Raw genomic sequence first — 72,089 nt, forward strand, 5'->3', positions numbered from 1 at the left:
CTGCATCCTGGATGTGACTAGTTTTGAATCTTGGTCACACCTTATCTTATGGAGAAACCGAGCCCCGCAGTCATTTCCAGCAAGCAGTGCCTCTGGGGAAGGGCTGCGCCAAGGTGTGCCAGCGCCTCCAGGAACCATCACCAGGGTCTCTGTCACCTGACGCCTCTGGCTTAGACATGAAGATGAGGACCCCTGAGAGAAACCAAAGCCACGTGCTGCCTGACCCCCACCTCAGCCGAAATATGCCCACAGAAAGACATTAACGGTCAGCAGGAGAATAGCATTAACATTGCAAACAATCTTCCACAGGGGCTTTTCCTCGATGCTGGTGAGTCTCCGCTCCAGGGCAGCTCTCTCCTCCTGGGACAGGGTGGGCGTGGGGCTGGTGGACAGACCACAGAACCATAGGTACAGCATTTTCCAGCAGGGAGGCTTGGCTGCTGCAAGAAATGGATCAAAGAATGGGTGTTATCATCTAGCTGGGGCTTTTCCCTCCCTCCTTCCACCAGTTTGGAGGTGCATTGACCAATCTGGAATGGGGCTTGCGATGTATCTTGGATGGGAGATGAAAGATGATGATGGGAGATGGGAAGGGAAGGAAAAGGAAGGGAAAAGAGAAAGCTCTGCCTCGAACATGTACAGCACAGCCTGATTACAGTTGGTTGATTGCAATACCAATCGTTCATTAGTTAATTAACAGACCTTTTCCCCCTCCTCCCCGAGCCTGCTTCCATCCACTTTCACAAATTCCTGACAGCATGATGGTCCATTTAGCGATCTCCTGGCTTATTTATTACACTTGACATGCCGGGTGAAGTATGTGTTTTAATTGTCAGCCCTGTGCCGTGTGTATTTCACTGGCTGTGCTTTCCAAATATTTTTTGAAATGCAGAATGTCATAAGGCCTTGAAAAAGGTGTTACCTGAAAAAAAAATCCTCATTAAACTGTCAGCTGCTGTGTTTCGCATTTCCTTGCCCATCATTACTAATTACCAAAATACCAAGACATTTGTTTATAAAAACATGAGCTAGTTAAGTGAACTAGGAATTGATAAGAAATAATACATAATGCTGAATGGCTGCCTTCAACTTAAGCCCAACCTTACTCTATTGGGAAAAAAAAATAAGATATTTCTTTAGTTGTTCACTTCTGTTTAGCTTGGCTGTAATTGGTACCGGTGTCCTTTGGACAGACCAGCAAAAGGAAGGAGTGAAGAAATGTTGTGTATGATGTGCCTTTCTTCTGAGTTTTTCTGCTCTGTAACCTTGGAAGGTTAAACTGAAAACCAGAAAGCTGTATTTTTTTAATGGATTTGCAGAATAAACCTCTGTCCACTCTGAAAAAAACTTGCCTATATGTAGCATCTTCTGCTACTGTTCTGTCTCCTGACAACTCTTTAAGTTCATTTGACTCTTTGCCTTCCTTCTTATTAAATACCCTTGGTAGGCCACACAGATAGATATTTAAGCAATTTGGGTCTGAGTTTTAACGATGGCTTATATCCTAAGGGAAGATGAAAGATACTATTGGCATAATGTAATGAGAAAACTGAGGCTTGTAGATTTATCCTAGGACATCCACAAAATGCACACACCTGCTCCCAGTGTCTCATGGTCCCTTCAGACAGTGACACTATTTTGATACAGTCTGTTACAGCATCACTGAGTGAGTTTGGCCAGCAGAGCTCACACATGAGTAAGAAGGAGGCATCTCTAGCACACACACAAGGGTTTTATCTCCTAGCAATGATGAGGACAGGAAGGGATGCCACTTTTATGTGCTGCAAGTTGAAATTACAGAGCCTGCCACGACTTTCACAGCTCTAGTGGTGGCTGCTGCTTTGGTTATGGCTGCAGTAGTGCTATGGAGCTCCTCAAGAGCATCTTGGTGAGACAGAGAAATAGATGCAGTGTCATGGCACAAAGCCCCAGTGTCATTGGGGCAAGAGGCAGAGTCCCAGCAGCACAGACCTCCACCCTCCCAAGGGATGTTCGTAAGTGGCCGTTCGCTCCCATCTAAGGAGTCCAACACACCATTAAGTGTCCAGGCCTGTAGTGGTAAAATAACACTGTGACTTGGGAAGGGCTGGACTGGGTAGTTTGCCTGGGTAAATAACTTGTTCTAGGGAGGAGGAGGAAAAACATTTTACTAAATGGTGAGTTTTCTTTGTTTTTCAGCAATGGCAGCTCTTCTGAACCGTTCAGAGGATTGCGACATGAAGGTAAACGCTGGAAGATATGTTGGGAGGACCAAGAACTGCAACACTTTCATTTGTCACATCCTCATAACTGGTATACCCATAAAGACAAGCCCCTACTCCAGTGAATGCAACAGATGATGGCCTCTCATGAGATTTAGAGGGACTTGCATGAGATCTTGGTTGTGGACTCACCACATGAGCGTGCTTGTTCACAGCAAGCCACCCTACCTGCTTCCTCCTTATCGCCTGAATCTGTGCTTTCGACCAAGGCACTCTCTCCATCGGCTGGATTGATCTGTGCTGCATCACTCTTGTAATTTTTCAGGTCAATGGTAGGTGCTTTTCTGTGTCTTGTCCACCACGTCAGGCAAACGAGCTGCAAAGTGGGACAGAGAACAAACAGATTATTGCCTGTCAGTTGCAAACTGGCATGCCAGTCATCTCCCTCTTTGAGGGGGACAGATCCAAGGTGGTGCTGAAAGACCTGTCCTGGGGCGATGGTTGTTCCCCCACTTTCTCTCACCTCCTTTCTGCACAGGTGCCCACACCCTGAAAAAGAAGGCTGGTACCATCCAGTTGGAGCTGAAAAGCTGAGAAAAAGTGTGAATTAATCTAGTTTCTTTCCTTCTTTTTTTTTTTTAAAATAACCTGTTCCATCCCTGTTTCTATCAGGAGTAACCTTTTAGTAGACATTGAAGAAGCAGCTTCCATTTGCTAGGCTTACTTGATTGACATGAAGTAATGATGATCTGTGTCCAGAATGGCAGATCTCCAACAGGGAAAGGTAATAAAGTCAATTAAAAAAAAAAAAAAAAAAGAAGCCAAGATAACCCTCTCTGGATACAGTCAATCACAGACAGCAATTGAACCCTCAGCAGAGAAAGATCAGTTGCGGGCTGGCATGCAGATATATGGCTGTAGGGGCATGACGCAGATATATGGCCATAGGAACACCAGTATTTGAGCAGCTCCTTCTCTGGGACATGGGGAGGAACTGAAGGATCTTCTGTCTCATCATGTTGTCATTTTATAGGAAAAGAAAACCCAATGTGAACGTTAAACCCCACAGTTGGGACAAGCTCACATCAAAGTAGCAACCTGCACTTCCAAATGAGATTATCTCAGGGCTTTTAGTGGGAAAAGCAGCAGTATTGTGTCTCTGCTCTGCGACTGCAAGTACGTGTTCAAGAAGTGCAACTACGTGGGCGTGACAGCGAATATCAAGTCACAATTCACAGGGAGGATTATACCATACATTAGACCAACAGGTGTAGTTACAAGTAGAAAAAAATGAGCTCTTGGCACACACTGCAAGACTTACCCATCCAAATGCCTTTTCTCTTTTTTCTTTGTTTGTTGGTTTGGCTTTTTTTCCTTTGTTTTTTAATTCTAGTTTTCTCTGTTGGGCCAATACAAGACATTACCTCTCTCTGCAGTCTTTCAGCGAAAGAACCGTCACAAGTCATGAAAGATGATCAGTGCTGGACAGGCTGCTGTGATTGCAATCTGCTCTGCTTTACAAAAGCAGGAGATCTGAAACTCTTATCCTTGAGCAAGTCGGAAAGTCTTCTCCTCCCTGGGACACAAGGAGTGCACAGGAGGCATTAATCTTGCCAATCTCACAGTGGTCCTTTTTCAGCTGTGGGGTGGGGTTAGCCATCCCAGGGGCTCAGGGCTTTGAATTTAAGTCAGGCCTGCTGCTTCTTTGGCTGACCATAGCACACCAAGCAGCTTGATGGCATCAGCACTTCCTTAGCTGTGTGTGTTCCGGCCAAGCCAGGCAGCAAGGACCATGCTCATCAGTCCCACTCAAATGCAGCTGTCCATGTCCATCGGCTGCCCTGCAGAGGAGCCGCAGGACGGGACCGGGGTAGCAAAGCTGCAGCGGTGATAACAGGTCAGGCAAAGTCACATATTTGCCTGATGAGTGTCTGCCTTCCTGCTCTGCCCGTATGGAAATAAACGTCTCAAATGGGTCACTTACAAAGTAATGTGAGTTTAATTTTTGAATTTTACACACACAAATCTAGGCAGGAGTTTCCAGCTGACACAAAATGTTGCATAATTTCCAGAAGATTTATAGCTTTATTTAAATCATTTTCAACCAAGATGAGCATTGGGCAGGGCTAATCTTTCTTGTCATGATGTGCTAAATTGCTTTGATTTGATGATCCTCATCTTTCTCAAGGATTTTTTTTTTTTTTTAATCACTTAGGAAATGTCGCTGGAACATAGCAAAGTTTCAGGGTACTAAAGAATTTCCAAAACTTTTTTCTTTTCCCTCCTCTTCCCATGTACCACTGAATGACTGTCTCTTCACATTGCAGCAAAATCTGCAAGGGCTGGAGTTTACCTGGGGCTCAGACTCTGCCAGATGGGAAGGATTCCCAGTTGAAAGGAGCATAGACACACAGGTAACCTCATCGCATATCATCCACTGACCCACCCAGGAGCTGTTTTTTTGACCATGGCCAAATACAACAAACCACCACACTAGAGGGCTCCTCGGTGAAGCATCACACCCACGCTCCAGCTTCAAGCTCTCCTGTGGTAGGTTTTGACTGGCTGAATTCCTTGAGGTTCCCCTTTCTCCTCTTTGCCATCGCCAGAAGGGCACATGCCGGGGCAGACCGGCAGCATTGTGTGGCCATGGAGGCCACCACAGGGCTGGCTGTGCTTCCTGGCACAGACTCATGAAGGGATGGGAATGGGGGAGGCAGATGATGGCACGTGTTTTGCATGCCTGGAGAATGCAAGCAAATACATAAATAAGGAGAACTGCTGACAGGGGAGCTGCGTTAGCAGAATTGACTTGGACCTTGGAAATTCCGCCTGAGGCTGCCATGCCCAAGGGCAGGTGAGTGGGGGGTAGTCACTTGGCAGGTCCCGGGGAGCCCTGTGGCTCTGCTCCCCACTGCAGAGCCATGCGAGGGCACTGCTCAGGGAGCCCTGTGTCCCCCCCTTAGTTTGTGCCTCTGTAAATGCCTGGTTCCCACAGGAGCTGAGCACACTTTGCTGTCAGTGGCACTAGATGATGCTGTGGGAGCTTCAGCTCCAGCACCTCAGGAGTGCACGGTGTGGGTTCAGACCAGCCAAAGCGGGCTTGGTGCTCCCCCTAGGCCATGCACCTAAAGGAGTCACCGAAGCCAGACCTCAGGACACAGGGAAAACATCCCCAACTCCAGAGCACATTAAGTAGAATTGCCAATTCATCAGCCTGTCTGGCTGAGCCCTGACCCCTGGGGAGGTGACTTGCTCATGTGGCACTTGTGCTTTGTGGGCTGTTCCTCTCCCTTTCCACCCTCACGTTCTCCCTGGACAAGGGAGTTTGCAAGAACTCAGCAAAGTTTTTCTTTTGTTGTTTGTAAACTAGAATAAATCCTTCTGTTCCAAAATGCCATCTGGCACCTGACAGTTGTGTTTCAGCTTCACAGTCTCAAATTTAATTGTAAGCTCTTTTGTAGGGTTTTCAAGGACGGCGTGACACAATATGGACTACCTACAATGAAGACATATGAACTCTGGAGCATACCAAACAAATTCCTTGCATACTTGTTTTCCAGCACAGCATCAATCACCACAGGGATGGGAGAGTGTCCAAAACAGCAGGAGAAAATGCTACAGCTTGCAGTTCTTGGATTGTAATTCATTTAAAGCCAGGCACATTAGCTGTACCACTGTAACATCAGATACAAATCTCTTCTCTCCTTTTGCCCATTTACTATCTGAAAAGGATTGAGATTCAATATTTAAAGTTGTCCATTGTAGATCCTCAGCTGGTGTAAAGAGGCATAACTGTGCTCAACAGCTGCTCCTGGTCTTTGAAGGCAATGGAGCTATGCTGATTTACATCTGCTGAAGTATGATCTATCACTGTATTTCCTTGGCTTTTTCTTTGGTGGCTTGTTTTTCTTTTCCTTGTGCTTGACAAAATAAATGGCATAATTCCTAGCTTTTGTACGATGTCTTTCATCATTACATCTCAAAGCACTGCACAGATAAGCGCTAGCAGAACTAGTCCCATGCGATTTTTATGGGGGAAATATCTGAGGCTCATAAAGTGAATTGGCCAACACATGAGACTGGGAAGCACCAGAGCTTCAGATATCCTCAGCCAGGACACCTGCTACCAGCCCCCCCGCCAGCCACTATCATGGCGACATACAGGCTCTTCACCACAGGTTTGCCCACTTGTATGCCAAAACCCAGCAACCCGAGGTCATTAATGGCCAAACACAAAGTTCAGGTGCTAGTGTCTACCCAGAGGGTTAGAGCCTGACACGTCCATCCTGCTTTCTACCTCCTGCCCTTCCTTCCCAAAACCCTTCTGTCCTTGAGCCATCTCAGCACAGCCATAGACTAACTTGAGATGAGGAGACAAGCCCTACTTGCAGTACACTGTGAGAAACCATGCCATCAGGAGTGATGGTCCATACCTACACCTGCACTCATGGCTAGGGCAAAAGTTGGGGTGAATCTGACTGAGGGAAAATGAAAAATGTTGGTTTTAATGCTGCCTACTCAGATTCATGCTGGACAGGCAGCAACCCAGCAATGTTGGCACCTGCCTCAGCTTAAAAACCACACCTTCACTTTGGCTGTTCTCTGAGGAACAAGGTCAGACCTTTCCTGTTGAAATTGGGGATAAATAGCAGAAACTGAATGGAAATCAGACTAAAACCACAGGGGCAGACTCTCCCATTCCTACCGAGCTATGGGAAGAGGGAATTAGCTACCACTTACTGGCACACATTGCCTGGCAGCCCATCTCATTTTCCTTGTGGTGGGAAGATACTGAGGGCAAAGGGGCACATGGGACATGGATGGTCATCACCATCATCAGATGATTGATCTGAGTCTCCACGTTCAGCCTCTCACTGTCACAGGCAATATCATTAGTTCTTATTAATTTTCTTCAATGGAATCTCTTATACAGAGGTCAAGCACTGAGCTCAGCACTACGTGGGGTCCATAGCCTACCAAAAAGTTATTCTGAACATCCCTCTTTAGAATACTTCCCCAAAAAAGCCCAGCCTATGTTTGTTCTTGACTGGCACTGCCCTTTAGCAAGCTCTCCTCCCTCCCTGGCTCTCCAGATATTCCTGGGGGCCAGCCACCACCCCTCATCTTTTGTTCTTCTGGGATGACTGCAGACAGCTGTTTCAGACAAAATTCTATCCTCTCTGACCATCCCATTGGCTGTCCTCCCTGGACAGCTTCCAGTCTGAATCCATCTTTTCTGAGCATTGGCTCTTTGAAGAATATGTCAAATAAGGTCCCTTAAGTCCAGCACCTATAAACTCACCTATTTCTACTGAAAATCTTCTCTGAGGAATCTCTTATGATCATAACCTCTTTTTCCCTGATGCTGTTACAGTAGGTCTTTGTCCTGACCCTCCCCCCTTAAAATGTGCTTTAAATGTTTTTATACCTCTGAGGTCAGACTAAAAAGCCTGTAGGTGCTGTGGCCAGTTTCTTCATTTCCTAAACCATTGGTATGATGTTCACTATCTGCCCGTGCTATGTTAATGCATCTTATCTTGCTATTGCTGTGGGCAGGGAGCACTGCACATGTTTAGTTATCACAGGTCAGATGATGAGTGGGAACTCATTAAACTACAGTAATTAATTGCTGGCAACCATCTGGCCACCCCTGAGCAGTAGTGAACAACGTAAGCAGCAGAACTAATGGTGCCTCCTTGCCAGTATTTCTCTCTCCCATGTGGATCCTCTGATAGCTAATAAAAGCTGAGACTTTATCTCAAAGCAGACACAAAGACAGGCTCTTTCTCTCCCCCTCTCCTCTATCTGAGCACCTGCTTTCATGTAATCTTTAGGAGCTGGCTATCTTTGACACAACTAACATTCAATCAAACATTGATGGAATTGGTTAATGTTTTACAAGTTATGAGGAAGCAACAGATAGAAAGTGCTATAATGGCATCACCCTCATTTCCTCATGCAGTTAGACAGGAAAAAGTAACTCTTTTAAATCTATCCAGTAACCTTTGTTTGGAGGTGGATGACAGGTTTTCTATATTGACAGCTGCTTTAAAATTTGGGACTGGGAAGAGGTGCTTTAAGGTTTTATTATATAAAGTCTTCAAACTCTGCACCATTTTAATGTGTTAAGTAAAGGAAAGTTGTGCCTGACTCAAAGTTATTAAATGTAATTGAGATCACATTGGGACAAAATGTTATTTTCCTAAATGCCCATGTTGCAAAAGATATTAATCTTGTTTGCCTGCAAGATTGATGCTGGCTCTGCTGAAACAGGGTAGATGCTACAATTAGATATATTTAATTCCTCCTCAGCAGTGCTCTGTAATATGATTTCATCTCCTTCCCCTTCTTCTTTTCTTTCTATTCCAGTTATGATGGGTTGTGGTGTCTGCCTAGCTCTAGGCACAGCATGGGAACTCACACTCAATTTGAAGCACTCAGTGCCTCGAAGCATTAACACTATGCGACCTGGGGAATAGAAAGCTGAGGAGCAAGGGCTTCTTTGCAGCATATGCATTACACACCATTTCTTAACCATGGGAGGAAAAGAAAAGGACAGATTTCAGAGATTTTTGGAAACCAAACGGGGACTCTGAGAAAAGGGTGCCACTGCAAGTCACTTACCTTTTCTTCAGGGATCGGTGGGGTGCAGAGACTAATAAGGACAATGACAATTGCAGTGAGGACACAGAGGATGAGGGCAAAGTAGAGGTAGTGCAAGTCCTTTAGCACAGCTGGTCTTCTGTCCTCCTCACCACAAGACGGTGTGCTATAAATAAACTCGAGGATCATCCGAACGAGACCAACAGCTAGCCCAACCATGAGGCCCCAGAAAGCACCCTGAGGAAAGGCAAGCATGAAGAAAAGGTCACTGCATGTTACCTTTGGTTAAAGTTTTCTTTTCTCTTTTCTTTTCTTTTCTTTTCTTTTCTTTTCTTTTCTTTTCTTTTCTTTTCTTTTCTTTTCTTTTCTTTTCTTTTCTTTTCTTTTCTTTTCTGCTCTGCTCTGCTCTGCTCTGCTCTGCTCTGCTCTGCTCTGCTCTGCTCTGCTCTCTTTTCGGCTCTTTCTTAGACCAAAACCTTTTATGCCTGATGGAAACCCAGACTGACATGCATCAAAGGAGGATATTTTCAGTTAAAAATCCTCATTTTTTCTTTCTGTCCTTAAACATGGAACAGATAGAGCACAAACAATGCAAGAGTCTCTTCCTAGCAACATGCCTCCAAGTAGAGTTTGACACATCATCCCTTAAGTGTGGAACAATTTTGCCTTTTGTGCTTTCAAATGAGACTGCCAAGAAGTACCACTTGCAGTGGCTTCTTGGAAGCATACACACATACACTACAGACTGGGCTAAGATCCACTAATGCATGCCAGGGAAAGGCTGTCTAATTGTCACATTTTAGCTGGACTGGCTTTAAGTTTCAGGAGTCTCAAAGGCTAGGTAGTGAGGGGAGAGTTATTTACTTATTTTATCAAATAGAATGTGTATATCAATTGGTTGTTGACACTCCACTTACAGGCTCATTAATCCTCTTGCAGAAGATTGCCAAGATGAAGAGAGCTGTGATCGGTGGGGCTAGATAGCTGGTTATGGACTGAATGTAGTCAAAGAGCTTGCCGCTGTTGGCTGATTGAATGATCGGGATCCAGAGAATACTGATGACTACAAGGATGAGGATAAAGACTCTGGAAGATGAGGACAAAATTATATTAGCTCTGCAGGTGGTGGAGTCCACCTGAAAATGAAGTTTTGCAGCAAAACACACTTCCAATTACTCTCAGAATTTCCTAAGAAAAAAAATCCACAGATCACTCTCAAGAAGAACCTTTCCCTGTGTACACAAGAAAAGAGAAAATTTTTCTCTTCTAGAAAGTCAATTCAACCAACTCCCAGAGCTAACTTCACAGATTTCAGAGGGAGATGAGCCAGGACTTGCCAATCAACATGCATGAGAGATCCACAAGGGCATGGTGGCTCCCATCGTGAGCTGGATCAGTGCAAGCCCTTCAACCTGGTGTGTCCTGGAGAGTGACACATTCTTCGAAGGACTAGCTCTTGGATGCAACAGAGAGAACAAGATGAAAGCTTGTGGAAGCAATCTTTCTGCCACCTTTCCAAGCAGATAACATGCTCAGCCTTGTGCTTTTGCCAAATCCCATTTAATTTGCTGCTTATTAAAATTGCTTCTGGGGTCTCAGGTGCATACCATAACCCTCCTTCATCTTTGCACTGTATGTTGTAGAGGTTTCTCCATATTGCTGAACAAGATGTACTTTCCCTCTCACTACTCTACAGTGGTGGAGTATGAGACTGCCTGCAGCCTTCACCCACCCCACAACAAAGTTTAGAAACTTAATGCTTATGACAGAAAAGGAAAAGCACCACAAACAGGCACAATGCAGCTTAAATTCTGCTATCAATCAGGAGGAGAACTTTATGTGCCCCTGATATAATGCAGTACCAAAGCTTGCTCGCAAAGGGCACTATAACTTATCAGAGAGACGGGGAGCTGGGAGGCCCAGCTCTCTGCACTTTTCCCTGAAAAAAGGAGTAATTGCAATGTATCAGTCCTGTCTGACGCAAAAATAACATGTTCTTAAAGACCTCTGGTGACAGTGACTCCAGAGCACCTTTAGCTTTTCTAAAATTTAGATTTAAGGCAGCATTTATGTTAAGTTTAGAGAAGAGAGAGGCAATGATCTACCTAGCTTAGCAGTATGCTCAGTGTTTCTCTTTGACCAGGTCTATCTGAGATGAAGCTGGAAAATGTAATGCTCTTTCCCCATGCTGCATTCCTGTTCTGTATTTTAGGCACCAGATTTTTCTCAGTGAGTCCAGACTGAAGAATGTAAATGCTGCACTCAAAACAGATGATGAGAGCAATGAGACATAAAGAAATGTAAGGACCTGCCCACAATCATCAGCTCCTGCTCCGAAGCTTTTCTGCGGATCCGCTGCCAGATGTCTATAACGAAGAGTGTGCTGCTGCTGTTGAAAATGGAGGTGAGGGAACTCATCAAGGCTGCCATCATCACGGCAATCATCAAACCCCGGAGCCCTGGGGGAACAAAAAAGGGAAGGAAAATCAGGACTGGACCTTTGGCCTCTCAGTACTTTTTTTTCATCCTGATATCTGGTAACTGCAGAAAGATTTCCTCATCCATAGGATGGATAAGGGCAGTCTAATCCCACTGTGCAGAGCATGACTCAAGCCCACCTCCACAAGTGTAAAGGTTTCTCACCATCAGGCAATAGTTCTATCACGAGTTTGGGGTAGGCAATGTTGGAACAACCCACCGCAGCTCCACAGACCCTTTTACAGATGTCTGGGTCCACGCAGCCCACTTCATCTGTAGAAGATAGATAGGAAAATATCAAGAAGTCAGTGTAAATACCGGTGAGCCATAGGTTGTTTAATTCAAGGGAACAAATCTTGATGCCTTGTGCGGTTTTGTATAATTTCAGAGGTGCAGCTGGAATACAGCTAGAATGAGTGGAGCTGAAGAACATTTTACATCATAAAATAAAGGTGAAACTTCGAGATGACATTTTGCAATTCTGTTCAGGGTACAGATATAACTCTCCTGGATGTTGCATAATTGTAATTCTTGATTTGTCATTTGTGGGAACTGGACTGTTTCCATGAACCTGCCAGCTGGGTTACCAGGGGTGTTGCAGGCTGAGTTACTCCTATTTGAGGAAATCTGGGAGAGATGCACTTGAGACACTTACACTTTCCTCCAGGAGTGGTCCTCCTAACCAGGCTATTCCTCCTGGTAGGTGGCATGCTCTGGAGAAACCAGCAATGAGAGCTCCTTGGGAGACAACATGAGGTGAACACTTGCTCTTTCACAAAGGATGGCTGTTTCACATAATCCACAAGGAATTGTATGAATCTGTGTGGCAGATGATTGCTAAAAGTGTCACCAAATATCTAATGAAAGTAATCCATAGGACGGACAACCTCAGTCCTTTGTGTATTTCATCTCACTGATTTCCTCCAGATAGACAGATGCATACAATGTCCACTGCATGGAGTTATATGCCCCCAATGGCAAAATATGCCCCATATGGATAGTCCCAGTTACTTCTACCAGTGTGGGAGCACTGGAAGTGGAGGAAGGGCATGGGAACATCAGTGTACAATGGGAGTATATACAAGTGTGCCTGCAGGGCAGCAGAGTTTCTGAGGTGTAAAAGTGCTGGAGGACCTGTGTGGGATTAGTGGTCATGGCAGGTGTAAATCCCTGTGGCAAGGAACATAGAAAGGCTTACCTGGGTAAAGAGCTCTGCTGATCATTCCTGGCATGACAATGAAAAACATAGGGAAGATTTTCAGGTATCCTCCCAGCACCGATCCACCTTTGGCATGGGAGAGGTTCTTGGCAGAGAGAGACCTCTGGACTATCACCTGCAATCAGTGCAGAAAGGGAGCAGAGAGTAAAATAGAAACACTACAGAGAGAGCAGGATCCATCCTCTCTCTGTCTCTCATTCTCATGGATGACTTTCATCCAGCAGGATCCCAGGGTGTTTTGCATGCCAATGGCAACTTTCCCATCTCGGCTGACTGCAGCCTGCTGCCACTGCTCAGAGCTCAGTGCACAGGCTATAGGAGAGGGCAGTGTGGAAATTTCCTTTACAGGAATCATTTCGCCCTTGACTGAAATGAAGCCACCTTGAGGACTGGAGGCAGTGGCTGTACAGCAGCAAGAGACAAGGAATGAAGCAGACCGTGGGTGTTTTGGTAAAAGTTCAGTGGTGGGTTTTCATAATTATCCCATCTTAAAGCACAAAAGCACTGTGTCTTGAGAAACAAATACAGTTTTCCTTGGTTGTAGCTTGGAAAGGAATAAGAAATGTGAGATCTCTGGGAACACTTCGGCTGGGGCTGCACGGCTAGAAGGCGCGTCCCCTGGGTGGTGGATAGGGGATCCCTCTCTGGAGGGTGCACCGGATAAAATTGAAGAAGGTGCCGCGAACCAACGCAGCCTAAGGGAAGGCCACCCTGACAGAAAAACCACTGGCCCTCCAAGTCATGGGGGTTGGGCAGGAGGCCAACTACCTCCTGCCGGAAAAAAAATAAAAAGTTGCAGAAACGACGAGCATCAACTTTCAAAAAAACCGAAACGGCGGGGATGGAGAAAATCAGTAATGAAGTGAGGAGGAGGAGATGGAACTGGATCGGTCATGTCCTGAGGAAAAAACCAACAGAAGACTGCGCTGTGGCCCTTGGGTGTCCAGAAGGAAGAAGAAAGAGGGGTCGCCCAAAAGCGACCTGGCGTCGGATGGTGGAGGTTGAGAGGAATGGTGCAGGCTGGAACTCTTGAGAAGCGGCACGGCACGCAGCCGCAGACCGATCGAAGTGGAAGAACGATGTTCACGCCTTGTGTGCCTCCTGCCACTGAGAGAATTCAGAGAGAGAGAGAGAGAGCTCTGGGAACAGGAATGGCTTGCCTGGAGGTCTACACAAGGTCACTGCAGAGCCAGCTCCAGATCCACATTTTCACATCCTTGTCACACTAACTGCATGAAGACCCTCAGTACTCACCAGCCCACAGTGGGATAAAGACGGAAGAAAATAACCTGCTCTCTCTGCACTAAGAAGTGCACAAAATTAGCAGCTTGCTGAGAAGGTGGAAGGAGTGCGATATTCTGGTCTAGACCAGTAAAATGTTGTAACTCCTGCACAGTGAGACACAGTCATGTTTCAGCTCACAGATCCACAAACTGAGGAGTGGACTGGAAATAATAGTGTGGTGGTTTGCCTGTAGAGGGAAAGACTTTCTTTACCTGGTCAGTGCACCAGCACCAAAGAGCCAGCACAGAGAGGCCAAATATAAGGCCAGGCCAAGGAATGTCTCCTGTGACTGGATCCCTGAACAAATGAAAGGCATCCGCACGTGGGAGGTGACAGGTCGTGTTTGGGACTATGATCTTCGGTATTGCTGTGCTGTATTTCTCCTGAAGTCCTTCATACCAGCCAACTTTTTCAAATCCTGAAAAGAAAATGCCAGAGATTTAAGGTCTGGTGCTCCCTGCAAAATTATTTCCTTATCTGAGTCTCATGATTACGTTTCTTTTCTTCTATCATCCTCTCATCTCCTTTTCATTCCACCCTCGCTTTTGGCAGTCAAGGTTTCTACAAGTCAGTCGGATTTTGCCCAGAGTCCTTGTGGTTTTAACAGTGCATCCTGGAAGAGGATCAATGCAGGAAACTCTCCATGATCCTAATCCCCATGATGTCCTCAGCATTTAGTCTTTGCTCATACACCCTCCAAGAGCAGAAGCAGGAAGGTATGACACGAAACAAGATATATCTATATTTCTGTTTGTCAAGAAGGCTTAAAGCAAAGACTAATGATGGTCAGTTCCTTGTTGCTTTTTCATTTCTTTATAATGGTCAGTTACGCCCAGATGAATGCATAGTAACTCCCAAAGTCAACACAGAAAGTTGGCAGAATTACTCTGAATTTACATGAGTATAGTGAGAGCTGAATTTGGCTCTGGGAATGCAGTGTTGCAAGCTCTGGTTATCCAGAACCTCACTTCCATACAGTTAGTGCAAAGGATGAAGCAAGTCCGACAACTTGGCAAATGAGAGTTGTGCTGGCACCACTTCTGTGAGTAGTTAAAACTAATTTCTGCACCATACATGAAAGGCTGAGGTACCCTGCTGAGGTCTAATGACCTTGGGACCATTAAACCAGTGTACGATGCCACTGCAGGTTCCCCTTACCTATGAACATGAGGACCAAAGCTCCCAGCACCATGATCAGGGTCTGCAGCGCATCTGTGTATATCACAGCTGTTAAACCACCTGTCATGAGAACCAGAGACAACAGGCAGAGGGAGTCATCATGTACAATGAAACAGGTACCTCACCTGGAAAAAAGTTTACCTTGGCCCCAGCCCTGTGATTTCAGGACGGACCTATTGGGACAAGCTGGCACTGAGCTGGTCCCCAAGGAGCCTATAGCTGTCACAAGCCCTTCTGTGAGGAATGGCCTGAAGGGCTTGTCCACGTTCACGAGAGGACTTGGAGGCAGTCCAGCATCTTAATATCTAAGGATGCTAATATTGCAAAAAGAGAAAAAAAGAGCAAATATGGGCAGGGGTAGCTATCTGCATAGAGGGAGCCGGGAGCCTTCTGTAGTGTTAGAAAATTCTCTATAAAACAGTGATATTCCCCCCATATCAGTTTCCCTTGGGCCAGGAAGGGAGAGAAGAATAGCCAGAGGTCTCCAACAGCTGGGAGTGACAGGGCAGGTACTACCAGCAACCAGGGGAATCTCTCCCACAGACCAGGACCTGAGTACTTTCCCCAATGTAGGAAAGGGGAAATTTATATCCTAGGCTCCAGTTTATAGTGTTTCTTTTAAAATCAGCTATTTACCAGCTATGGTGTAGACCGCAGTCACTGCTAGCAAGACCACAGTGGACAAGTAGAGGTTCCAGCCCAAAGAGATTTGGATGAACAATGCTCCGGAAAAAATGTCTGTCTGGAATAAAAAAAAAACAAGGGCAGTCTGGCATTAGTAGTGCTTCGTGCAAGCGAAATCTAATAAAGCAGCCTGAAGCCCTCTGCGGCTGAAAGCATTGACGAGGGAGGACACCACGAAGGTGAAGTGGAAGAGGAGGAGAGAGCATGGGGCTGTTGGCTGTGAACCTTCTTGTTCTCAGCGCAAGGAAAATCTTTCCTCCAGGTCAGAGCTCTCAGCATCTGGGAGCTGGGGCATCAGGAGGGTGAAAATCAAGGTCCCACATCAAGGCACTACAAAGCAACCAAAAGGCTATCTTACAGGCAGCCTTCATGGCATGTAATCCTCACTGGCACATACAGGTATTGGTGGAAAATGCCACTCCTTTTGCTGACTGTGAAGACATCTGTGGGGAGCAGGAGCCAATGTATCCACAGGCAGACATAGGAGAGAAAGCAGGGCAAATAGCAGAGACCAGGTTCTTCCCAAGACTACATCTTGGTGGCCTAGTGGCCAGTAGACACTCCTGATTGAAAGACCCCCTAAAGAATCACTGATGTTTTGTGCCATGATTTATTTATCTGAAAAGGTCAACAGATTGCTTTTCTATTCATGCAGTTCAGCATACTAGAATGACTCCAGAAAAACAGGTTATACCTGCTGAGGACCTCACTAGAAATACAGAAACCCGCATCGGCTTTGTTTTGTTTGGATCTACTGGCAGAGAGAGTGAAGCCAGAAACTGAGTGAAACCTGGAATTATACAGATACCATCATTCAAATGCAGAAGGTCATATGCGGGATGTGTAGGTTGGGAAATGGATTTGAAGGACACCTGCAAATCTGGTACGGGGTGAGATACAGGTAAAGACATTTGCCAAGGGACACAGAAGGGATGGGGCAAGATTTCTATTTGCTGTGCCTGAAATAAGCACCTTAAAAGCAAGCAGCCAGTGCAACTCCCGACCACTGCAACCCTGAGACAGGACAAACACTGTCACTACACCACAAGAACCACTGTGTCTTCTGGTTTTTGACTTCCCAGCAGGAAATACAAACACCTCTGTAGCCATGCAGGATCAGTCCTTTGACAACACTGTTTATTGAGATCTCTGTTTTCCTTTGCGAGCAGGGAAGACTGCAATGCCCCAGTTGCTAACCTATGTTTGGGCAAAAAGCACAGGGAGAAAAATTCTTCTTGTAACCAACTGCCTGATGTCCAGCCAGCCGCTAAATGAGCTCTCTACAAACAATAGCACTGCTTAATAGAAAGCACCTGTCATGCCCATAAACTCCACCAGCCACATCCGTCAGCCACGCGTGAGTTAGCTGCACAGAGGAGAAACTACTGAGATGAAACAGCAATGACTGAGGCCAGGGTCCTGCTCTGAAAGGCATTGGCAAATACTGCTCTGCTGAAGGTCATTTTGAAAGACTGGTCTGTTTTTGCCACATACATTGACTGTGTAGCTGTGCACATTGTGGTGCTGTTGCCAGAGAGATATTCCACTTACCTCTCATGGGTAAAGATGCTTCAAATGCCTCTTTACCCATGCAAACACAAGATCTCATCCTGGGCAATGCCTCAGTTCCCCAGGGCAAAGGGTGACATGACCAAGAGCTGGCCATTAGAGGAGGAAATCTATCCCATACTCCCAGCCTGGAACTCCTCTTAATGCACCTCCCAGGACCTGAGATATAATAAGCCTGGGAGAAGGACCCTGAAGCCAATTGCAAAAGGCACATGGGTGCCTCATCTCCAGTCAATGTCTTCCAAGGCAATTTGACATCCAAATACTTCAGTAGGACCTAGTGAAAACTGACTTGTACTGGCTATGGGACAATCAGTTGGAGACAAAGGACTGACATTTTCAGTCCCTGTAATGGACTCCTCTGAAATACAGTCCTCTCTCTACAAGGGCACAGATAGTTCTTAGCAAATCTCTGAGCTTAAGTTCTGCCTCTTTATTAATGGCATTTAAATGAAGGGAAATATGCAGAAGTTTGCCTTGCTTTTTGGCTACCAGCAGGGTACAACGCTACAAGCAATCCAGAAAAGATGCTGAGTTTTGTCTTAAGCCAGAACCTACCTTCCTTTCACCATACCCTTTTTATACAACAAAAGTGACAGAAAGAGAGAGGAATAACCATAACATACCTAATGCTGAAAACTCAGCTACAAGAACAACAGCAGATTTATGATCATTTAAGAGAATTACACATGTACAAGATGCAACCAGCCAGATTCTCAGATGGGGTAATGCTGCAGTTCCTCTGTCTATATTGCCTAAGGTTTGATCTGATAGAAGAGGAAAAGCAGGCAGACAGCTTATGATACTTATACTGTTTAGTAATTACCTGCCATATCCCTGTAACGTTCTCACTGTGCATTGCTGTTTAATGAAGGCTCGCTTTGTTAGGATAGGTCTCCATGATCAATGCAGAGGCAGGTATTGACTTGAGCAAAGCAGCACACTAACACACTGCTACTGTTTCTGGTAGCTGAGCTGGTCCTTTCAAGGACATCCGAGTTCCCTCTGAGCAGCTCTGCATTGTACCAGGATGACCTACCCCTGCCCTAGAAACAAGGGTTGTGTTCAATTGGATACATACGGATATCTTGGTGAATATATAGAGAATGAGGGACAGTACAGACATGTAGATTTGTATCCTCTGCCCTCCAAATCTCTTCTGCAGGTATTCAGGCATGGTGACCACTCCTGCTGCGATGTAAACAGGCACAAAGATCCAGCCGAGAGCCAGAAGTGCCCAGGTAGCCTGTTAATGAGACAGAGAAAATAAAGGCACGTGATTCAACACAAGGGAACGTCCTTCTCCTCTGCTCTTTCAGTGGATATCCTAAGAAAGCAGAAGGGTACAGTGCAATGCAATATATTTGGGAAGCAGTCTGACTTTTTCTCCCTGCTCAGAAGATGAGATGACAAGTGGAGGAATTATTATAATATAATTAGAAGCTTTTGAAGTTCTCCTCCTAAACCCTGTATGTCTCTGTCATGGGTGACACATCCTGTTCCATCTCCTGGTCTTTTGGGCAAGGTGGTGTATTCTGTTGCCCTGGATCTCTGAAAGATGATGCTATATTTGGTGGCCTTTGAAACCACTGATGCTGTGGCAGTGAAGAGTTAAGTGATTCAGAGAAGGATGGGAGCATCTGTTTGTTGCTTGATTAGCAAGTGATGAGGCTGAGGCAGCAGACTGTCCCTGCGGAGCATAAAAATAAGCAACAGCAAGACTCTGCCAGGATGTTCTCCTTGCAGGCTGATGCAGATGTGTTTCTGCCACTGGTAGATAAAGGGGCAGTTCAGTTGCTTTGCCACAGGTGAAGGGTCTTTTGGAAGGTGTAAAGTCATCTCCCATCACGTGTTTCTTCTCTGAAACCCAGCAAAAGCCCAAACAGATCTTCAACATAAATAAAAGCCATTGGATTATCACCTCCTGGCTGTCTCAGGCCATTACTTTGCATCCAAGTACATTACATATTAGTCCAGATTTTACTTTGATCAGTTATTTAAGTTATCAGAAATGAAACTGATCCCTGTGAGCAGCGATTGTGAGTGACTGAGGAGAACAGCCATGGCTCCTGCAGTGGCAGAGACTGGCTTAGGTAAAAGATGCTCATATGATCCCTGCAGCTGAGTGATGTTCCATGACAAAGGGAGAGGATAATGGCATATCTAAGGTCCCTTTCCAATCTGAAAGAAATTAATCTAAACTCATGAAGTTAGATTTGCCCTGACATACAATCTTGTCTTCTTGGGCTTCTAAAATGACTTGAATAGATTTACTTAAAGCACAGCAATATTGGTATGTCCTATGTGCACCAAGCAGAACACAGGCTCTGGTTTCTCACAAAGGACTTAAAGGTGATCTTAATGGTTTAGAAAAAAAAAACAGTGCAGTGAATAGGTATCCAAGGAAAGAGTTTTTGGTGGGCCCTGCCTGTGCTTGGCTAGTATCCGGCACTGTTAACAATCTCTACTGACACAGACAAGAGATTTAGAATTAGGTGAGTGATGTTTATTGTGAGGCTGGCACTAATCTCACTCCTCATCAGTGCAGCTGAGAAATTTCATTAGCATCGCACACAAAGGACCTGGTTTTCATGCTCTGTGTGGTGTCAGTGGCAATTTTCCAGGCCACTTCAATAGGGCAGAATGAGACCTGCCTTCACACCCAGATGTTCACCCCAGAGATGTCACATTTTGGCAGCTGACAGGTGAATGCAGTGTTGCCAATTCTCGTGGCTTTACACTGAATTTAAGGGCAAATGCTGCTTTTTTTCAGACTCCCTGTACCCAGAATCCTGTGATGATCCAAGTACCTTTTCAACATTTATTATCTTTTATTTTAATCTTGATGAGTGCAGACTAAAGCTTAAAAATATGGCCATGTACTTCTGGGAAGGTCAAAGAGCTAATAATTTTAGTGGATTCCACTTAAACTAAAATAAAGATCTCATGTTTTTAAGGCTATCTGAATGTCTGGAGGCTTCTTTCCTGAGGCTTGAGAACTTGTAGTTGCCAATACTGTTAGCATCTGATTTTAGAGACAAACCCCCCGTCCCTTTATAAACAGTGACATCTTAGTTGACAACATAACTGACTCACGTTCCACTCAAAGCCTCCAACAGCAAGGCCCCCAGCTGCTCCAGTGCCTGCCAGGCCGATGAATAAGCCACTGCCCACGTTGCTTGACATCAGGGATGCTCCAATCTGAAACACATGGTACAGGCACAAAACCCAGAAAGTCACCTTGAGGAACTCCTGTATCAGCTCAAGCATTTCTGCCTGGCACTCTTTCCCCAGGGCCTTGTCACCTTGTAGATAGGTAGCTGGATGCTAATGGAGAGTTGGGTTTTCCTTTTAAAGAAAACTATGTTTTTATATCTTAAAGTGGGTGTACCCGCTCCCTTCCACTGCCCCCAGTCCAACGCAAAGCTTAATCTCAGAATCAGGGTTGATTTTGGTAATGGTTCTCCTGAGATACACAACTGTTATGGGGACTACAGCAGGGTGAGGGAAGTCTGGTGGCAGCCACAGATACCTTAGTGTCCATGAAACATGACGGACTTCTCCATTCTCTTGTTACTCAGCCAGCAACGTGCTTTCTCCAACCTTGCTGACCCTTGCTCTACCTCTCCATGTCTTGCTGACAGCCCAGCCTCTTTTAAGTAAGTCTTGCACTGAATATGCATGTGGTGGTCTACACAGCCAGGGTGATGGGAGTGGTCTCTTGGAGCTCCTCCTAAGGGAGGATATTCCTGAACCATAGCAGGGATGATGTTAGCAACATGCAGGCCTGTTGTGTTTAATGTCTATACATAGGTTCAAAGATATTCAGCTCTGCAGTAGGTTGGAAAACGCTAATGCCTCAGGTTAGCTTTAACTGCAGGCTGTAGGCATGGTAGGCTGTCCCTACCATGGCTCATTGACACCCTAATTGGAAGAATGCAAGCTCCAAGGCACTTTAAACAGGGCAAAGAATATCTGACTTAATTACTACTTTTATTTGGTATAAAGCCTCACCTCCCTTCTGTATGACAATGCCAAATCTCTGTCAGAGTCAAATGAGAATTTACCCAAAGGACAAGTCTAGCCATTTTTTCTCCAGAGAAAGTTTGCTTTTAGCCACATCACCTACGAAGAGCTTTTCTCCCCTTAGTACTGCTAAATGTGAAATAAAGAATGATGGAATTTGATCTGCTTTTGAGCAAGGTAAAACATTAATATGGCATCAACACCCACACTGATTCCTGCCAACAGCTCTGCCTTCTTGTTTGTCTAAGAAAACTCATGATTAGAGAGCTGGCTGCTGCAACATGAATTTGCAACTGAGGTGGGGACCGGTGCTCTCAAAAGATGTAAACAGTCTTCTTGATATCTATATCAGACACAGAAATACAGAAGATACATTGCACAGGAGCAGCAATGTAATATCAGGGTTTAGTTGAGGCTGCCTAACACACAGCAGAAATCTGTCACCCCTGTAAAAAAAAAAAAGTAAAATACATGTAAGCCAGTCATGTACTCAAGGTGAAGGCCACGAGGAGCTGAGCCTGCAGGAGTACTGCAGAGGTGGAATCAGCTTTCTGACAAACAAAACTGAAAAGTCAACCTAGAATGGTAAATCAGGAGAACCAAGAGCCAACCTGTACCCAACGGGCTCTGTGACCACCTGTGGCTGGAGCCAAAAGCAATGAGAATGTTTTTTGGGTTTGTTTGGTTTCTTGTTTGTTTTAAAAAAAAGAAAAAAAGAATAATGTTTGGGAAAAAATGTTCCATTTTAGTATCTTTTGATTTTTCCCTTCGTAATTAGAGAAAACGATCAAGTTAAGCTTTTCCATTAAATGTCACTTGGCCGAGACAGAAGTATAAAGAACATTTAAGAAATAACAGCTTTTAGAAAGGTGTATGTGTCTCTGATGAAAGAGATTGAAAATCTAACCTAGTAAATTTATGGGCAATGTACATCCAAAGGAAAAAAAAGAAAAAAATACAGTGTTTTGGTTGAGAAGCGCATTCCATTACCCACGACTCACTGGAGAGATATATGGTGCTAGAGTCTGGCATTGGCTGAGAAGGATCTTTATTCCTGTGGTGTTTTTATTCCTTTCAAACTTTAAATTATCTTTATATGTACCTTTCACTCCCAAGAAAAGGTGCCTTCAATAGATTTTTTTTTCTTCATAGTGAGTATTTTTACTTCAGTGGTTTGAAGTTTATATCCTTTACATCGTTAGTCAATAATCTCAACTTTACTCTAAATAGCAAGGGTTCAGAAAGTCCTGGGCTTTGTGATTATTTTTTCCTCAGTCTTTAAATGCTTTTTTACTGGAAAGAACATTCCTAGATTACCTAATGCTCTCTTGGCTTGGGACAATGATATCTTTGGCGAGTTGGGGCCAAAGAGTTTCAAACCCAGCTATGCAGTCAGCACTCCCTCACGTCCATCAGTATGAACATTTTTATTGCTGACTTTAGCAGACAAACTGAGAGTTGAAAAAGCCTGAAGGTGCTGAACTATCCTTTTGGCCCAGCAGCTCCACACTGTAGCCCATTAGCAAAACTGCATGGGATGATTCCTGGTGGATCTTCTTCAACTCAAGGCTACTGTCAAAACATGTATAGACTGGGTCCCCTCACTAGACCTGCCCTCCTTACATCTGGAATTGCTTTCGAACCATGAGAAACAGAGGGATGCATTTCACTCACAGGCCACCAAGTCATGGATCGTCCAGCTAGGAAATAGCCTCCAATGGTCCCCCGGCTTGCTCGTATCGATGACTGGAAGCACAGGAAAAAAAAAATGTTTTCCTCCATTCACCCACCCTCAAGTCAGATTCAATGCCCATCCCAGTAGCCTTGAAACATCCTGTCAGCAACCTCTTGTACCACCCCAGTCCTACTCCTTTGGGCGTCACTGCAGTCAACGGGCTCACCCTACTTGGAGCAGCACAGATACGTAGTGTAGGCTGAAGCAGGGCCTCTGTGAAAGGCACCCAGTTTTGAGAAATCTGGGGGTCTGGCTGCTCTCAGCCATGTGAAGATACATGTTTGCAGCTCCAAGAAAGGCTGCCCACCTTCTGATGACGGTATGCATTAAGAGGAAGCTTTTCCCTCCTCACAGTCCAGCACCCTAGCAAATGCCTTCAGAGCCAAATAAGGGAGAACATGGCAAGGGGTGAGAATCAGAGGACAACCTTGTATCCCATGGGATGCCATCAAGGACTGCATTTGGGCATGACATGCAGGGTCACTCCAGGATGGCTAGCAATGCCCTGTTGCAGGTCCTGCTGCCTTGCTTCCTTCCACTGCTGTGGATTCAGGGCTTTCAGCAGCCCCACATTTGTATGGGCCACATCACGCAGGCCCATCTAGGAACTGCATGAGAAATGCAGGGATTTCAAGAGCAATAGGATGTCCATAGGCCAGCAAGACCCTCCGATGTGACTGAGGCTGACTGTGCTTGCTGTTTGCAGCAACCAGGAACTTGCAGTTGGACACCATAATAAAATGGTTTGCTGCAAAATGCCTATGCAGATGGCAGCACTCAGACTGGTGAGCAGCACTGCCACCAAGCCAGGAGAAGCCTGAATGCCTGGTCTAAGCATCAGCTCCAAAAATTGTTTTGTGTATCTGTTAAGTATGCCAGGCTTCACCCAGTGCTTCTGTCTCTCTTTGTGCAGGTTTCTGGTAGTCCAGCTTTGGAAAGAAGCTGCTTGTGCCTATTTAATGACTTCTCCTTGAATGTACCCATTGGGAACGAGAAAAAACACTTCAGCCAACCAGAAGATTGTAGGTCTCTCTGAAAGAGGCCTTTGCAAAACAACATGAACAAATAATTAGTAACAATCTTTCCAAAGCTTTTTAAAGTCCCATTTCAGTCTTCTCCCCCTCAACCCCAGCTTTTCTTTTGCCCTTGCCCCCTGCCTGCCCACACCCCGGTGTAAGACTACTTTGCAGCATGGGAGGTAGATATCATCCCCAGAACAACCTCCAGGGAATGACCCCTTGGTTGTCCCCATGTGAGGGCAGGGGTGAGGACTCATGGGAAGATCACTGTCACCCCACAGACCTGCTCAATAGGCCATGTGATAACAGTGTGTGCAGAGGATGCCCTTTGCAGGCAAACACCTTTGTACCCAAGAGGGGTCCAGGGAGGATCAAAGGCTCTCCGCCTCAGGCAGACCTAAACGGAGTCACCTTGAGGACTCACCCATATCCCGACGACGAGGACAAAGGCAAAGTAAAAAACCACAACGATGATGTCTGCCACCCCAAAGGCCACTGTCGTGTCTCCTGGCAGCGTGGGCAGCTCCACGGTGGCTGTGGTCGGCTGGCTCATGGCTGCAAGTGAACTGCTGATTTTCTCTCTCACACTGGACTTTGGTGCACATTGGCCTTCATCGCTTCCCTTGTAATAATTAACAGGGTGGAGAAGGTGTGAGTGGGGAGCGGGAGCCAGGCAGGACTGTGGCTAATGTTTCCCAGCAGGCTCCACAAGGAGCTTTGGCCCCACAGTTCATCAGTGAGGACCTCCCCATAGCTCTTTGGTGTGAGCATCCCTCTCAGATGCTCCTGAGTCCTTTTACCAGTGGTCTCCTCTCCTGCCCATTTACCCATTGGTGACAACCACTGGGATGGCAAATGGATAAGTGTCACATTGTCTTGTCCCTCACCCCTCTTTCACATCACTTTCACTGCAGCATCCTAGAGAGGAAAGTTCCTCCTAAGAGGAGCTGCCATAGAGGGGAGTTGGTCTTTCTTCCTGGTGTGGGTGGTAAGGATACCGATCTGTGCAGGATGGGTGCAGCACCTGCACCCACCCCACAGGGGCAGGACCAGCCACAGGCAAGGGCGCCAGTACCCCTTTCCTCACTTGGTCCAGCCTTGTGCTGCAGCTCAGGGATACTCTGTGCTGCAGAGACCCACAGCCCCAGGTGGATGGTCAGCAGGCAGGGAGCACATGTTATGCCGTACATTCACTTTGCAGATAGCAACGGGGGGAAGTGCAGGGAGGAGACAGCTGAGCTTTCTTGGCAGGCTCTCCAGTGTGTACATGGCCAGCAGTGAAGGAGTTAAGCTGCTGGCGTGACAAGCAGAGCCAATGCCAGCTCACCTACATGAGTCGGGAAAGCTGCAGTGGCAGCAGGAGCAGCAGCTGTCTTGGGGCATGGGCAGGTAGGAGGGGGCTGTCCCCTACCACAGCAGCAAACTGCAAACCACAGGTTCGAGTCATTTGGGCAGAGTAATTTCTCAGCTGCATGGGATGTCTCGCTCTTCTCCACCTCTTAATGCTGGTGCCAGGCAGGACCTGTGCCTCCATCTCCCTCTGCACCAGAGCCCTGCTCAGAGGTGCCGAGAGGAGTCCAGGATGGTCCCTGAGGGTTCTTCAGTTGATGGTCATAACCCAAAAGCCTGAGACAGGCAGATAGGCACAGCTATGGCTTCTCAGTGTTATTCCTAATGATGCTAAATGACATTTGCCTCCCACAGATTTGTGGCTCCTGACACCACCCTCAAAGCCATGGGGACTTGTGGCATCCATTCCCTCCTTAGTTCATAAATACAAACATCTCCAGACCATGGCTGGCCCAGGTCACCCTCTGGAGATATCTCTCCTCTCTCCACTGGCTGAGGAAGAGCTACTTTTCTGCTTTCTGCTGAGTGCCCACCGTACTGTGAATGCCCCTCCAAGACAGCGTCAGTTCCCTGCCTCACTTTCCCCACCCACAATAGCACCAGGGAAATCACAAGTATGCTGGAGGTGTTTCCTAAGCGCTCCTAGGGAGGGGTTGCTGCTGTAGGAGACGGCAGAGCAGTGGGTTAGGCTAGCAGGCAAAGGCAGGGGCTACGACTGATGTCGTTGGGAGCGGTTTGGTTTGGGGCTGCCATCCTGTCAGGCTCAGCAGGGCTTACCCTGGGGCCTGTCAGAAAAGAAATCATGAAGGGCTGTAGCTGGATGCTAAATGAAAGAGGAGAACACTTGGGACATACATAGGGTGGTCCTGACTGTGGTACCAGCCCCCAAGACTCAAGCTCTGTCATGGCTGCAAAGGTCCCTCCATTACCTCTGTCTGCAGCCATCTCGTACCTGCTAAAGGGGGACAGGACACCTCAGCTGAGGGCCCCAGCCTGGTCTGGAGTCAAGGTGGGGACCCTCCAGCATGAGCCCAGCTCTCCTTGACACCACCAGCCCTCTGAATCAGGGCACAGGGGGTGGGTCACACCACCCCTCTGCTCCTCTGTTGGGACAGCTTTGGGAGGATCACCCAAGGCTCCTACTGGGTTTGCAGAGCCATTACAGAGCTGGCTGCAGGGCACAAGCCTTCTCCAGGCAATCCCCGGGTCCTCAAAACAGAACCATCTCCTACCTCCCCCACCCTCCGCCATCCATGGTCCCTCACCCCATGACATATTAGGTGGGACATTTTAAACTTAGGTGAGCTTTGCTTGTTCTTGGTTTCAAGGGAGGCAACAAAACCTCTCTCTCATTTTGTTTTATCCCCCTCTCCCCCAGCATTTTCTTGCAAATGCTGGCTACCTGCTCGCTCATTAATTGCGCTGCCGAAGCAAGGTCCCCGTCCACACCTGCTCCCCAGTCTGAGGCTCTCTGGGAGCAGTGCCTCCCCATAGTCTCATTATCCACAAAAGGTTTTTCAAGACTGAAATGTTTCAACAAGCTGAAGTACAGTTACCAGAAATTAAATATCTGGAAGCCTAAATCCCCTGGTGTAAACAGGCAGCTCTCCCTGTGCAGAGCTGATTTACACTCACCCACACACTTTTCCCTCTTAACACCGCAGCACCTCAAAGCAAAGACAGTCACCTAATCTTGAAATGCATCAAATTCCTGCCCAAGAAGCAAACAGAGCCAGTATCTCTAGTCTTCCCAAACCAGAAACCCTGCTCCCCATGGGGACCACAACCCAAAGTACTTGCCCAACCCAGCCCTTCACCCCACTTTCCCAAAGTACTGTACCAGCAGTAATTAACACCTGCAAACGCTTGAAAGCTTGCACCCCTGAAAAGCAAATACATCTAATAAGCCATTCCCAGCAGCTGTGAGCTATCATGAGGCTGCTGGACCCACTAGAATGATGTTGGCTTATGGTGGCAGGACCCTGTCAAGTGTTACTACACTGACTGGATCATCTCAAGCCATAGTGGCCAATCCCATTGTCAGTGCAATTGGGTAGGATTGCAGTGGCTGCACCTTGAACATGGATGATACCTCGAGTGCATCTGCAGCAGTGCCTTTCTTTGCTTCTCGGGGTCTTGTGGCCCTCCTGCCCGCAGTCCCGTTCAGGCAGGAGTTGTTCTGCTCCGCACTCCTTGGGGCTGGTTGCAGAGATGTGCTCCTCCCATGCTCCCCCGGGGACGTGGCCGTCGTCCCTGCCCACAGCCAAGGGGATGACGCATGCCGGTGTTGCGTGACACTCTCCCTGACTCCCAGCCCCACGTCAGGAGCCCCAGGCAAGAAGCGCAGTGCACAGTGAGAGGTGCACGGCTCCACCGGGCCCTGGCAGCAGGGCAGCGCTTAACTTCTGCTCCACACACTCTTAAGTCAACATCAGCAGCTATCCAGCCCCAGGAGACGTGGCACTCCTTGCCCTGGGAACGGATAGGGGAATTCACGTGCCCAGGAAACAATAAAAATTCAACACAGCTGACAAACAAATGAGCAGCCATTGGAATAAAAGCTATTACAGCAGCATAAGCCCAGCAGGTGCAAGCAGGCAGATCTCTATTGATTCTGGGGGAGGCACACTCATTTGCTCCCGCTTATTCCAGGGGACCTGGCAAGGCATCTCAGACGCTCTGGTTAACTGCTATGGCAAACACATCTTCCCCAGCAGGCAGAGCTCCTCAAAGCCTCTCGGTCATGCAAGCTAAGGGGCAGGTTGGCTTATGTTGTCTGCGTTGGTGGGAGCAGTGGTGGTGGTAGAGGAAGTGCTAGGCACAGTGGGGAGGGTGAGCTGGCGAGCATGGGGGACAAAGATATTGTGGGGTGTCACCCATGGCATGCACAGGCACTGGTGGAGATGTTGGCTGTACTCACGGGGGTAACGGGCACAGAGGGCTAAGCTGAGAAATACAGTTCTCCATCCCCTCCACATTCCCCTCCTGAGACCTTGCTCCTCTACCTCCCAAAGAACCTTTCCTCCTCCCTCCAGGACTCACTCCCTGGTGCATGCCTGGCTTTATGCAGTCTTTCTTTTGCCTTTGTGAGGGCTGAGAGCAGGACTAGCAAACTGGGGCCGGAAGACAGCTCAGATAGCAGGGCTGGGGCTACCTCATGTGCCTCATCTCCTTGGCCAGAGATGGGCCCATCGGCATCGAGCCCTGCAGCCGCGGCCTCTCCCAGCACCATTGGGACACCCAGCAGAGGTGCAGGGCAGGCTGCAGAGGAGCAGCAGCCCCATAAAATTGCACAGTTTAAGCAGTACTTCGGAGCTGCAACCTGCCTGCTGGAGGCCTCCTGCAGCACCATTAATATGCTCTCCTCTCCTTGCAGCAAAAGTGACAGGACGTTTAGTGTCCTCTCATGGAGTGTGCTCCCTCACTCATGTCACAGCAGCTGAGAATGAGCCCTTCAGGGACTGGAAATTATAAGTGGCATTTCAAAGCATGCAGCTCAAAAAAAAAAAAAAATGTGCTGAAGAGCAAGTGTTTCTGGAGCAAAGGATGTTCGGTTAAGTGACAGGCAATTATTTTCGTAAATGTTAACGAATAAATGGCCTTCCTCTTCATTACGAAGCTACTTCACAGTCGTCAGCAAATAGCTCCAATGACAATTAGTGAATTTCTAAATGGATTGAGAAATTGGCTTATATAAAGATAACAATGCAATGAGGCAAGGCGATAGCCAAGCCTCACTTCTCACCTTACCTCCTGGGGGGATTTTTTCTGTGTGCTGGATGGGTGAGGCATCCAGCTAACCATTATTTTCTTCTCAGCCCTTTCTCAGGGGGAATGACTGTTGAATAAAATCCAGGAGTTTAATTTTGGTTTGATATGAATGGGCTTTAAATGTATTTAACGTTTAAAGGCAAGCCATTCAGCTCAGAGCGTGCTCCGGATGAACAGCGCGGTGGGGAGCAGGCACAGCAGCGGGAAGAGGAGCAGACCCCCGGGAAGCTGCGGCAGTGTTACCACAGCTCTTTTCTTCCCTCTGCAGGCCACACTCTGATTTTCACTCCTGGACTGTCCCACAAACCTGGAGCAAGTCCATCACTTCAAGTCTCCTTGCTTTTTTTTTTTTTTTTTTTTTTTAGTTTGTTTAACCCCAGGGTGAGTCAGGGACACCTGTGCTGAAGGCAGTGGTACAAACACTGTGCAGATGAGCCAGGGAAGGTGCTGATTTCAGTGGGAACGTCTGTACCTTGGCAGGCTCCTTTGCTCACCCATCACACCAGGGGGAAAGCTCACAGCACCGTGCGCTGGAGACTGCTCCTGTCCACTCCTGGGGCAGGGGGGAGCCATGCGGAGGATGCTTTTGCTCAGCCCCAGCCATGCAATGCTGGTGCAGAAGTAGGTGGGCTCACATGGTCTGAGCTTTCCCCTCAGCAGGGAGCTGCGAGCACGGACCTCTCCCAGCAAGTGGCACTGACCATCCCTTACCCGCTTCTCACTCTATCCCTGTCATCTGTGTGTGGATTAAGGATAGCCTTGACATACAGGGCGCTTTCAAGTTAGCATATAGTTTTTGCTGCACTTAATTGGGACAGCTGCTCAGAGGAGATGCCTTGGGCTAAGCATGGTGTTACCAACCAGTCAGTCTAGGCTGAAGTGAACATTACTGAGTGGAGTCTCATCCCATCTGCCTTTATCCAGACGACTCATCTGTGACCCCAAACAAGGGTTTGCACCTCTTTGTTCAGCTGAACTGCAGTGACTCCTCTGGTTGCCCCTTCCATCGTCATGTGCCCTGATGGGAAACTTCAGTGAGTGCTGGGAAACTAAGGTGAGAAGCCACAGGAGGAGTTTCAAGCTGCACTTCCAGCCATGGCTGCCTAGAAAAATCATTCTAGGACCAAGTAGACTTAGGCTGGGTAAAATATGTCACATTTACTGAGTGACTTTTCTGACTAACAGCCAGACTTTGAAAGATATTAGCAAGGGTAAAACATTAAGTGACAGAACAAGGACATTTTAGATGAAGGATGTTGTTCTCCCTTTAATTTACTCCCCTGCACAGCCTTGCAAAGATCTCAGCAGAGTAAGTGTCCTTATTGATGGATACGCTATCCTTGTTAAGATGGGACAATATACTTATTTACAGCTTTCATCATTGTCACGAAGGCACAAAGCAAACAGATATAACTAATGAAGATCTAGCTATTACATAATGTCTTTGCCAACTCCATGCAGAAGTCTGGGTAAAAGCCCCGGGAATAAATCTTTTTATAAGAGCATTTTTAATGAATTTAAGACATGAAGAGATCTACTTGTAGTTTGTATTAGGACTCTGGGTATTGTTTTTCTGGAAAGATGGTTCAGGTTTGGAGTACAATGAAACGATGGTCTGAGAAAACCAAGGAAGAACTGAAAGCCACATAAGCCCTATGATCTGAGCCACAAATTACTGTGTTCACAGGGATGCTGCACGATGAGGCTGTTGTGAGCTGTGACCATTAGCTACCACCAGCAAGATGAATATTCAATAATAATGAATCAACATGCAAAAGAGATGGAGGAGTTGCAGTAAGAACATGTCCACCCCATTTCATCCTCTCCAGATGACAGCCAGCCAAGGGGGAAGGCAGGAGGAGGTGACTCATGCTGCCTGAGACAGTAATGCTCCACAGCAAAGCAGGCAAGATAATACTTCACAGCCCCTGCAAAGGGCATGTTTGGTAGGTACTACCGGAACAACCAGTTTCCTGTGGTGCTGTCCTGCTATCAATTGTCTGAGAATCAAGAGGAATTTAGACCAAGACTGGTAAAACTGGAGGTGGTGCGTGATCACCTGGAAAGCTCCTGTGGGGCAGGGGAGGGGGTGGGCTCATACCCATCTCTGTTTCCCGGTATGACCTTGCACAACCCTTTTACGGATCACACAGTGGGGAAGAAAACAGTCTGCTGAATGATTTTGGTATGTGCTCTGTAAAATAAAAGCACTCCCTGCACACAACTAAAAAGTGATCCAATGCATTTAAATTTTCACTGTGTGGCCCATTTAAAGAGAAAAGGCTCCATGACAAAACCACAGATGTCAACAGCCTGGATGTTTTGGAACTGCAGATTCAGGCAGGTATCGGCAGCTTTGATCCATCTCCACTTGGTGACTATTGAGAAAATCCTTCTTCCTCATGTCAGGGAAAAAATGGCAAGGAAGAATTAGATCCTTCATTTTAGAGTTAGGAGGCAGGACAAGGACATTCTTTTGACAGATTAGTCAATGTCTGGGGGTTTGGCAGTTGTTCTCACCAGGAGGTGAAGTCTGGTACAAACCTGCTTGTTTAGAAATATAGAAGTCCAAGAGAAGGAAGCAAGGAAAGGTTTCTTCCCAGCTGGCACTTTGTCCCAGGGCTCTGCAGGGCTTTTATTAAAGTTACAAGGTCTTCCCCACGATACTCTGTGTTCCTTCTTTCCCTCCCTCATATGAAGCTCCCTCACTCACTGTCTGTTCCCCATGTCTGCATCAGGGGCCCAGGGAAAACATCTCTGCCAGCACGATTTGGCTGCTGACCCTCCCCTGAATACAGTCTTGAAAGCCTAGGGCAGCAGCTTCTCTTGCTCCAATGAGTGGTCTATGAACACACCTAATTTCTTTTCACACCCAGGCTCAATGAAAGACAATTGTAGTTCATTGTCACTTCCCCATAGCCAGTGTGTTACAGACTCTCATGGAACTGAAAATGAAATCCATGGCTTTTGAGTCAAACCCTATAGCTGCAAGACTGCAAGACCCTCTTTTTAGCTTCAGCAAGATCTTTCTACAAAGCCTGTCGATACATTTCTAGTTGGAACACTTTTCAAAGGAAACTGGACAGATAAGATACAACTTATTTTTTTGTAGAAAGGAGAATTTTTGAAGGATGCAGCATTTTCTTTGACTAGTCAATAAAATAGATGTCGAAAAGCTCTAAGGATGAAGGATATATATGAAGCGAGTACAGTCTTCAGAGTTACTGTCCCTAAGGAAAAAGACCATCAAGGAAGGCTGAGCCAAAATGGTTACTAAAAGAATGAGGTGGGGGGAAGGAAAAAAAAAAAATAATCAAACCTAATGGTTTGTTACAGTTTGTGGGGACTGAAGAAACAAAGTCTGGAACTGAAGGAGTTGTCAGGCAGTGAGATAGGGTTACACTTCCTCCACACAGAGCCTGCAGTGTTGGCTTGATTAGGCGAAAGAACTTGGGACTGCTACAGAGAAAGCTGCCTTGCTCCCTGTCAGCTTGCAAAAGCTAATCAGCATCCCAAAATGACAGCTCCCTCCAGGGCTGAGATTTCTTAAAACAAAACTAAAATAAAAATAAAAAGTCTCCTTGGTCCAGTTTCAAACCTAGCTGCACTACAAAAAAAATTAGAATGAGACAGAAAGACTACAACATTATCCAGCAGCACCCCCAATGCTAATCTTCCTCGTGATAATAATAATAATAATAATAACAACAACAACTTACATGACTCCTATACCTTAGTCAAGCAGCTTGTATCCTGAGGAATACATCAGACTTGACAAACTACTGCCATCAACTTGCACAGTGTGATGAGACTTAGCGTGGGAGGATGCTGCTGTTTCGTGATGCCCTGGAGAAGCTGAGGACAAAATGTGATAAAGAGCCCCATGCAGTGCTGGATTTCCAGGGGAGGGTTTTGAGTACATGGAAAGGGAATCATCTGGTTTGGGACACTGGCCAGGACACAAGAAATAATGCCCTTATTCTTGGCCAAAGCATTAGTGGAGTTTTGTTACTGCCAACTCCAAGCCTTAAAAATTCTTAAGTTGGGGCCAAAATTGAATGATATTGGCTTAGATACCATGAGGAATTTTTTTCCTCTTTCTTAGCAGTGAAGCTTTTTTGTTCGTTCTGGTTTCTGTTCCCTGAGGGTGCATCTTTATGCTTTTCTCCATCATGAGGAGTTCTAGCAGAGAGTATCATATTTGCATGAAATTTGGGATGCTTACTGCAGTCCCACGACTCCAGAAACTGTGACTTTAGGGAAAACAATAAACTTCACCAGTTCCACAGGAGAATTGCCAATGCTGATGCTCAGTTGAGGCCTCACCCTTACACTCCACCACTCTCCTCGCACAGTCTCTGCTCTTCGATGTGCAGCCTTCCAAGCTGCAGCTCCAAGGGTGGGTCTCCAAGAGGACTTCAAGAAACAAGCTCTTCTGTGAGCAATTAAACTGATGAAACCTGCTTTCCTTCGGGTGTGCATCCTAGGATAGGAGGCTCTGGTGCTGGAGGGAGGTATGAGGTCTCACACATCCATTCTGGCAGTACACAGCTGCTGTGGATTCTCTCCTGGCTAATAAGGGTTAAAGCGCACACTTTAATTTTAACTTTGCTGGTGGGACTGATGGAGTCTTTCTCCTCTGCTCCATCATTGATTTTCATGAACCTTGTAAGGACTTCACATATTCAGAACTACTAGTTCTCCACCACGTTTAGGTGGTGTCAACCAATGCATCCACTAGTGATCGAGGACAGGGCTGCTGCACACAAAGACCAATGCACCCTTGCCGCCACCTCCTCCCTGTGATCACCCCAGGAAATCCCTCTTCCAAATCCAGTGAAATAAATTACTCAGACAACTTGTGGCAGTATCTGTGCCTTTTCTCCTCCCACCTACAAGAGTCCTGAATGCAAGGAAGACAGGAAGGACATCACAGGGCCTGGCGTTGTCTGGGACATTTGCACACCTATTAGTTTTATACCATAACCCAAAGCAGAAGGGGTGATGTGTTGGGCTGTATGCAGAGGGGACAGATGCCTGCTGGCAGGTCATGCAACAGGCCATGCCTGGCCACCGTGTTACGTGACATACCTGACAAGGTCCGAGATAAGAGGGGCAGCTGCAGTGTGGGGCTGTGGGCAGGGAGAGGGTGTTTCCAGTCCAGCCGGAGGTGCAAATACCACTGTAAACCTACTGTTCATGCTGTGAGGGACGGTTAGTATTCATGCAGTAGCCCCAGGACCCATCTGACTTGTATCTTCTTTGGAAAATATGCAGCAGAACAGCTCTGAAATTGCAGAATTCAACTGGAAAAAAAAAAAAAACAAACCACAAACAAACAACAAAACCAAACCAAACAAAAAAACACTATGCAAAGACCCAAGCTCTCAAAAACCACTTCACTTTTTGCTAACTTGCTTTTCTGTGCCTAAATGACCAGAAAACAGCAGAAACATATTTTAACAGATTGTTGCCTGCCTCTTCCCTGCCTCCCCAAGACAGGTTTAATATCTCTCCAGAAAACAATTAGCCCCCAATAAATCATCAAGTTTACTGCAGCACTTAAACCCTGCTTGTCCTTCAGTGCTCTGCTATAACAGGATTGATTCACCCACACGCACCTTGAAACAAGGTCCCTTTAGTTCAGGTAGCTCTTTGGCATCTCTCGTGCACTGCTTTGCCCCGACTGGCGGGGAAGCCGGTCCCCAGGGATGCCCAGCCTTTGCACCAGCTAAGGAAAGGGGTCCGGCAGCGAAGCCTTGGCGGCCCGGCTCCGGCACGGCGCAGTTACCAGCAGATGGCAGCTGGAGATCGCTGAGGTGCTGCGCCACAGCGGCACGGAGGGAAATTTGGGGTTTCTCTGGCCTTGCAAGTGCAGCTTGCAAATACTGGGTGACCTTGGCGCAGACGTGGCCTCACCACCGAGCGGGGATGTGACCTTCCTGCTTTTCACCCCGAGTAGGGGGTGAATGCACTGGGAGCCCCAGTAAGGACAGAAAGAGGCTGGGAAGGACGCAGTGCTTATCCTTCCATGCATGGGAAAAAGAAAAGGGAAAAAAAAAAACAAAAAAAACAAAACAAACCACCCAAGAAATCAACCAATTCACAGGCCACATCTCCTTCCACCCCACACTCGACCTCTCAAACCACAGAGTCATTTAGATCTCATTTTCTAACCTGATCTCACCTCAGACTTGCTCATGTGGGTCCCAGCCAGTCCCCAAATGCATTTTGGGTGGAGTAACTCAGAATACAGGAGCAATCCCTGCTCCCTCTCTGCACTAAAGCCTCACCCACAACATATCACACTGCTGGATTGCAGCAGCTCCCCACAGCACCAGGCCCAGAAGCAAGCACTAGCCTGTTATTATCACTTTCTCCTTTTATTTTTAGGCCCCATTGATCAGGAAGGTCCCTCCCAGTCAGTCCTGCAACAAGGGCATCTCATCACACCATGCCACAACTCCTGCTCCACATCCTCTTCTGAGATGTCCTTGTTCTTGTCCTTCTTCTTTTCCCTCTTTTCCTTCCTCCTCCTCCTCCTCCCAGCTGATGGCCCAGGTGGGCTGTCTCAGAGGAGAGAGATACAAATCCCAGTTTACACAAAGCAGCTGTGGGATGTGATCAGTCTCACCTGCTCACCCAGAGGGCCTTGCTTTGAGGAGCTACAGAAATGAGAGGATCTGCCCATTCCCTGATACATTGACTGATTAATTGATCCTCTGTCAAAAGGCCATGATGGGCTCTGCTAATGCAACTGCTTGGGTTATCTTCTCAGGCCAGGCAATAGAAACACGTTATATTAAAAGACAGGAAATTCCCAGAGATACCCCATCAGCTTACAAAAGTCTGCTGTTGCCCAAGGGCCAGATCCACACCTGATCTCAGAGTGTAAGAAAGCAATGTGCATCAGCTCAGCCCCCTGCACAAACACTGAAGACAAAGAGTAGGTGGTGTGTCCCACCAGAGTGACATCTGGAAAGCCTGCAGCACAGCTGAATCTAGGTCCACTGTCCCCCTGAGCAGTGTTTTACCCCCAGGATGATCCTTTCTGTCCTGGCTCCCTGCAGCCTTCCACAGGCAGCACAGAGATGACTCACACACAGAAGCTTTTCTTGGCAAGGACAAAAAAATGGAAATATCATTTTTCCTCCCCCTCCTCTCCCTAACCCTCAAAGCTTCAGTTCTGCAAAAACCAATGGGGCCAAAAAAGGGACTAGACAACACATCAAGCACTACCAGTTTAATCCAACCCCAGTTCCTCATTTACCAATGTCAGCCTCCTGTCCAAGCTTTCTTTGGCTTTCATCTCTTCTTTTATCTGCATGCTGTCTCTGGTTTGCCCCTTCTGGTTGCTACTGCTTTGATCTCTTGAACCTCTGTAATCCAGAGCCGAATCCATGATAGCTTATTCTGAAGAGTTTGCATGTTTTTCCTGTTGTTACACTCTTTAAATTCTTTGGTTTTTTCACCCCTGAAACTTCAGGCAGATTCCTTCTGTGCAGCAAATGGGCATTTTAGATGTCCTGTCTGGGTAAGTTCCCCAGACCCTTGAACCTTTGCATCCCTGTGCTGCTGGTTTTTGGTTTCTTCTATCATGACATAGTAGCAGTTCCCACTGTGCAGGTTAAGGGCTGTACCTGGCTTGTGGACGTCTCCAAGAGTCCCAGGATTAATCACAGAGGTTTACCCATCATGTTATCTGGTCCCTAAGTGGCACAGAGAGTGTCTACTGTTCCATGAATAGTTTCATCAGACAAGCACGGGAGACACAGTGGGAACTCAGTTTGTGAGCAAACTCATTTGATTTCAGCTATTTTCTTAACCAAAGGTGGATGGTGATTCTTTATTTCACCATGAGTATAGTGAGAAGAAGAAAAAAGATGACAGTAAGGATGAACAGGGCCTTTAAGAAAGCTTTGCTATTCCCAGGTAGGGATGTAGCCATCACGCAGTTACAGCAGCACTCATCTTTCCCAACCTGGAGAGTGAAGGAGCACCACTGTAGAGCCAGAGCACTGCGGTAACCATGTGGATTCCACGTGAATGGCACTCATAGCTTGCTTGCTCAAAAAGCAGCCCCTCATGTTCACCAGTAGTTTTAGAATAGCTATGTGCAAAGAAAGCGCCTTCGTTTTTAACTGTGGGAGAAGGAAAACATTAGAAAATATGGTTGTGCTTTGAACTTCCTAATTCTACACTGTTAGACCTGTCCAAGCTCTCCCTTGTGGCCCCTGGCTGACATGGACCCAGTCAAAAAGGAGCAGTGAGTCACTGCACTGAACTTTCTGCCCCAGTTTTCTGGGGTACAGACCTACCTGAGACCAGCCATTTCCCCTCATCCCCAGAGCCACTGCAGGGTGGGGGCTCTCCTGCCCCTGGCCCCCACGCTGCTGCAGGGGTGCAAACTGCTCCTCGGCTTCATCTCAGCATCAGGGGGCAGCAGCTGATGCAGCAAGATCTGCCTCTCGCTTACAACCAGCCATCCGGAGCTAAGGGCCCTGCTGCCCCTCCTCAGGCTTATTCCTTTTGAAAGCAAAGCACATAACATCAGGCCTCTGTTTATTTTCCCCTTAAATTAGGGTGGCTTGATTTTAATTGAGAGATCTGCCAGAATAAGGCACGTTTGTGCAGCTGTCATCAGAAATGCATACTTGCTCTTTTTCTTTTCCTTTTCCTTTTTCTTTTTCTTTTTCTTTTTCTTTTTCTTTTTCTTTTTCTTTTTCTTTTTCTTTTTCTTTTTCTTTTTCTTTTTCTTTTTCTTTTTCTTTTTCCTTTTCTTTTCCTTTTCCTTTTTCTTTTTTCTTTTCCTTTTCCTTTTTTCTTTTCCTTTTTACTTTTCCTTTTTTCTTTTCCTTTTTTAGTTTTTTTAAATATTTTTCTTCTTCTTTTTCTTTCTTCTTTCGCTTTCCTTCCTTCTTTCTTTCTTCCTTCCTTCCTTCCTTCCATCCTTCCTTTCTTCCTTCCTTTCTCCCTTCCCTTCCTCCCTTCTTTCCTTCACATATCAACTTGCTTAATGCAACCCTTTCCAAGCTAAGCTGCCCCACTTGCAGACAAGAAAGAGGAAAAAAGCTGAATAATTCCCAGGGAAGCTCTGGGGGACCCAGCTGAAGTGGATGTGTCACCTTCCTATGAGGACAACCCTGTCCCCCATATCTGATGTGCGAAAAGTCTACTGTGCTTCACCTTTCCCTGTTCATGGTGATCTGGCACATTCGTGCTCATATACTGGGCTGCACACTGGTGGGGCTGGGCAACCTGTGCACGGTACCCTCCAGGGAGAGGGCTGCAGGGGACAGTCTGACACAACCCATGTCTCACAAGGAGTTTTCCACTACTGTGGCCCAGACTTCCCTATAATACATGGAGTTTGGGAAGCCAGATGCTGAAGGAAGGCTCCAGGTCCATATCGTTCCCAGACCCAGAGCTGAACAGCACAGCTCTGTTTCAGGGCTTTGACAGACAGTGGTCCTGGATATATGACACTGGGAATGGCTCTGAAAAGAGCAGTTGCCCAACAGGGAGAGGGGTCTTGCTGGTGCCCTGTATGGCATTGTCACCCCAGCATCCTCTAACTTCTCTAACCCCTTGTTTTATATCAAAGAAGTCTACCTTACGCTGTGGAAAGCAACCAGGGAGATACAGCCCCGCCTGATCCTTTTTCTCATCTGGAACAGCTGGAAAAGACAGTAGCCTGAGAAATTGGCTGACCTTCTTGATGCATTCAGCTGTCTAGCCTTATATTTGTCCTTTAAATAACTTGCCAAAATACAAACAAGCCCAAAACAACCAATCAGTGGGAAAAAAGAGCCCAAACAAAACAAGAGAGACTTCCGTTTCCAGCCTTGCCCTTCTGCAGGGGCTGGTCTGAAGTAGTTTAATCTAAACCAGGCTTCGGCAATTGCTGAAGAAAGCAATGTCCGTGGTGGGTATTTAGAGACTGGGGCTCGCCTGCCATACACTATCCAGGGGTTTATTACCTGCTGAAAAATCTTAATGTGCTTCAGGTGCTACATGATGTCCAGATGTCATGGCAGAAGCAGCTTGGAGAGTGCTGGTGATAGAAATGCTGCTGGGTGAATGCGGAGACATTAGTGCCGAATGTGATATTCAGTCCCGGTTCATCTATTAATACAAAAACACAGGAATGGCCAAACTGGTTAGGACCAAAGGTCCATTCAGCCCAATACCCCATCTATGGCAGCCAGCCGTAGTAGGTACTTAAGGAAGGATATCAGAACAGGGCATGCAGATCGTGGCTCAGGGCCAGTGATTTGTGGTGCTGGGATTTCCAGAGCCAGACATAGTGTCTTTGTATTTAATAGCCCCTGGTGAATTTTGCTTCCAGGAATTTATCCAGCTACTTCTAAATCTCTTTGTACCCACAGTTTCCTGTGGCAAGCAGTTTCACAGCTTAACAACACGTATTATTTAGTGTTGCCCATTTTTTCATACCCTGAGGCTGGGTGAGTTTTCCCTGTTGGATGCCACTCAAGATTAGCCCTGGATCTAGCTCACACATGAGAAATGGATGGATGGGTGGATGGAGTCTGAAATAATGTGGCAGTTATGATCAGATGTGCAATTATCAGTAGGCCACAAGCAGGATGTGTTTTAGACGCTGAGACATGGCTCCTCACCTGTCTCGTTGTTAACAGGTCACATGTTGCTGTCTGCATTACAGAAAAAGGGAGTTTTTGAGGGTGAGCAGGAACAGAAGTTGGGTGCAATCTGGGTAGTGAATGAAGGACAGCATGGGAGAAAATGTGTTTGTCAGATTGGTAGAGAACAGTGTGACTGAAGGAAGCATCCCTTGTCAGGGAAGGGGAAATTGTGTTCCAAGAGCTTTACGCCCAGTTCAGGTAAGTAAAAGAGAGTTGCAGGCCATGGTTTGTATGTGAAGACTTGGGAGCAAGACCTTAAAGTGGGAAATCCTACAGGGAGAAAGGATACAGCACCCACTGTTGCAGCATATGGCGGCTGATTTCTCTGCAGAGGTCAGACCTAGCAGACACCGTTGTCACTTTCATTTGAGAACTGACAGCTTTCTGGCTAAAGCCCACCAAGTGGCTAGGCATTTGCAAGGTAAAATAGCTGTCTTTAAATTAGGTCACCCAAGAAGTTCATCTTATCAAAGTCACCTGCATCATTTCCACCCTAATCAGGAACAGTAGTTGATGGGAATTGTTCAGCAAGCTATGGCTCAGGCATGGGGGATTTAGAAATTATTCTGAAATCCACATATGGTAAAAGCGTCACAGTGCTTTATTTCCCCACCAACACAACTGATGGAGCAGAAGTGAGAATGTTTTCTACTTAAAGTCCAATTTTCAGAATTGCTCAGCTCCCATTTAGGCAGCAAAGTCATTGGCCAGATGTGGGAAAGAGACAGTCAAAGGGCTGGCGCTGAGCAATTGTATGTCACCCCTTCCTTGAATGAGAAATTCAAAGCCTTCTCAGCTGACTGGCAGTCTTGTCCAAGGGCTATTTATGGATCCAGAGTGAGTTTAAAAGCTGCACGGTTGACCTCAGGCACACGATAGATGGTCAGCACATTTTTCTGGGAAAGTGGAGTGCAATTCAAGATTTCTTGTAACTTTTTTTGTTCACCTGACACACGTGCTCCAAAGACAGTGAAAGATGAGAAAATAATATGGGCTTGATAAATGACCAAGAGAAAGTTTCCGATCTGTAGCGGTTCCCATTATTCTTCTTATTCTTGGCATCAGCAGAGTTATGGCAATCTTCCCCCTGTTCCGCCCCAAGCTCTACTCCCCCTTAACAATTTTTTTTTTCCTGTCAAATTCACAAGAGTGGCACCTGGGAGCATTTTGACCAAAGGGAAATTGACTGAGCAAAGTTGCCTCTTTTCAAATACATTTTCTTAAGTGACTGGAATGAATGAGAATCATAGTCATAACATGGCTAAACAGTCTTTGTTTAACTTAATGCAATATAATAACCTAAGTGTTGCAACACAGCTCCTTGCTGTGACATCCTTTTTCCATTTGCTTAATTTTCACCCCAAACACACGCTGTTAATAAGCTGCTGAGAAAATACAGCTCTTGTGACAAAATCCAGAAACTGAGACCCTGTATGGTGTGTTAGATACACAACTCTTATTTGGACTGGCAAGTGGCACTGAAATTGGTATTGCAAAATAGATCCATTTTTCTTGCTGCCAAATGTGACGGACAGATGAAAAGTGAGGGTTGGAGAAGTGGATGGCAATAAGCAGAGAACAAATAAAATAAAATCCCTGACAGAAAGTAACATGTGAGTTAGAATAGACATGTGATTGCCAGCAGGGAAATGCAGGATGCGGGACGCTTTGTGAACAGCCAAAGTTAAAATAAATGTCACACTGGCACTGAAAACTGCAAGATTAAACTCCTCCTGGTGATTTATAATTTAAAAGAGAAAAAGGCAGACAGACACCCAGTGACTGGGCTCAAAAGAAAAACTCCTATTGACTTTAGTGGGTTTTGGAGCAGGTCCAGCGCAGTAAAGGTTCAAATCTGATCTCTGGAGTCAGAGAGTGTTTGGCCACTGATTTTAATCAGCAGAATCAGGCTCTTAATCAAAGTTTGGTTTATATTTCCTGCTTTTTTACTTGCTTTGTAGCAAATCTGAAAGTCATACTTGTTTTGGGGGGCTATGTGAAAGTAAATAAAGACTGCCATAAAATTCGTGACATCTTTAAAGTAAAACACAGTTTCATTAAGGAATATGACTAAACCTTTCCCTTTCATTTTCCCAAACCAGCCTAATGCTTTAGAAAAGCCTGAGATAAACTTTGGTTTTGTACAAGCAACAATATTTTGAAAGTTTCACAAATTGTCCTGAAGATTGTTGGAGAAGGGGATTTTCCCTAAAAAAAAAATATGCAAAAGACTGCCTTACTAAGTGAAAGCTGCAAAATGCTATATTTTATACAATGTATATAAAACAATTTATACAAAAATGACATGAGACCATGTGGAAAATAGGAAATAAGATGTAAAGACATTGGTTCCCAGGTCTTTATCCTTCCCACACCTATAGCATTCTGTGACTTTTTCACCAGGGATTTCCAAACTGCAGTTGAAGAGTGTATTTGCCAGGCACTGAATACTGAGGTCCAACCTGCAATTCAAGGACAGAATAAAAAACAATAAAAAATTTCAACTTTGGCCACTCAAACCCTTTCTAAGAGTGTAAGCATGTTTTAAACAAGATCAGTGTTTGTGGAAGAAGTGTTCTGCACCTTATTTCCTGTGTAGAAAAGGAAATGTCTTACAGAGGTGTCCACCTCTGTGAGAGCGGGTGGTTCACAAGCATATAGAAAAGAAAACAAGTAAATACTGTCGAGGCTTTCCACATTCTGGAAGTGACTGTTCAGGGGCTCTGCTGCTCCCCTGGTTGCTCTATTAGCCCTGGACAATTTGGTATTAGCATTCACGCCAAAGCAGTTTGCTTATTTGATGTGCTTCCTTTGCGAACAGATTCATAGAATCATAGAATCGTTTAGGTTGGAGAAGACCATCAAGTCCAACCGTTAACCTAGCACTGCCAAGTCCACCACTAAACCATGTCCCTAAGCACCACATCTACACGTCTTTTAAATACCTCCAGGGATGGGGACTCAACCACTTCCCTGGGCAGCCTCTTCCAGTGCCTGACTACCCTTTCGGTGAAGAAATTTTTCCTAATATCCAACCTAAACTTCTCCTGACACAACTTGAGGCCATTTCCTTTCGTCCTGTCACTCATTACTAGGGAGAAGAGACTGACCCCCACCTCGCTACAGCTTCCTTTCAGGTAGTTGTAGAGAGCGATCAGGTCTCCCCTGAGCCTCCTCTTCTCCAGGCTAAACAATCCCAGTTCCCTCAGCTGCTCCTCATAAGACTTGTGCTCTAGACCCTTCACCAGCTTCGTTGCCCTTCTTTGGACACGCTCCAGCACCTCGATGTCCTTCTTGTAGTGAGGGGCCCAAAACTGAACACACTACTTGAGGTGCAGCCTCACCAGTGCCGAGTACAGGGGGACAATCACTTCCCTGGTCCTGCTGGCCACACTATTTCTGATACAAGCCAGGATGCTATTGGCCTTCTTGGCCACTTGGGCACACCACTGGCTCACATTCAGCTGGCTGTCTGAATACTGTTGAATACTTAGCTAGTGAGAGAATGGGAGGGAGCCAAAGTTAAACTTCATCCTCACCCAAGTGATCTACCAGGGATGGTGAATTCAAGCATATTTTATTTGATGGGTTTACTCTTTTATTTATGTATTGGATGAGTAAATTTTGCTTTCAGTTAGACACTCTGAAAGCTGGAGCTTCAGGAAGTACACCTAAGCTATTTTTAAAAGCACACACAGGAAACTTTGGTCGCAAAGTCACAGCAATTCCACGCAGACCTGGGATCTTCCTTCCTCATCGCCACCCATCTTCTAACCAGCTATGGGCAAGCGACAATTTTATGACACCTGTGAAGGCTTTGGTACAAGTTTAGCAGAAGGAGAAGTAGAACTGCTTTCATACTACAAATTTATTTTCAGTCCAATGAACAAACTCACATTGCAGTGCTAAGGAGAAACTGCAGTCCACAGAGAGAAATGGACTTGGTTTCTTTAAAAAGTCTCTAAAACCAGGCAGATGTCAAAACTCAAAAGCCTATGACTTATCAAAAGAAGCAGCGCACTAATTTTCATTTCATATGATAACTAACAAAAATACTTGGTTTGTGCTTAGTTTTCTGTAGCCTGACTGTAGATTTCTGCAGAATCTCTTATTTCTATCTGCTAAAAATAAATAAAATGGATGATTAAAAGTTTCCAGTGCTTCAGAAGTTATTATCAGGCTTTGTCAAAGAGCTCCTGGGCAGTTCAAAGGGCTGTCTGAAGGGATTACTGCTCTTTCTTGTTAGTGGGATCCTCTGCATAGAGTCCTAGCTCAACAAAACTGAGTCAGAGTCATGGTTTTGTGAGCAGAATCCTTTCTAAGAGTCAGGAGAAAATCCTTCTCCGTGCCGTGCTCCTTCATGGTTCTGACTCTTGCATAGAACTATAGACAAAAGTCTCTGGAGCAGAAATTTCTGGTGGACAAGAGCCAACATATGGAGGAGGTATTGTTCTGGCCCAGAGACCATGTCTGTGATCATCAAGGAGAGGAATAACTAACTCAGTGGGATAGCTAGAAATCACGTAGCTGAAATGGGAAGATGTCTTAACACCAACACTAGGAAAAGAAAGAAAAGCTAAAGACATAAAAGAAGGTAAAAGTTTTTCCCAGCAGTTGAAAAAAAAAGTTCTTATAGCAGTTGCTCTAATGCATGCACATCAGCAAAAACCTCTAGAAAAGATCTCTACTTTGAAGAACGGAGACATCTTCATCATTTGAAGGAGTTCCTTGGTGCTGGAGGTGAGAAGTCAGCATAGCTGCAATGTCTTACAGGCCTTTGGTTCAAAGGACAAAATTACTCAGGAGAGTATGGGCAAGATGGCCCATATAACCTGCAAGTGGAGACAAACATGGATCACACAGACAAATAAAAACTCCAAGAAGCAATACCCAGAAATGTGGCGATGTCTGTCTCTGTGAGACTGGGATTAGATCACACATTAATTGCGATTTTTGTTTGACGTTAGAAATACCTTTGGAGCAGGCTTTTTTTAACAGCAGTGTCGCTGGAAGGAAAAGGTCCTGAAAAATGTCTTCATACTTTTCTGTATATGTGTATAAATATTAAACTGCCTTCCTTTCAGACACGCCACTGAACTCTGTGCTTGTTTGGATGTTGAACCTGGAAACTTCTCAAAAGTTTTGCGTAGGGATAATTCATGAGTTAAAGCCCAAATTGAAATGCCATGTTACAACTTGTAGAAATGTTAGACAAATATAATGACCATATTTTCCAGTTACCTAATACCCACTCAAAATATAAAACCCAAAAGAACGGAATTGTTTTCATTGCTGTTAACCAGACAATATCACTCCAACTAAATATAGTATGTGATGAAACCAATTTAAATATTGTCCAAGTATTTAACATTGTAAATATTAGACTTAACACTCCATAAAAACAGGCTTTGATGATGCAGGCTGACAAAAGGAGACTAGTTAATTGCAGATTACATCATGGCTAGGACAGCATCACTGCTAGGACAGCCATGATAAATGTGAGGTGCAAAGTAAATCTAATAAAATAAAAATAGTCTCTGTTCAGTGTTCACCTTTATCAGTTTTGCTAACCTTTCTCAGAAAAGATGAGGGAAAAATGTAGTCCCAGGTAAAGGAGTATCCGGAGTTCAATGCATTTGTGAAGCTTGCATTTAAGGCCGGATTCAGTAAAAGAGCCAAACCTGTGTTTAACTTCTAGGATGTGCTTATGTTCCTTTCACTACAATGGGACTCATATGTACTTCTGACATTTTCCTATGGTGGGCAACTTTCCTGAGTTGGGGTCTGAAATCTGTTAAATCTACTGCAGGTTTTGCAAGGGATAACCACATGCTATCGTAAAGCATGGCACGGCTCCATCAAAGGTAAGGAAACAAAGGTCTAAAGCTCTTGGTTATTGATAACTTGAATGGATTTATTAAACTTCTGAGCTCAGGTAACTATGCTGAAAATGGGGACAATCTCCTGGCATTGCAGGTCTGACTTTCTTCTCATAGCAAACCTGCATCCTTGTGTGTCTATCAACTTGAGTTAATCTTCATTGATATCTGCCCAGATATTAAAGTCAAGGTGGATTCTGCCCCATGTTTTAAGAAGGCAGGTCAGAGCTGTGGTACCAGGATGTCCCCAAAGCCTGGAGGTGGGATGTTTCTATAAGACAATAGCTTCAGATCCATATCAGTAGGCGATACAGCTTCCAGGTGAAGCCTAGCTTCCAGGTGAAGCCTAGCTTCTCACTTGCACTCCTGAATGATATGGAGGCAACAGGCGATCACCCTGTCCCCTCCACTGAGGGCTCCCAAATGTGCCACACAGAGGCTTGCATTCTCACTTGCCCAAGGTAACGAAGTGCAGTTTAATGGACTACAAAAAATGTACTGATTTCCTTGAGAGGGTAGCGAATAACTCCTTGTAAGGTCATAGCTGCTGTGGCGGTGAGCTGACAAAGTATCTCAGGGGGGAGACATTCATTGTTGAAATCACTGAAGGTGCTTCTGGCAGCTGATGCTAATGACGAGTGGTTGCCACCATATTTTGGACATGAAGCTCACATACCTCCCAGAGTGCTGTTTCCCTCTCTTATTTCATGTATCTTTTTTTTTTCTCTCCTTCTGCTCTGTATAAGCTGAGTTCCTGCAGTTTGTACAACATCCTTCAGTGCCTAGAAAAACAACTAGGAATACTGATGCTGGAAGGACCCTCATGCTAACAAAAGGTCTAGTCCCAAAGTGGCTTGTGAGGCCTGTTAACATGTCAGAGTCATATCAAAATAATGATATTATATGGAATAAGTGAGTCCAGCTGTCGATGTTGACACTCTTGAGCCACAGAAGGAGAAAAGTGATATAACTTAGGATAACCGAGGCTTGTGCAGGCCCAGCTACATTGTCTGACTTTGTATTTGCATCACACATGGAGGTGGTTGCCTGCAGACATGCAGTGGTTTGGGTAAGTTCATCTTGAGCTGGTGGCCAGCATTACTTTGGCAGCAAAGTTAACAACTGAAGTCTGCACCTGAGATAAAAACTGTCTTTTGCGCACGTGTGTGTCTTTGCTCCTCCTCCTTATTGGGTGGTTACGTCCCTCTGTCTTGAGGGATGCAGGATCACCCACAGCCATGGTCCACTTTGGTAACTGTTGCTGAAGAGGGGTATGCTGTGCAGATTGCAGCAACAGAGCACATCTTCCACAGGCCAAGAGCACGCTGGTCACAAGTGCAGGCAGGAATGGGATGCAGGCACCCCTCCAGCTTCCCTTGTTTCCACTGTATTTGTCTTTCTTAATTAACCCTGCACCATATTACTGACCCAAAGACATTGCAACAGCATTGTTGAGAACTGCAGAGATTAAGACATTTGCGTTATAATGCCTCAGCCATGAGATCATAAATGCCCTTATGCTCTATTTTGTTATGCTGGGTTGATAACACAGGCCGATAAAACTCCCACTTTCTCTCTGTATTCAAGTGAGCTAATGTGTCTGGGCTCATGAGATCCTGGCAGGCGGGGAAAGCAACAGCACAAAGTCCCCAGTCTCGGATGTAATCAAATAATGAGGCTGTTTGAGGACATTACTTGTTAACATATTAGCAGGTACCAGGGGTAAGTGAGTGTTTATTTAGTCCTGGTGTAAAAGCATGTCTAAAATGATTTATGCCGGAAGCTGTTTCACAGCAAACAGGCTGCTTTCATGAAAGCGGGTCAATCACCATCTCCCGTCTGCCCTCATAAATCATATTCAGGTGCTAATGTAACCAAAAGGTTTATATAATCTGCACAATCAGCATGGAGGTCTGGGTGGATACAGTAATAGCCTGCCTGCTTAAATACCTTCTGCTTCTAAAGGCTGATATTTGAGGGGAGTCAGATGATTGATTTAAAGAAGAAAGAAAGAAATAAACTGCCATGACAAGTAACAAAGTGTACGTACAGTTTTCCAGCCACATTTTACATACACAGGAGTAACTTGCCACTGTCCAGATCTGCTGCTAGGACTGTTTTTGCATCAGGATAGCTTCCATACATGTGCTCTAACAGAAAGTAGACCGTGATTTTAATGTAATAATGACAGACACCAGAAGCACAGCAGCGTAAACAGAGATTGGCTTTCTATGATCCCCAAACGTCTCTAGTTAAAGGTCAGTGTCACATTATCGACCTCTTTTTCATGCTGCTGGAGTACCTCTTTGAGAGAAGACATAGGTCTGGAAGGATCTCCTGGATCTACATCCAAAACACAATTTCAGAAGTTCCATCTTGAAACTTGCCACAGATCTTTTTTTCTGATGTTTGCTTCTTTGTCTTCCCTCTTCTTGTTGTAGAGTGTTATGAGACTGCATTTCCCTTCTTCCCAGTTTTCAGCCTGAACTTATTCATGGGCAGTTTATATTTGCAGCCAGATTTTATCCCATTCTTCATGTCCTCTTTCCTATGCCAACATTGTCCTTTGGTTTAAATAGCTTTTCTCTCCCACATGTATTTACCACTGGGTATGTTTCTAGCTTGGGTCTTCATGAGGTCTTCAACCACAGAGCACATGACCCCCATAATATGGCATGATCCAGAACTTGCATGATTTGTGTTCCACTTCCTTCAGACAAAAATTTTATCATTTGGGTTCATATCAGTCAATAGTATCTTCTCTCAAACTTCTGTGGTTCATATCAAACAAGAGAAACCATTTGTCACATATAAACCAATTTGGATTGGTCTTACAATGGCGCGTATCCTGGAGTAGCATCAGTAGCACACACCTTCTACTTACAAAGCTGCGGCTAGCTCTTTTGCTAACACAGTCATCAGCCATCAACTTCACTAGCACTGTTAGTGCTGAAAAAAAGGTTCCAAAATATTGTACCGTAATATTTTGATTTGGGGACAGTATTTTGTCAATATAAGTAGCAAATGTATTTGTTCTGAGGAGTGGCATCATATTTCTTGTTTGCTGAAAGTGTCTGGAGACATTGATGGGCTATGAAGTTCAGACTGTAGGTAATAACTGTGTTGCTAGGACTTCAATAGTTAATTGCTCTTCATTATTTTCTTCTTATGAGTCACATTATGCCATTATGAAGTCAGAAAGCATTAGGAATTGAGTAAGAAAACAGAAAGGGATACTGTGTAACATAAATAACCAGTCATGTGCAAAGATCAGTGAACAGTTGGTATGAGCAGATTGAAGATAACAAATATTGTTAAAAATTAGTATCTGGTGACTAGATGTGAGCAAGAAATGAATTTGTGTGAGTATTCAGTAATAAACATGTATTTCTGTGAGTGGCAAAGCTAATTAAGATGCACTCTAAGGATTTTTGTCTTTTTTAAATTATCTCCTCCTCACAATAACCCACTTTTTGTTCTTGGTAATAACCTGCTACTAGACTACAGATAGACGAGCTTTTTGTATACACTGAACTTCTTACAAAATCAAACTAAAAAGATTAAGTCCAGACTGTAAACCAGCTCACTGGGACACGTGAAGGTTGAGTTTGTTTGATGTGCGTCATAGATAAACAAAGCTGCATCTGGAAGGCGTGCGGTAGTTTGAGTTACAAACACTGCATGTTTGTAACAATCCCTGCGTTATGTCCTCTTTGATTAATTTGTGGCAGACCCACAGTATCCTTTACAGAAAGCATAGGTGCAGGTCGATTGCTAAGAAAGCTGATTTGTGAAGAACGGAGGAACAGTGAGTCCAGGAAAACCCAGATCAGTGGGTTAGACGCATAAATGACACGTCCTTCTTCCTTTATTTTGAAAACTGATTTCAGGATGTCCCTAGGAAAAGAGGATCCCAAATGTTCCAGTCTTCGACTAGAAGATCTTTAGACAGTGACTTCTTTCTTCTACAAGAAAGTAGCGGCATCAGTCCTTCTTGTTTTTTTTCTTTTGTTTTTTTCTTTTTTTGGCACTCTAGAAAAGATGATGCAAATCATGGTCAGAACTTGTATCACCTCGTATTTTTTTATGTTTTTTTCCCTTCCTGTTAATATGTTGAATTATTTGAGCTAATCTAACAAGGCACATTGACAAACAGGGTTGTCTTAAATATTACACTCAAGTCTCTTTGAGTTGCATGTTAATTAGGGTGTGAACTTGGTTGGGTGTTGGTTTGACTAGTTGGCCATCATCAGATGGGTACCCACTGTCAACTGCTCTATTCCCTACTCCTCCAGAGACTTGCCGCGTGATGTTGGGCAAGTATTTTTGCCCTTCCAGCTTGCTCTGTTTATCTTGAAGTTCTTTGGCTCTGAGGTTTGTGTCTGGCTGTAGACATGGTTAGCGCTCAGCATGGGGATGGGGGGCCTCAAACTACACAATTCTAGTACAGAAACAAATTTACAATAAGACTGTTTATTGCACATAATGGACCAGCTTAACTGTGTCAGTTTCATTCTGAGAATCTCATTTAGGCATCAAAGCCATCACCACAGGATGTAAATAGTCTTTCAAAAATTAAGTAAAGATGACACACATGAGCTGATTTTTAATTCTTTTAATCCAAGTCATGCACATATTGAGGCATTTTTCTGTGTCAATTTATTTCAATTTCTTCCTTTCTCCAAGAACCATTTATTGACTTAAATCGTCTGTCATTTAGGCAATCAATGTGATCTTGAATTCTGACTTAGAAATAAATATAATAGGAGACATAATTAATGTACCTATTGCCAATGATTAGTCAAGTCTAACCTGATTAGCCAGCCACCAACACACATACAAAGAAGCATACTAAAAAGTTCCTTTTGGTATTACCATTAAAATGTACAATTAATCATCAGCCCAACAGGGATCACTTGTTATTTGTCAGTCCTAGGAAGGGAAATACTTATTACAGAATGGCACAGAAGATGAAACTCCCTTACAAGTCTTTTCAATGCTGTTTTGCCTAAATAAAATAAAAATGTATATACTTGCCATGTTGTTCTCAAGACACTGCTGTTGTGAGGTACAATACTGTTTTACCTGCACAAAAGGAGAAGAAAGTAAAAGTAGATATTAGCTTCCCAAGACTTGTTTAGGTCAATCAATAGTCACACTGACTTGATTAGACACTATGTACCTCCTGATGCATAATCAGACTAGAAAGCAAGCTGTTCTGTCTCCTATGCCACACTTGCCCACTTGTGGATATATGAATGTGGACTAAGGAAGAGGTGAACTTTACTACAGAAGAAAACGCCCTTATTAAAGTCCAAGGGACTCTGTGGTCCAAGTAACCATACAAACCCCAAGCAGGAAGATCCTGCTGCTACGGAGAACTTCCAAACTGAATACATGAAAGAAGGCAAATACCAGGAATTTTCAAATCAAAGAAGTGGAGAAGTGATCTAAAGTAATGTGTTAACGCTACACTGTGGGTTGTTACCTTTAGGACCATGGCTGCTGCTCTCCATTTCCTGCCTGAGGATCCCGAGTTGGGCTGTCTCCCACCTCAGTCAGCCTGAATTGCCCGTTGTTGAGCTGAGTTTCACAGTTATGCTAGCCATAATGCCTAAGATGTGAACCTCTCTCTCATTATGGGACAGTTCATGGCAGGATTCTTCTAACCTACTTGTAGTAATTTCAAAGTTTGGTTTCTGGACTACGCCGTTTTTGGAGAATCCCATTGCAGGAGTGAAGAGAGATCGGCATCTTCAGTTGTGATTCAACTATCATGTCCAAGATAGCTGAGATGAATGGGAGAGATATTGCGTAATGACCTTAAACGAGATACCTGTTGTTTAAAAGACTGAAGTTACAAGAAACAAATTTCACCCTTTCACTGCAGAACTAAAAGCCAAATTACCTGACTCCTAAAACAGACCCACTGAATAACCCTGCTGCCTAAAACCCTGTGACAGCATTTCCTCAAGGTCATACGATGAATGTAGGGTAATATTTAACATAGATGGGAAGAGAAAACAGAAAGAAGCAGGATGTGGTGCTGGGAAAGGCAGAAACAATATCTCTCTGATACCACTAAACAGAATTGCAGGGACCATGGAGACATGTCCTCCATGCCTTGGGAGCAGTCCCAGGTAAAGGTCAGGAACAATAGAAGCAAATGCTCATTCATTTCCTTACTACAGTTTTGTTACTGCCCATGTGTGAGAAAAACATTGCTGAGTGGCTAACCAGGCAGCAGTCAGAAGTGTTTTCAATCTATAATAGCACTCATCCATTAACCATAAATAATCTATATTTATTTGAGGGGTCCCTAACAAAGCCATGTGTACATTGCACAGAGCATTAGACTATCAAGGTATAAACTGTTTAAAGCAGACGGTGTTTGAATTGTCATTTTTTAAGTTTAACATTATGTTGTTCCAATATCTAAAGCCTCCTTCCCAATACAGCAAAAATGCAAAACACATTGAAAGAAAATGTAAAACATACTAACTTGATTATTATGAGTGCTCTGGATTGTGTCACAATTCACTATTAATTTAGACCACATTCCAGTGGCTTCTCCCTTCCCTCTGCATTCTGGACCAATCTGTCAGAGAAATACAACACCGATTAAATAAAAAATATATATGTGCATATATATATTTTAAAGCCTGCTGCTTCGAGGAAATGTTTTGGATATGCAGTTTAGGGAGATTTGTTTTCCATTAGCAACTTGAAATGATGGGCTGATTTTGAGGGTCATTTGCATAATGAATTTCTTTTGGGCATCAGGGACATCCACACAGTCAATTCTACGAATACTATCATCATGGGCTTAATGGTGAGGTTTGTCTCAGCTCCGCCCACCCATGACGGAGACCCAAATGATGGTTAAATCCCCTCATTGAGAAATTGTTGCAGCCAGAACCAATTTCTGCTTTGGGAGAGGAGGAATGGCCTTGTGGTTACAGCTCCAGAATACGGCTCAGCAAAACCGGGTCGTGTTTCTGCCTCTTTTATAGACTTCCTGTGTGACCTTGGGCGAATCACTTACTCTTTTCCACCTGTAAAGTGAAGAAAATGAATTTTCCTATTTTCTCAGCTTAAGAACATAAATTCTTTGGGGTAAGGGTAATCTTAGCTTGTGTTGTGTTGTGACAGTACTAGGCACAATGGGATCCTTGTCTTAATAGAACTATTGTGAACATAATATTTATTTAGGGCATTTTGACATCACTTTGTCCAAAGCAGCTTTTGGAAGGTATTCTTTTTCTCATGTATATATTCAGACTTTTCAGAGATTCTAGGGGTGTTTTGCCACTTTTCTGGCCACATAGCGTGCAATCAGTATGGCAGGCATGTATTAAAAGGCAACAACTATTCCTAGCCATCTCTGTTGCTCTTTTGCAAAGCCGAAAAGCCAAACTTCAGAGCATCTTTCAGAAACCCCCCAGAAAAATTTTATCTCCCAGTACAAAATTGCTCAGAATTCACCCTACATAACAACAAAAAGACCATGTCATGGTTTAGCTTCACCAGAACAGTGAAGAGATCATTCTTGATCTGTGAGGTTTTGATGTACTCGCTTTTTGTGCTCGGTGGTGGTAGTAAATTTTGGGCAAGAAATTTGGGATCCAAACTCTTTGTAGTGGGACAGCACAGCTGCAATATCTCTATCCAGTTTGTACCCAGAAGGAACCATAAATGCCCAGCTGAGCACTCCCACTTATAGTTCCTTGCTTATGGGAGAAGAGCCCATCCCTCAGGGAGGACATCAGCGCTCCAAGTCGCTGTCAGTTTGCATGGGACAAAAGTTTGAGGGATTAAGAGAGAAAAAGAAAAACTTTGTGATCTGTGCTGGGCAAATCCCATAGGTACATCTCCTGAATAGCAGAATTTTTCAAAGGCTGCCTAGGGTGATCTAACTGCTGAGTCCTGACCCCAGTGGGAGCAAAATTTGGCAAATATGGGGCAGGGGTTGTGGAAAATTCTTCCCTTGCTGAGTGGTTCTGCTTTAAAAATTACCTCTTCTTTCTCCAGAGACACAGGCCTTTCGTGTGCTGATGCTCAGCTGCTCCTCTGCGGAATAAAACCAGACTATGCAGGGTTTACTCTGGAAAGACTGAAGCTGGGTTCCAGTGTGATAACTCAGACAAAGTTACGCTCTACAGCTCCAGTGTATCCTTGTCATTTTCTGTCCTTTGTTGTGGTGTCCAAGCTAGGAGACTCATCACCCTACGCTCCTGCTGTAGCTTCCAGCAGAGCAGAGTACCTCCAGGAGAACTCTGACAACCCCGCTGATCTTTTCCGCTGACTGGAGAGGGAGCCTAATGCAGGTGTTTCAGTGAAACTTATACAATCCAGATGTAAATCCAGTGGCAAGTCCCTCAGGATTAGACATGTCTGGAAATGAATATTATTGGACTGATAAGATTTCTGAGCATTTTTTCCACAGGAAACCCACTGATTTTCATCTCTGGGTTTGGCATGCAAGCTCCCTAAGGCTCCTGGAGAGGCATACCTTGGATTGCCTGTGACAACATATGAACAGGAGAGCTCAAGCTGACATGAAGACCCAGGCTGGGATGGCAGTTAGGAAGGAAAAAACACTCTATTCTTTACTGTTGACTTTGAAAATGTGTTCAGGAAAGGATTACAATGTCAAGATTGTAATACTAGTTGCATAAGAGTCACTGTTCGGAGGCAATCTCTATTTGGAGAAAAAGCTGAGAGAAGAGGCCATTCACTTCATTCCTGCCGATATGCCAAATAAAAAGGGATCAGCTAAACCACAGACAAGCCCCTTTTTGCTTTTGTAGCTGTTCATTTTTTCCATCAGAGCTCAGACCACGGAACTAAAATTCAGTAATGAAAACCTTCCTTGCAGCCCATGGTTTTGCAGTGCCCTAAACCAGAATGAGACTGAGATGAAACGGAGTCAATCCCAAATTCTCTGAACTGCAGCGGGACATACAATGATCTGAGCTTTAATCTCCACACAGATGAAACTGCTGCAGCGGGACTGTTTTCCGGGCTGATGTTTCTCGTCGTTCAGTTATTGAGAGCCTGACAGGAAGCAGAGAAATGTTATCAATTCCCACTGCTCTGGACCATCAGTCTTGCTCTGCTGGCATACCTGACAGCTCGAAAATGATCAGGTAGCAGCTGCTTTTTGATTTCTTCTATCATCTCTAATTCACTGTCTCATGAAATGGTTTGTTAATGCTTTAAGGCCATCCTAGTGAGGTGAGTGTGGTTTCCCCTCTAGCCAGCAGGTAGAGCCAGCAAGCCTTGCATCGTGTCACAGGTTAATTTCACAGAAACCTGGATAAACAGATAGCTTCCTCTCTCCCTTCCTCCCCCAGAGAAAGCACCGAGTCTAACAGTAATCCTAAAAGCCTGTGTGAAGCATTTCACAGTTGGAAAATACTTGCACAGGTGACCTTCTGTAATGAAGATTTCAGCATTTGCTCAAGTGACTGCACAAGTAAGACCAGGGGATGGGAATCTCATTGGATATAAACCAGCATCCAAACTGTGCTAGCTCTGTATTTGGCTTTTTTGTAGGAAAACAGAAAAGAAAATAAGCAACAACTTGCTGCTTTCCACAAGCTTGTTCCTTACACTGCAAGGGGTGGTGGCCCCAGGCAAGGCTGCTATGGGCACGTTCTAAGCCACAATGCACTTTCTTCTTCTCCACTGCAAACATGACTTTGAATCATTATGTCCTTTCTTTAGCATTTAAAAGTGAAAACAAGGTGGTGTGTCCCAGAAGCTCTGTTGGTCCATGCACTCCACACCACAGGCAGCAGAGCTTCATGCTAGCCACCACCTGTGCTTCAGTCACTGTCAGAACTCATCTGTCTGTCATGGTCAGGGGCATGGCCTTCAACAATGTGTTTTACAAAACAGTACACTTCATCTTAGATTACACATTGTGTTATATCTAAGACAAAACCTAAAGAATTCTACAGACAATAGTTATATAGAAATAATATATAATTTCTAATGATAGCATATGTACACAAACATCTCTGATTATTTTTGTGAATCCTTAGACTGTTCCATTTCAACCTGTGAGCACTTATGTATAATTTCATTTTAATATCATTAACGACCATAGGTCTAATTTCTTGTTTCAAAAATATAACTATGATTATAATCTACCTACACTTTTTATATAAAACATGTAGTTACACTTTTTACCCCAGTGCTTTTAAAAAACCTTTTGAATTGCTCTCCAATCCAATTTCCAGGCCTTCCCAGCACAGTCATTTATCTCTGATAGGCATAGTTTTTCAGAAAGAGGTCAAGGATGGTGAAAGTTGCTATCACATCACAAGAGCTGATAGTGCTACTTTCCCCTCAATGCTTTCTTTTGCTTGCTTTGCAAGGCCTCTTTCAGTTCCCTTGACCCCACAGCCCTGCTCCTTTCTACTGATACAAGAGAATTAATAATAAAGCTCCGGCTTTCACTGGAGCTGCATAACCGCTGGGATATGGCAGTAAAACACACAAGCATACGCTCACAACAGCTAACCCCTCCACCTCCTAAAATCCATTTTCCTTGAGGCCTTTGATCTGGGGCAGGTGGCAAAGAAAGCAAAAAGCCCCTGGGAGAATTATGACTGCAGTGCCTTCCCAGGTGGCATCGCCACTTGCTTGGGACTCCCCATGCCATTAATGGTTCCTTTGTGCCAGTGTGTATCGGACCACCAAGGCATTTACCCAAAGGCTGTGTGTAGAATAAAAAGTAACAATTTGCTGCTTCTTTTTGAAGGTCAGATTCATTTCAGTCACACAGCAGTTCATGCACAGACAGACGGGTAATGGGACAACAGGTTGGGGAAGAAGTGGTTTTCTCATCACTTTCTCTGTTCTGTGGGAACAGCCATGGCACCTCACATAAGCGTGTGCTCCCTCCCCTCGATGTAGACTCCCAATCTCCTTAAACCACTTGATAAAGCCCCTTTTTGTTCACCTTCCAAAATTCACTAGCAAAGAGAAATAACCCATCTCTTTGCAGTGTCATGGTGGCCTCAAGGGCCAGGACTGAATAAACACCCAGCTCTGCTCCTGGATGTTTTCTGCTATTGCAGTTGTGTCTTGCCATGACTGCCAAAGGGCTGGTAAGTCTTCCCATAATTTGCAGAGATTACATGCTGGACAGGTGATATGGCTGGTAATCAGCTAACTGGGACACCTGAAGGAGACCTCTGCTGTACTTCTGTACCTAAGTTTCAAGGACTGGTGAACAACTCATACCTAGCCCTATGTCAGTTGTGTGCAGGAGAGGTCAAAGAACCATGGAAGTTCCTCCCCAGTCTTGTGAAGAACCTTAAAAAAAGCAGAATTCTCCAAAACTGGTGTTCTGCATCTAATGGACATAAGGGAGAAATGAGTAGATATTGTGCAAACTCTGTGTGTGCTCTGCCCCATCAGTGGCATCAGGTATGAGGAAATTCTAATTGCAGCTGAGCAGGGAATAACCAGATGCTTCTATGGAAATGGCCTGCTGCCCTGGAGCGGAGGTTCATGGAGAAGACAAGCATCTTGCTCATCCTTGTTTCCTCTTTCCATACTCTCAATCCCCTTTTGGCAGCAGAAGCAGCAACCCACAGCCCCAGGGACCTCCCTCTGCTTCTCTGTCCAACTTGCCCTCTCATCCTGCTCCTGTCACCTCCTCTCCTCCCCTTGGGCCTGGTACTCATCTATAGACCACTTCAATGCAGCTGTGCCTATTTCATGGAAGAGCCTGGAGCCAGTTGTGCAGGACATGTTCAAGTTAAGGAGACTGCTGTTCTCCACTAGTGAATGCTTTCAAACTACATGGAGGGTGTCCCAGACAGAAAGTCTGCTGGGTGTGCCTCAAGCAGTGCAAGAGCTGTTTTAAACCAAAGGCAGAAATGTGACTATCAGGTTAATCTGACCCCTATTCAGCTGCCTTGCTTTGAAGAGAAACACAAGTGCATTATTTCACCCGTTTTCCTGAGTCTCCCAGAAACCCTTTACACTGAAGGCTGCAGACACAAGCGCTGAAGTGCTGGCTGTCCAAGGCAGTGTCCAAGTGGAATTTTGATTTACAGCCACAGTGGGTTTGGAAAAGTCATTGTATTTTTGAAACAAAAGAAGGAAATAGAAAAGAAAACTAACAAGGGCTGATGATGTATCTCCATACAATCTCTTGTGATATATTCTCAGCAAGGGTCAGAAAAGCCCATTCAGACTGAACAGAAAAAAATATGCTTGAACCCATGATCATTAGGCTGACTTGGAGGAAACACTCATTGACTTCTCAAATCTCATGCATCTGTGAGTGAAGTATTGAAATCGGATATTGAGAGTGATTCCTTTCCCCAGCTACCATTCTTTGACAACACTACTCAGGCGTGTAACCCCCTGAAGACATTAAAATGTCTTTCTCTTCCTGAAAGAAAAGATTTTCTTTTCCTTCCCTTAAGTCATTAATTACAGGGTCACTGACTTTGGCAGATTACTTGCTAAATTGAGTTGCATCCTGATATCCTATATTTTATTGTGATGACCACCCATCTTGACAGCCACTTGGGCTTGACCTGAGATTATCCAATACTGAAATCAGTACCATTCACTGGATTTCCATAAACCCTCACTCTTCCACTGGGTCTTTGAAGTGCAGTCCATTATCAAACTGAAACAAGTTGCCTGGCATTTGAAAATTGAGATATTTTTGTAACAAAAATTGTTTAGCTTGTGTTTTGAAGTTGATGATAGACAACGTCATAATTTAGTAGCTATCACAACAATGTGAGTTAATGCAGAAATTCAGCCTTCCCAATGACAAAAAGAAGTGGCAGAGGGGTTTTTTATTGTCCAACCTGCAAGGAGGGGCTGAAACCCCTGTTGCACCCCAGGGCTGGTGGAGAAAACCCCTACTGCAGTTTTGGATCAGCATGGTGTCACTGCAGAGTCGTGGGTCTGGCTGAAGCATTTCTTCATCAATAGGCACCATTTATCACCAAGATGCGGCTGGGTTCCAACAGCGACAGAAGGAAAACACTGGCAATGTTTTCATTAAAAGGTACAAAAGATTTGCAGTGTAGCTGACAGAGGCCATATGTGACCTGCTTAGTGTTCACCAGGGCTGATAAAGAGCAAAAGGAGTGTCCTGTGAAGGTAAAGCTATACCTCACCTTAATGAACAGCAACTCGGGGTAGGAGGTGGGAGAGGATGATCAGATTTCCTCTGACCTGGAGTTCAACTTCTTTGGATGCAACCAGGAGTGGCTGAGATAGCAAGGTAGCTCAGCATAAAGGGGGTGAGAAAAGGGGAGACCCTTCTTTCTTCCTTAATAGAAAAGCTTGTCCTGGGGCTGTTCACAAGCTGCCAGAAGCAGCAATGATCTGCATGCAAAATGGTGTGTTTTGCATGTCACAGCAAAATCCTACCAGGAGAAGCACTGGGATCAGTGCAAAAATGTCCCCTTCTTCCACACATGTGGACATACAGAGACACATGAGCACAGACACACTTCCCTCTGCTAGGGCCAATAAGGCAAACTCTGGGACCTCACAGAGATGAAAACAAGGGCTGAAACATGTTTTAGGTTCGAGGAAACAGTGGCTAATACTGTGTTTTGCCCAGCAGACTCAATCTCTTTTGAAATCAGCCCTCTTGGGTGAGCCTTTTCTACACCCTGATCTTGCCCTTTAGTAAATCCAAGCTAGTGAAAGAAGCTAGTATGAGTCAACCTGTGTGAGACCATTTTGGAGGTGTGGAGAAGCAAGACCCACCCACACTCACCAGCCAGCCTTGCACATCCACTTTATACACATGTGATTAGCCACAGCAGCAGCAGCTCTTGGCACACAAAGCAAGTCCCCTATCACCCTGGGCTCTGTCAAGAGTCCAGAGAGCTGCATCTCATCTTCTAATTTTATATCCAGGACACACATAAGTGCTATGGGACTGTGGGCAGAAATTGAGACTGTTTCTTACAGTAAGGAGTCTGGTCTTCTCTCACCTGATGCAAGACAAGACTTCCATCAGTTCTGTTCATCATATTGCTAATCTTCCCATCTGCCTGCTGCACGCACTTGCTGCATTGTGACTGACTTTTCTTAGTTACATATTTGCACAGCATTTCATATTTGTCACCTTTATTTCATTCTAGTGTTTTCAGCTGCTAGTGTGAAATCAATAAAACAATCTTACTGAAGCAGCGTAAGAACAATGGTCTGTATGATCATACCAGCTGCAAGAGAAGAGAGAAACAGACCTTCATCTTGTTTCATGCAGTTGAAAAACACTTGAATAAATCCAAATATTTCCTCAAAGTTAACTGGAGGTCAGGGATAGAGGAAGAGACACAAAGTTACTTCATTCCCTGTAGACTTGAGATCAGAGTAAACCACAGCTATCTTGTAACACCAGCCACTGACACACAGCCAGCTCTGGGGTGGCACTTGGCAATGTTCAGTACAGCCAGACCAGAGACTGTGATTTCTCTGGCTAAAGGCATTTGAGTGCTAGTTCACCTGCCGGCTGCCGGCGCCCTGGTTACAGTAGTGCTGCACGGAAAACACTGCAACTGCTTTATCAATTAGGGAAATGAACCACAGTGAAGAGCTGAATGTCCCTACAGCTAAAAGGTTAATATAAATAATTATATTAAAAAATGTTATTTATTGTTTCTTCAAGTAGCAGCCCTTCACAACCCCATGGCTCCGTGGCTGGCATATGGTTTCACAGAATTTACGTGGGCATTTGTTTAGGTGTGTGTGGGGAAGATGTATGTTACAGCATCCTGACACGCTCTCATTGTATATCACATGTTACTTGCCTCACTCCTGCCCTCTGCTCACCTCCTTCACTGCCCCATCTGTGCAAAGGAGGCTTTGTAGAGCTGGCAGGGTCAGTGATTAATTACACAAAGGTAAACAGAGTTAATATTCTTCCTGGATAGAACTAATTACTCAAGTGTTTGCTTTTATAAACCTCAGATTGATTGTCTCAGGGACAAATCAGTCTAATTGAAAAGACCGTTTGTTTTCAAAAAAGGAAAAATAACATGTTTGTGCCTCATGGGCTTGGGGGGCTTTTTTTTCCTCTCCTTTTCAAGGAAATGGAGGCAGTGAAAGAGTTGCTGCATATTGTTGCATCACTCACTGGACATCACAGCTACCCCCGTGGCTGTGCCCCAGCTGTTCCCCAGGCCGTTTTCCCTTTAACGCAATCTGTTATTTCTCTCACCAGCACTCTGTGGAGGATCCTGGTGTGTGAGGTGGAGGGTATGAACATACTGAAAAGCAGCCCCAGCCCAACAAGCTTAGGATTCAGCTGAACAAAGGCAGGAAGAGAGACGGGGCATGAGTTGGTCAAGAGCACGAGAGTACTCTCACGTCTTTTGCTTGTATATTCTCTGATTTAATTCATGAAGCCTCTCACATCTGGGAAACTGAAAAAAACTGGCACATCATTTCTGCTCCAATGGACTCAAAACACTTTACAGCCTTTCTGCTGCCTGAGTCTGCTGTGTTACCTCCTACTCTCTTCTCTCCATGGCACCTCAGCATCTCAGAGCTCTTTGAACTACTTTGTCTTTCCCTGAAGCCCACCCCCTCTGATGTCTTCTATCACTGAAGTCTCCTCTGCCTTTTTTCATTTGTCTTTGTTCCTCTCCAGTAGATTTAAGCACACAGGATTAGACTCATGGGGCAGCTACAGGACAAGAAAGCTGCCTGGGTGTCATAACAGAAAATACTGACACATAAGAAAAAGTATAATAGAGAGTCAGCACAAAATGCGTGACTGGGTCCTTCACCCCTGAGAAACCTCGTCCAATGGATGGAAGCAAGGAACTGGAACGCGGTTGCGTCTCAGAAGGGACCTTGATTATTGCTAGATGAAGGTGTTCAGGAGTGTAGGCTGAGGCTGGGCAGCTGATCTCCAGCTCCCGATCCCTACTTACAGTACCGACCTGCTCAGCTTATGTCGGCATCACTGTCCACATGACTTGTGAGTGGAAGAGGGAAGAAGTTCTTGTGAGTGATCAGGACACTGGCATGCCATTCAATTCAGGTAAGTATTAGCCAGGGAACTACACTGGCCATGATAATGCAGGAGGCGGGTGAAATTCTGTGTACTTTACCACATGGAGCAGAAGACCACTTCCCATTTTCAGCTCTGAAAATCTCTCAACAGAAATGAACCCCGTCAGTCTGCTTCCTGCTACCTATCACCTGAGTGAGGCTGCGGGACATGAAAGCCACTTTCCATCCTAGTTAAAAGTAATCAAACTTAAATTGTCTGTGCTTTGTGATAACTGAGACAAGGGAAAACCACCTCCCAACCATTCAGCTATGTATAAGGTGGGTCACTGAGGGAGAGGAAGCATTTCCAAAGAAGGTGATGGTTAGTACAAGCGCAAGAGGTTCACCTGAGAGTGAAGTGGTAGAACAGCCCCGGGATCTCTCAGAGAAGACATGAGAGAAGGGTCAGAGACTGCCAGGAGAGAGTTAGTAGCATCATCCTGGAGAAGAATAAGCAGAGGCTTTGCAGGCAGAAAGAGGCTCAACGCCATGTGCAAAGAAACCATCTCCCGCTGCTTGTTTTCATCTGCTTGTTTTCAGCTGTCCTTGGGAAAACATAGCAATATGGACATTCTTCATAAATAAACATACATAGCACCCACTTCTTCGCCAGTGAAAATAACCTTGCAGACATTTTGCTAACTAGTCAGGTCTGAAAGGAACAGAAATACCACTGCTGAATTAAGATCAGAAAGAAGTGGAGGGAAACCCCAACAAGCCAAGTCTGGCCCAACTCTCTCAAGCACTTTTTTCTAAAGAAAAAACATTTAATGCAAGTTTCTCCATTCTCCACCACCAAGAAAGTCAGGTGAGCATTTTGCTTCTTTAAAGAATGCAAACCATAAAGCAGGCAAACACTTTTTGACAAATACCTGCATCAGGCCATTAGCCAGTCCTTTCATTAAGCCGTGACAAGGATGATGGTATGCTGTTGCCTCCCGCACTTTGACTTAGGATGAGAAAGCCCAGCAGCACCTTGTAAATCCCAACACTGCTGACAGCCAAAATCAGCAGCAGCTCATTCCCCTGGGAAAAAGATTTGTGAGAAAGGTGCTGAGCTCTCCTTACCCATATGCTTTCTGTTCTCACTACATCTATTCCTTCACCTGCTTTCTGTTTGTTTCTGTCACAAAATTCATGTGTGAGATCCCAGAGATGAGAAGGATTTTCCTTTTCCCTTCCCCACTTCCCCGTCCCCCAAGAGAAGACACTTTTAAGTATTTGAGCATTTCCTTAAAAAGGGCTTTTCTCCAACTCCTGGCCTTCCCTTGCTGTCCCTCCCTTTTGTTCTGGATGAATTATACGGTGTCAAGTGTCCTCAGCAGCCATCCCTGCTCCAGTCCAGCACTGCAATGTGAAAGAGATGCATGGCAGGGAGAGAAAAGTGCAGAAAGAGAGAGAAAAGGAATTACCGGATATTAAAAATTGCTGACCCTTTACAATTCTTAATGCCGAGAGAGGATATTTTTTTTTCATGTGGGAGGGCTGGGCAATTTTCACAAAATTGCTGGGCTGTTTGGTGATCAGGCAGAAATTCAACTGCAATAACATGTTCTCCAGTTACCTGCCCAATTACGGAGAGGTTTGGAGGTGAAGCCACAAAGTTTTGACACCTTTGATCAAACCTTTCCTGCTATTGGCAGGAGTTTTCACCCTGAGCGCAATATGCCTCGTTATGGAGGTAAAAACAATAACTTTCCTCCTCCAATTTCAGGGCTGATGCTACAAAAAGCACCTGCTATTGGTACTGGTGTTACGGAGAAATGCTGCAGAGCAACAGCCTCTCTCCAGGCTTAGTGAGAGCAGTTGTCAGTGGAAATTATTTGGGACATTTGCCCTTTCCCTGTTTCAATAGCTGCTCGCATTTCTAGTTGCTAATAATAACCATCAGACTGATAAGCAGTAATTCCTATCTGTACATTGCAAACAAAATCAAGGTCTTTTTTTACAGAGGGGCAAAATGAAGGACAGGGAAAGGCAAGGGTTTGCCCAGCATCACCCAGTAAACCAGTGGCATACAGTCAGATCTCCTGAGACTTGGTTCAGCGACACAGCTCAGAAGAAATGCTACCTGACAATGAATGTTTCATAAGCATGCATACATATATACATGGAAAACAAGGTAAAAATTGCACGTGATATTTCATGACAAGTGCTGCAAATTGGTTCATGTATTGCCAAGATATTTTCCAGAAGCAGCCCCAACTTCTGCTGTCCAATGGGCAACATGATTAAGCAACTCATATCCTTGTAACCACCTCCCTCTTGCTCTCTTTCTTCCTGCCACCTCAGTGATTTTATCTCATCATTGAATGCTAAAAGTCAAACCCCAATTTTGAAGACCTTTCATAGTGTTTCATGACAAGAGGTTTGTGGAGATTAACATGCTGAAACCATCTTAACTCTGCAAACATCAGGTTGAAAATGCTTTGGAATTTTGCTACACAAATACATCATTTTTACAGGTATTTCTGTTTGTTTATTTCAATCACTGTAGCCTGGCCAGAATTTCCTGTTCCATCCAGGGGAAAGGAGGAGGAGAGGAGAGGAGAGGAGAGGAGAGGAGAGGAGAGGAGAGGAGAGGAGAGGAGAGGAGAGGAGAGGAGAGGAGAGGAGAGGAGAGGAGAGGAGAGGAGAGGAGAGGAGAGGAGAGGAGAGGAGAGGAGAGGAGAGGAGAGGAGAGGAGAGGAGAGGAGGGAGAGGAGAGGAGAGGAGAGGAGAGGAGAGGAGAGGAGAGGAAGAGGAGAGAAAGGAAAGAAAGGAAAGGAAAGGAAAGGAAAGGAAAGGAAAGGAAAGGAAAGGAAAGGAAAGGAAAGGAAAGGAAGGAAAGGAAAGGAAAGGAAAGGAAAGGAAAGGAAAGGAAAGGAAAGGAAAGGAAAGGAAGGAAAGGAAAGGAAAGGAAAAGGGAAAGGAAAGGAAGGAAAGGAAGGAAAGGAAAGGAAAGGAAAGGACAAGGAAAGGAAAGGAAAGGAAAGGAAAGGAAAGGAAAGGAAAGGAAAGGAAAGGAAGGAAAGGAAAGGAAAGGAACCTCGAAATTTCTAGAGGAAGGTTATGAACAGAGAACATCAGCCATAACATGGCATAACATCAGTCCTTACATCCTATCTCTATAAGTCAGTTGTCTGGATGACAATACTAGACAGGAGTAGTGACCACTTATTTTTTTGCATCAATGACAATTATGCCAGAACTGTTATAGCTTTTGAATGGCTTCAAATGCAGTTTGCAGGAGGGACTTGACACTGATCCCCATGGTGGAGAAGGCTTGGCTGGCTGAAGTGCCCTACTGCTGTTTAATCCATTGGAAAGGCAGACACCTTGTAGGACTCATGTTTCAGTTCTTTAAGCAAACTGTAGTGCTGCACCAAGTCAACCCCCCCTCCAGAATATCTACAGAAATGCTATAATGAAGACCTCTTTACAATGCTTATCTTGCCAGCAGAGTAGAAGAGGTTGGTAATAGAAGAAACAGGCCATGAGTTTTCTCTCTTTTTCTGTTGCATTTGTTTTCTGGCATCTTACAATACCATTCCATAATCTTGTGTCATGTGCTGAATGCTTATGTGTGAAATAAAAATATGGAAAGGTGGATTTTGCTTCAGGACTGCACAGCAGTTGATAGGAGCACTTTGTGGTCAGATATAGCTACTGTAAATTTTATTGAATTTGAAACAGGCACTGAGAAGCAAATCACTTTGCAGGATGTCAGGGCAATTCAATCTGCAAGGAACCTGATCCTGAAAGCATCTGCGCTGCACTGGCTTTCAAACATTAGGAAATTTTAAAAATCTAAAACAACTGCTAAACATTAAATCTTCTTGCTTACTTGCAATCACAACCTTGTGGCTCACAGAAAGGGTTTGAGGATTTGAGTCAAGGTATGTATGGCCTTCCTAGGGATACATGAATGCAATAGTGGGTAAGAAAGACCAACAGTCCACATCGGCTGGCAGTCATTCCCCAGCAGACCTGACATTAGGTGCCTGAGAAAGGAAATAAAAGCAGGGCAATGGTTCAGTGATATTTTCCCAGAAAACTCTGGAGATTGGTCGGTGCAGTCTTAGGAAGGGTAAGCTAATGGGGGATCTTATTCCTGTCTTCAGCTACTTACTAGTTGGTCTATAGGGAAGACAGACACAGACTCTTTTCAGAGGTGCACAATGACAGGACAAGAGGCACTTGGCACAAGTTGCAAGAAGGGAAATTTTGATATGATAAGAATCAGGAAAAAGTAATGATGAGGGTAGTCAAGGAATGAAAAAGCGCCAAAGAGGCCTTGAAATTTCCATTCTTGGAGCTATTTGACACCTGACTCAATGGGACTCTGAGCAACCTTTGAAAGGGGGTTTGGTCCAGAAGCTCCAAAGTTCCCTTCCAAACTAAATTACACTATGGCAATCTAAGGAATTCATGGTTCTGATCTGTCTTGTTCTCGGTTCTGACCAAACCTGCAAAGATCAGTCACTCAGCTTAGATTTAGCTGAACTGTCCAATTTAAAAAGAGAAAGAACATTTAGATCACAATACCACCAGTCAGGACAGACAGGTCCATAGTGTTCACTCTGGTATCTGACTCCATCCTTAATACACTGTGTGACTGTGGGCATGTCTGGGAGTGCCGCTAATGCAACAGATTTCACCCTTGCAAGACATTTTTCCACCTCCCTGGGATGTTGAGAGATTTAGCAATGACTGTTTTGAGGTTCTTCTGAGACAACAGCCAAAAGAACATTATTATTTAGGGTGACCATATTTCCATAATAAAAACTTGGGGCATTTTTAGTGTCAGTGTTTCTCATGATTGCAAAACAGTCCAAACACCCCTTTTATAGTCTTCTGAAAATGTCAGGCTTTGATTATGCCTCAATATGTATATATTTCTCAGAGCAAGGACATGAGGTTTTATTTTGCCAAGTAACACCACATTATGATGAGGTTTATTAATACAGCTGATTGGAAAAGGCCATCTGTGTCCCTGTGGTAAATGCCATTATTTTGAAATTCAGATTTTGGCCTCCACTAGGGCCAAAGAGAGAAAAAAAAATCAACTAAACTCTTACAGGATGTAAATACTAAAAAAAAAATGTTATTTTTTTGTTTGTAAATCAGAACAAATCCTATAGTGCACAGCTACAGAGCTGCACATTCAGGAAAAGGGAGACTGACTGGGACAAGGGCCTGAGGTTTAGATTTCCTAGAAAGTACTAAAGGAGCTCTTTAAAAAGCAGCCATATATCTTCACCTGAAAAAAACCCAAAAATTTCAGGACAGCAAAATAAAGTTTCACTTTGACCCAGTGAATATTCTCAGAATCTCCTTCACACACAGAAGATATTGAACAAACTCAATTTCAAGCAGAAGATGGGACCAGACTGGAACCTTAGTGAACCACCCGAGCAAACGGTGGGTTCAGGTGCATTTTCACACATCTGTCTTTGCCCTTCACTAATGCGGGTGCTAGGTGCACCTTTCTTAAGCATCTAATGTTCTGCTCAGTTTAGAGTTGCATCTTGAACAAACATTGTGTTGCTATGAAAATTGAACACTGATTATGTTGAAATCGATTAACAGGAAAACACTGAATGAGCCAGATTTTCTAAAGGAAGCTGCTAAACAATAAGAAAAAGTAAGTTTTGTCTCACAAGAACTGAGCCAGAGTGAGGGAACTGCATCATATCAAGTGCAGTTTAAAACACTTTGCTTTTCACATATTCATTTCTGACTATTTTCTTCCAGCTTAAAATTTCTTGTAAACTGAATCAGAATACTGGCATGAAAAGCCTCGGAGTTTATTACCTCGATGTAGCGTTAGCTCAGGAAGTCAAAAACAGGAGGTCTTAGTTTTAAGCCAGAAAATCTCTTTGGAAGGTAAGATTGTAGTAATTCTGGAGGACTTGTTCATAGCTTCATAGCATGAAAACATCCTGCCATTATGTAGAAAGCAAGGCTCCACATCAGCAGTTTATTCCAAGTTATTCGCTTTTGACCTGCCTCAGAGCTAAGCCCCAAGTTTAACATTCGATGCTTGAATCATGCATTACAAGATAAAACAAAGTCCCCAACGTCCTCCTCCCTCCTCCAGCTAAATAAAACCAAAATTATTTCAGGCAGAGAAGTCATGAACAAGCCAAACACAGCAGGGCCATAATGTGCAGCCTGACATTGTTGGCTCTAAACAAACAAACAATTGCACATTCATTTTGACAAACATCTGAAGAGCTGCACTGCACAGAAAGAAGAGTCCAAGGGCCAATATTCATTCCCAGGGCAAGTACGTTGGCTTTGGTGGAATTACTCAATAGGTTTGCAGAGCCATTGTGCTTCTCTCACTTCCAGCAATATCCAAGCACATCTGAATCACATTCTTTTGCTAACAGTTTCCTCTCCCCCTGTACAAGAGCAGCCCTAACGAAAGGAGCAGCAAAAAGATCAGGCTTTGTTATCTTTTCTGCCTGCTCCAATATTTCAAGTACTTTGGGGCCTTGCTAGTTCCCTTGAACAGCAGCCATTTCTTGGTTTATTCGGCATAAATTATACAATTATGTTTCATATCATCACAAGGCATCCGCAAATGAATAGCAGACACCCCTTTGCACTCAGCCTGTTTAAACAGGATGCCGACAGAGGAAAGAATGTGTAATACAATGAGTGCACGCTATTTCCAATGGCAAGAGCCCTTTTACACCTGCATAAATAGAGCTGGGCCTGGCTGGCTGTGGAGGCATTGTCTCTTCCAGTTACATGCCCAGCTGTTATAAGTACCATTGTTTTCTTTATGGTTTGGTGTGCTGGCTTGCCTTCCACATTGACTTAAATCTCTACCTGAGTGATTATCTCTGTGAAAAGACAGACAAGTAACAATAGAAAGTAACAATATACTGCAAAGACATTGCTAGATCTCTTTAGCACAGCAAAGAGAAGTTTCACCAAATAAATATGCTGCTGAACCTGACCCTTTGGTTGCCATAGATGTGAAAAGCAACTTGTTTCAGTTCCCCCACTGGCTATTGTGAAATTTGCTATAAATGGTCCTAGTGTCAATAGACTTCAGATTTTGCTGACCACTATGGGTCTGAGCTCTGGCTGAACACCTCTGTTCATAGTCCAGGTGCAAGCCATAATCTTCAGCTTTCATTCAGGATCACTTTTGAAGCACTCTCCCTCCTCACATCAGCTCTCCAGAGAGCCTCACTGACTCTTCTCTTTCCCTCTGATGGGGTCTGGCCCAGATGTTGCAAATAGTGATGTGGTAGAGCCTGGGAATTCAGATGGATCACCCTGGACATTGAAATGGATCACCTTGGACACTGAAAGCCTTTTCAAGCCTAGCCTAGTTGCTGGGTTTATATTCAGACTTCCTGACCTGGTCCTTAAAATGGCCATGGGTGCCTGCTCTTGTTCAAGTGAATGACAACACATCCTGCTCCCAGACTTAATCCCTGGAGGGAAGCTCTCCAGAAATAATAAGGAACTTTAATCTGTCTTGGGTATCAGAGGTGATTCCCCAAACCTAGCCTTGGCGATAAAAGGTTTTGTGCACAACTTGTCATGAATACACTGAAGGAGGAAAAAAAAATAGAAGAAGCATGAATTCTCCAGACACTGCAGTATGGATGGGTGAAATGCCCCATCATCAGCTGTCAGCTGCCATTGGATGATCAGAAGACTTTGATATTTAAAGCAGACCTTTAAACCAGATGTAATGTTAGATTAAAATCTATAAACCTGTTTAATTGTTTGGCATTATGCAAGGAACGGTTTGTTTAATTAGAAGGTTTTTGGCAACTTGGTAGATTGTAAAATGTTTGACAATATGCCAGTCAGACCCTTGAAGCGATAATAGCAACATAGGACTTGCGCATGTTGTACATTTTTTGCCATATGTGGGGTATGTGTCTTACAATGGAACCAATTTGAAGTGGATTTAATGGCTGGGGAAGGTACTGGTTGAGCAACGCAATTATTTTGCAAAATAGCTACTGCATGAGCAAAGTCAGCGAAGGATTTCTCCAGGCACTATTCAGGCAGGACATCTCTAGTTTTGGTCCTCACGGTCTCCTGCTCTTACCCTCTGCACTGGAGCGCTTGGTCCCGCACACATTGGGAACCTCTGGATCTTTTTTACTAACCCAATCATTTATCACTCCTCGCTACGTGACTCAAAGCATCTCTCTTAAATCAGAGTTTTAATGGCCCACTCTCTCATCTGGTTGAAGAGATGGACAGATAAAAGACATTAAGATAAAATGCTACTCCTATAGTGCATTAGCTTTTCTGTGATTGTCTGTGAAGGACAAGATACTACAGACATGGACAGCATGACACCCACCCAGATAAATATGAGCGAGCCATCCCCATGCAGACATTTCTACTCATCATGTTTCTTGCATGCATTTTAAAAAGTGAATGTTTAGTGGATACCAGCACAGCTCTTTGCCTTTTCAGAGGGGTAAGATGACTTCATTGTGTTAAACATGTTGATACAAAAACAAACAGATGACAAGTCAATAATTTCACTGATTGGAAATGTGAAGGGATCAGGTCCTTTGGGGTTATATCAGGTAACCTGGCTTCCAGTTAGAGCAGCTTTTCCCTGTGTTTTTTCTAGCCCTTCTGATTTTGTTCTAGCAGAGAAAGAAAATGGGAATAATGGAAAATACATGAACAGAGCTGCTCAAAAAAGATCAGTGCATAGTTTCATGTTAGAAATAGGCAAATTTGAATCCAGCTTGGCTCAGCATAGCATTCTGATACTAACAACTACATTTTTGGCATGAGGGGAATAACAACTAATCATTTTGATTTCTTTCCTTTTGTTCTTTAAATGCTAAAATGTTATGTGTCAGTGATAATGTTCTGATTTGCTATTTGAACATATAGCACACACCAGTTATTACAGTACATTAATGTGTGCATCTTTTCATGCTTAACATTATGTTTCAGCATTGAATGGAACATATTATCTTGAAGTTGATTCTCAATAAAGACATTTCAAAATATTGGAAATATTTGCAGACTGGAAATTTTGGGGATTTGGCCAGTTGTCATTAAGAGCACATATGAGCAAACTTCCTAAATTTTCAAAATGTAAACATTTGGATCAATTTTGATTTGTTTTTTATTTGAAATCATGCAGTTGGGTAATTATTTATTTTTAATATTATTCCCTGACACTGTCCTTTTTTTGCTCAGTAAACTCATAAACTCAGGATATTTGACTTCTAATCCTGCTCTAGGTTACCCATTGTGCTGTCAGCAAGTTGCTTCAGTTTTCTCTGCTTAAGTTCTCTACCAGGAAAATCATAAAGCCTGCTATAGAGCTAAAGACCTTGAGAGACCTTAACAACCATATCTTCCTCCATCCTGCTTTTAAAGACCTACAGTGGCAGAGACTCCAAACCCTTCCTTCCCAGGCAATCTAATCCTGTGGCTTTTTTCCTTCCCCATAAAAGTTTTTCCTCCTGTCTAACCCAAACAATGACTACTGCAATTTAAACCCATTACTTCTTGCCTTATCCCTAGTGGATATCAAGAAGAGTTCATTACCTCCCTCTTTGCGGCAGTCTTTAACATATTTGAAGACTGTTATCATGACTGTCTCACAGTTGTCTTTTTTCTAGACTAAACAATCCAAATTCTGTCAATCTTTTCCACAGAAGTTCTATTTTCAGTCCTTCTCATCATCTTTGTCATTTTCCGCTGGATTCTCTTCTATGTAGCCACCATCACACTGTCTTCTTTCTGCCACCTTCTTGGTTTTATCCTTGTGGAATGATTTTTGTCCAGATGCATGTATATCAGCTGGCACAATTCAAACTTGAGGTAGTGTGGCATTGCTGTTATGCCCCTAACAAATAACAACAGCATGCCATGAACCAGATTGCTAGCAGTTACTTACATAACATCAACTCAGCCATAGACATCAGGGCTCTATGTTGAAATATGGAGAGATTAAGTAACAATAGTCAGCTCAACCTGATCATTGCCTTGAAAGGCTTTTTTCTCTTTTCTTTTCTTTTCTTTTCTTTTCTTTTCTTTTCTTTTCTTTTCTTTTCTTTTCTTTTCTTTTCTTTTCTTTTCTTTTCTTTTCTTTTCTTTTCTTTTCTTTTCTTTTCTTTTCTTTTCTTTTCTTTTCTTTTCTTTTCTTTTCTTTTCTTTTTTATTTTATTTTTATTTTTATTTTTATTTTTATTTTTTTCATAGATTCATAGAAGCATAGAATGTCCTGAGTTGGAAAGGACCCACAAGGATCATCGAATCCAACTCCTGTCCCTGCATAGGACAACACCAAAAATCACACCATATGTCTGAGGGTGTTGTCCAAATGCTGTGTGAATGTTGTCAGACTTGGCACCGTGACTGC

At 44.6% G+C, this 72,089-nt stretch overlaps 1 protein-coding gene across 1 annotated transcript; it reads right to left on the reverse strand.

Annotated features, from left to right (window-relative positions):
* Positions 1–231: 231 nt before the first annotated feature.
* SLC5A9 (solute carrier family 5 member 9) lies at positions 232–24,553 on the reverse strand (the record flags this gene model as incomplete). The annotated part of the gene is made up of 14 exons (XM_082311898.1): positions 232–440; positions 2,430–2,577; positions 8,829–9,044; positions 9,725–9,893; positions 11,116–11,266; positions 11,451–11,558; positions 12,484–12,619; positions 14,001–14,206; positions 14,947–15,027; positions 15,604–15,709; positions 18,302–18,466; positions 20,317–20,421; positions 22,921–22,992; positions 24,425–24,553. 14 exons carry the CDS (start codon positions 24,551–24,553, stop codon positions 232–234), a joined length of 2,001 nt encoding a protein of 666 aa, XP_082168024.1.
* Positions 24,554–72,089: the final 47,536 nt, after the last annotated feature.

This window comes from Platalea leucorodia, assembly GCF_965183815.1.
Source record: "Platalea leucorodia genome assembly, chromosome: 5".
In the NCBI taxonomy this organism is placed as follows: domain Eukaryota; kingdom Metazoa; phylum Chordata; class Aves; order Pelecaniformes; family Threskiornithidae; genus Platalea; species Platalea leucorodia.